Source organism: Parambassis ranga, chromosome 8 (genome assembly GCF_900634625.1).
Source record: "Parambassis ranga chromosome 8, fParRan2.1, whole genome shotgun sequence".
NCBI lineage: Eukaryota > Metazoa > Chordata > Actinopteri > Ambassidae > Parambassis > Parambassis ranga.
Window position 1 is genome coordinate 18,125,782 of NC_041029.1, and position 72,089 is coordinate 18,197,870.

The following is a 72,089-nucleotide window of genomic DNA, read 5'->3' on the forward strand; positions in this document are numbered from 1 at the left end:
CACATATAAAAAAGAGAATTAGTGGCAGTGCAGCACATTTCTTGATGCACTAACCTCTAAGGTGAGGCAGGAGCGGCTGGTGGCCTGGGTATGCTTCTTCTGTGTGTGCTAAAATGTTCCTGCCTTAGTTCATGCACATATAATTACTGTAACCATCTGCACTGGAATATAAATATTCCATTATATAAGTCCATTAGCATGTATGGCAGTTTCACCACATACAGCTTTCTGTTCATTAATATGAAAATGGCTTTCCATACGATGGGAAGTGGGATTCTAACGACTGATTTAAAAAGGTAATATGAGCTTAACAGGCGGATGCTAACTTCAGTCTGGCTTTAGACGTGATTCCTTTCATATGACATGATAACGCCCATTCATAGCCGGAACAAAGCTCGGCCAGCCAATAAAACATTAATATTAGCTAATACAAGATCAGTCTGCTCACAAAGAGAAGCGTTAAGAATACAAATCAAACAAATTACATTTGGATAAATTCGCTCGACCGTTTACAAACTGCAGGAAGTCTAAGGTTCGGCACCCATGGGCTCTGTGGGACCTCCTGCTGTCAGAGGTTCCACTGTGTGACGGGCTTTTATTCTACAGACACATGACAGGAGAAGTGGGGACATCGCTGTGCAGGCTCCATCAATAACCTGAAGCTAAGCTGAAAACAGGCTCCATGTTGACAATGCTAAGGAAATGTTTTATTTTTATTTTTTATAAATGGTGCTTTAACAGTAAACTTTGTCCCAAGTTGTTATCAGCTGCTCCAGAAACAAACTTTACAAAGTTTTTTTATTTAAGGCTAAATCTCTAGTAAATCCTCCTGATGGCATTCTGAGCGTCAGACTGACCAGGTTCAGTTTAGATGGTGCCACAGATTCAGCCATTTTTTAGGCACATTTTGTTCCAAATAAAATTCAAGAAATATTAAATCATTGCCAGGGTCACTAAAGCTGCTTTCACACCTGATTAAGAACCCACTAACATCTGGCTTTTGTCTGCGAAGTGAAGGGGTGCAGTCAGGGTTCCTGCAGCGCTGCCTTTGAGCTCAACAAATACAGAAACACACAAACACAGAACGACATATTTGTCTAATAAAACAGAACGTGTTTGACTCCAGTGTGTTTTCCTAATTAGACACCAGAGCTTCTAAATGATTGTGATCAGCTGCCGTTACGTAGCTCACTCCGATTATCTGTCGTTGTTGTTTAGAACCTACTACAAAACAAAGTTTGCTTTCAGTCTGACTGATTAACCCCCACAGAGAGAAGATCGGTTTATGATGCTTTAAAATAAAACAGAACAAAAAAAATGTGAGCGCTCAAAAGTAAACAGTGAAAAAATGCCCTGAAACTCGTTTAGATCTGAGAGAATTTCTGCTCAGCGCTGATCCAGAGGAGGCAATTTCAACTCGCTTCGGAACTGCTGAATGTTTTATAGCCAACACAATTTTCTGATCCATAGAAGTCCTAATGAGGAACAATTGAAATCAAGGCCTTCCACAGACAGACACACAATGAAGTGCTTATTTCTGCACAAAATGCCAGCAAGACACAGCGAGCCTGTCCTCCGCGTGTGATGTACAGATGCTGACAGTGTCTTTTTTTATTCTTCTGAATTCGACCCTAAAATCTAAACTGAAGATTCCTCCTCCAGATTTCTGATTTAAATGCAAATGTTGGTTTGTCAGTTTTTCATCAATGGCACATAAACAAAAGCAGCTAAAAAACAGCATACATTTTAAAGACAGCACTGTGACAGCTATCAGTTTTCAATTTAAAAAACGTGTGTTGGACCCTGCAAACTGGGCCATTTCTTCTCAGCTGTGAATTGCTTTTTGTTCATGTAAATGTTAGAGGTTAACCAGGCACTGCACTGAACATTTACAGGTGTGCCATGAGGTCTTTGACGTTCATTCTCAAGACAAAACACATCTGTCCTGCGAGGACGGTGAAAGACAGACGCTATGAGGAACATCTGTCCTCCACAGAGTGAGTGTCAGGGTGTCAGGGAGGCCGTGGCAGATTTGCCTTATAGAGGCATCATGAAGTAAAAGCTCCTGCGCTGCCTCTGGACACACGCTGCATGGTTTATTTTCTCAGAGCTCCAATATTCACTGCTAGTCAGGTAGCGTATAAATAATGTGGCTGTGATGTGAGGGATGGAGGTATTAGGTGGATGTGTGGGCTGCAGGGAGATAGAGAATGAAAGTATTAAATGCCAGATATCTGATTGGTCTTTTATTGCGCGATGGCTCAATCTTTTCATTTCTTTTTTGTTTAAATACAGCACAAAGCAGCCGTTGTCTTTGACAGGAAACTGGCTGCTGCATGTGTCATGTTGATATTTAACTCTTTATGGAAAAGGTTTCCCTTCCTACACAGTCTGTACCTCTCCCCACCTTTTCTATAAACAACACTGTAAATAACACCGTAATACCTGAGCATTACTAATGCAGACTAATCTTATAGAGTGAGGTTTAAAACAAATGCACAGAAGCATCTCCATCAATGTTCAGGGTGACTGCAGGAACTGTTTTTCAGTCATGAATGTTGGCCCTTCGCTGCAGATCTGACCTGGATGGAGCGGAGTGTAAACATAATGAGGACAGCCACGACGGTTCTTCTGCTCACTGAATATTCAGACTGATGGAATCTCAGCGGTAACATGGGAGCGAAAGGTGTGGATGTGCAATAAGTGTGAAAGGAAGCGACTGAGGATAACTGACTCATCGCTGAGTGTAGCGTGAGAGTCGGCACATTAACATCAAAGTGTGTGGTGTGCAGAGAGGTAAACCTTGGCACCTTTAGAGAGGGCTGCGTTTTGCTTTCTAAATAATACACACCTCTGGAGAGATCTGTTAAGACAGGAGAGCGAGAGCAACTTTGAAAATAAAGTTGGAAGTAATAATGAATTCTGAATGAACAGCGTACCTCTGAGAGTCAACACGATGCAGAGGCGGCAGCTCTGAAGGAGGATTCTGACTAAAGTCAGCAGCAGAATCAAGAAGGAAGCATGATTTCTGAGAGGATGATGCAAAACTTGCTAAAAACACTGTGGAGATAACTGCTGTTCTCGTGCATGTAAACACACACACACACACATATTTGTTGGCTATACAAAGACAATTGCTGCAGTGAGTGGAAAAGTAAACATTTACTAACTCCACGAGCTGTCCAAACCAGAGCGGCTGCATAAAACTGTTTTTCTTCCTTTTAGCGTCATCATGGAACACAGGCTTTCAGCTATGGGGCTTTTCTAGGCCAGGAAAGATTTGTGGGAATGAGTAGATGCTACAGCTGGAGCTTGTGTTTCTAAAATGTCACGTGGCCCCAGAGGACAAGATATTAGCTTAAGTGGTCGCCCAAGAGATCCAACCGCAAGAGAACAGAGTGCTTTAGAGGTCCAAATGTCAAGGTTGTAGGACCTGACAGCATCCGCTCTGAGCCTCTCTGAGCACATGGTTTAATGGATGTAGCAAAACAACCAGGTTCTGCATGCAGAATTAAGATTAATATGGTGAGAGAGAAAAACATGTGCACAAGGAACCACAGAAGAACAGAGTGCTTCAGCACGATCTAAATCAAATGGGTCAATTGTCAAATAACACACATATTGGTCCAGATTTTTGTTTGTGCTTATTTTTTTACATTTTGCTTTACTGTAACTCTGATGCGGTGTTGGTAGTTTTTTTTGTACCTCAAATTGATCATGCATCTGCTGATACTCTGGAAGGTTTGTATGTGTGAGTGAGAAGAAACAAAGGGCAGGTATCCGACATGTTTGCTAATGTGTGAATAGGAGATAATAGGATGTACATTATGTGCATGTGTGTGACTCTGGAGTGTCCCACACAGGTGTGTAGGTATAAAGCAGCAACTGAGGAACACACACTGATTGCAGCGTGGCTCAGGAGGATACTGAGAAAGAGACGGGCTTACAGTGTTCCCATTTAATGCCGATCTGACGAGGGGCTGAGTGTTTAAGCTCCCCTCTGGGTGCCATGTGTTAAGGTCAACATAGTCCCTTTTTACATGGGTTGTGCCTCTACTTCCTGCCTCAAGAGGCTGGAGAAGATACACAGGGAGGAACAACAAAGGACCTTTCTAAAATACACCAATTAGCAGAGGGCATAAAATAATTTGATTTCATTTTTAAGGAACATTTTAAAAAGGTGTACTCTGAGGCCACGTTCATCATGATGCACACATACTTGTATTTACCCCACTCCACCAGTATCTGCTCACACAGTGAGCCTCACTGCACAGTGCTTGCTTGTTTGACAGCACAGTGCGTGCCTGTTCTTTGCATTCTAATGACAGTAATACCTTGATAAAACTTTCGGGCGACTCAATTCAAAAGTCATAAAAACCTTTTTATTTTCTCCTCCATGAAGTCGGGCGGCTTCCCTTGTGAAGTGGTCACAGGGAATATGATTTATTTGTCACTGAGGTCAATGCTGACAGCGTTCCTTCATAAAAATAAGATTTACTGCTTTTTTCCCCACAGTAAATAATTAAAATATTGCATGAATGAATGGATCAGGAATATTACTTTTTAGTTCATAATATACAGGCATGTATAACCTATCCTGCCCCATATATCAGAATGATAATAATAATAATCTGTAGTTTGAACTGACTAAATTTAAAAAAGACAGAGAAAGTTCAAATTAGTTGGATATTAGTTGGAACATTATACTGGAGAAAAAAAGATATTTTATTAGCGTCATATAAAACCCCATGTAACCATAAAGCCTCTCATTATAACAACCTTTAAACATTTCAACCTTTGAAGTGAACTTTCAAAATCCCATCTGCTCCGTTATTTTAGGCGTAAAGGCAGCCACAACAGAGGCTGACTGTAAACTGCAATATGCTGCAGAACTTGCAAAGGATTGCACTATCCCACTTCAACTGCACTGGAGACTTTGAGCCGACGAGGTACTTGGAAGTTTCCCTGAGCTGGAAGAGAGAAAGGCAGAGACACAGCCGGAGTGGAAGTTCTGTGTAAGACCCCTGTGGCTCTCTGTCGTCCCTGAGAGGAGTCCGGCCCTTTGTGCCATTAGCTTCTATGGACAAAAGGACAGTAAACATTCAGGAAGACTAAAGAGCTTAACTCTTTCTGATACACACATAAACCCTGCTTTCTTTTTTCTTGCTGTTTGTTTTTTTTAATTAATCCTGAGTTTTAGTTAGTATTTATAGTCATTAATTGTCTGTCATACTTAGAGGAGATTACCAGTACTCAGCATGTGGGATGTTTGCCTCCAGCATCCGTTTGCCTGTTGCCTCAGTTTTACTGTATATAATAAATAAGTTATAACTGTAAAGGTCAGAATCAAGCAGGAAACATCTCCATCAGCAGGAGGGCAGGGATTACAAGGTGCCTGTCTTAAACCAAAATCCTGGTAGTTTATGAACCGGTCTCTGGAAACAACATTTTTTATGTGCATGGAAGTCTACCTTACTGTCATTAGCAAAGAAAGAAAATAGGGAGCATTGCACAAATGTTTGAGAAATGGACTTGCAGCAGTGCAGAGGTGCATCATACCAGGCAGGGTCAGCGGGTGGAGGCGTGTCTGCAGCGGCTGCTTCCCCCTTTTTATGCTATTTTATGTCATGAGTGTTTTCTGGGTATTGAAGTTTAGCTACCTTATAAGAATGAGGAAATATCAGACACTTTTCTGTTTAATGTTGCCCAATTAAACCTTTAAACATGTTTGCCTGATGAGCACTGGAATGATCCAGCGTCTTCTATACGGTAGAAGCAACCCAGTGATCTTTAACTACATACAAACACACCATTAATTCAACAAGATATCTAACACGATTCCACCAGTGCAGAGTAATTAAAAAAAAAGTTTCAGTGCAAACAGGAGCTTTGATCCCTTCAGGAAAGCATCAGAGTTTCTCTGGAGCAGAGGCCCCTGCCATGCACACACACCCCGCTGCCACATGTCCTCAGAGTGTCCTTGTAAACCCACCTGGTGCTTCCTGGTTAGAGCACATCCCGCCGCATTTACACATTCTTTCAGAATACAGTGAAGGTTCTGGAACATTCAGATAAGGATTCTAATTTTGCGAGCCAGTGCACTTTGTGTCGACCACTAATGGCTAATGGAGTAAATAATTATAAAGCTACCCTGCGATAAATCTGATTAGTTTCTCTCTCCCTCTCTCTCTACACTGAAGTAGAGGCAGTAAAGGGGCTGTTCTGCTATAATTATAGATGTGAGCTCCAGCTTAATGCTAATCCATACATTATTTTTGTAAATAAGTCAGACCTTTGTCAGAGCTCATACATGTTCGCAGTCTGAAGTGTACGGCTACGTGTCTAATATAAGAATGCACAGAAATTCTTCTTATTCTCCTAAATAACTCTGAATTAACACATAACACTCACTGAATCAGCCTTTATTTATGTAGCAGCTTACTACAACCAAATTTAAAAACAAAGTCACAATAAAACATTAAAAACCCAGTAAAACATATAAATTAGAAAACCTTTGGCCAGGTATCACAGAGCTATCCTATTAAACTTCCTGCCTGTGCACAGACTCCTTGCTGTCAGACTTCTGAGCACCTCATCAACTTGCCATCATCATTTACAGCCATATCAAACATTGATATTAATATTGAACTGCTTCTCAGAGGCACGGTGGCAGATGTGAGTCATCAGTGGCCAAGATGCCCGCAGTCAGGCCTGGATTGCTTTCCTTTCATCAGCAGGATGTTAAGAATCAGAACCCTGAGAGGTCTGAAAAGTGAGGACTAACAAAAAACAAGAGGGAAGCAGTGCAGTGTAATACGTTTAATCGAGCATGAAATGCTGCAAAATGTTCTCTATAGGTTTTACTATCCAGATTTGTTTGGCTGGATCTCAGAAAAAAACACACTGTATCGATTTGTCAGCAATAGATCACCAGTGTTTTTACAGTACTCGACATTATGCATATTTCACATACATAAACACACACACCCACATTATATATACACACAAGATATTCCAGAATAAAAGTCCCATTAGCTGTAAATAAATAAATAGCTGCTGTATCTCCCTCTCGCCTGTATCTTATTCAAGGCCCAGCTAGCAGGAGTAAACACACCACACTTACCAATCACTTCCTCATCAAAGTACAAAACTGCACAGATCGACTCTACTTACAGGAGTCAAGTGGAGTCTATATTTCAAAGGGAAAGTGTGCCGTAGCTGAGGCAATTACAAACAAGCTTTCTCCCCCTGAAGATCTGCCAACAGGTTACGCCAGCGTCAGCAGTTTTCTTCCAAGCTACTACTGAAGCAGCGCAGCGCTTTATAGTCTGGTTTACCTTATTATGGTAATGAGCAAAGTTTGTATACCTGCCGCGGAAGGGAGGAGCGGGAAGACACACTTTGCCAAGTACAGTATTTATCCTGTGTAATCAAGGAAGCATCACCTTAAAGGATCTGAGGCTTGTAGATGTAGGGGGAACAATGGAGTTGGTAGAAGAGCAGAAACTAACTTCACACTGCCCTCGAGCAGAGGAAAACAGCAAAACAGTGGGATGGAGTATTAACTCACTGTGGTGCATTATTTATCTCCTCAGCTCCTAACTGCTGCTACAGTATATACTGTATATGTGCAGGGAAAGAAGCAGCTACGGTGTGTCGGCTTTATCAGGGCTGTTTTTGTAAAGCTGTGAGAAGAGACCTTGGTATATGCTGTGATTGTTAATTCATATGACGGATGATGCGATGTGATTTTTGGGAAGGGTGTATATATATGTATATGTATATATATATATATTCAGTATCATAACATGGCTGCATGCAGTCATGCATGGACTCATGTCTGCTGTGTTTGTCTTTAAATAAGGAGCACTTTTATTCACATAATGAAACTGAAAGTGACAGTGGTGCTTGCAGTTGTCACACTCCAAAAGTGGTCATGCAAATTAGGAATAGTCTTGGGATTGCACAGCTCTTTTGTCAAATTTACATATTGTTCTTGACGACTTTTAAGCAGGATAGTATCAAGGACATGAAGCCCCACTGCAGGCAGGTGGAAGCTGATGCTCCTGACAGACTGACGGCTCACAGTCGCCCGTTTCTCGGTTCTCTGAGACAACTGGGCTGCTTGTGGTGTATAATGAGATGATTTATTATTTATTCGAGTTTATTATTTTTCTTTGAATATTCTAGCAGTACAAGATGACTGTGGTTTAAATCCAACCGGGTACTGAAAGTTTTGCTGGAGGTTGCTGTTTAAACTGATGAAATTAAATGTGAACCATATGAATAAAGAAGAAGCAGAAAGTTGTAGGAGATAGGCCTCCTAACTGAATCCATATTGGAGGCTTATTGGAAACATTGATCATTGTGAGGTACCCTAATTGCTGGGGATAATAAAGAATTGATTAAGGCAGTCAAGAGAGAAAACACATCAACTGTGTTGCAGCAGTTTGTGTGAATGTGCAGGACATGCATGAGGGAGACGAAGTGATTTCACTGCGCCTGGATTATCTGTGTATTATAACCAGTATGTGTGTGATCACACTGTGTTCAGCCACACAGAGAGTGAGTGTGAAGCCCGATAGGAAGACGATATGCTCTCACTGTCCTACATACATTTAAAGCAAGAGTTTACCCCAGATCAAATATTCATGTTTCCACTGCTTTAACCCACCTGGAGTGTCACGGTGTGAGCTGTTGCCTCTTTGGAACTAGAAGAGACCCTTCAGTAGAGATGAATAGCACTGCAGGCCACAGGAACTGTATGTAATGTCGTGTTGGAATGCTCCTTTAAACATCTCATTCTTCAGAGGAACTTCCTGTTTCTGCTTCGCTGGCTCTTGCAATGTCAACATCTTCCTCGTGCTACTCTCAATAATTGAACGGCCTCTTCTGAGCTGAATCATAACTCGAACACTGAACGCCCTGAAGAGTCCAGTTTGTGCAGACATCAGAGTGATGTTGTCGGACTTTCAGTCGGTCAGGTCATGGTTAGGACTCCCCTCCTTCATCCCCTCCTCTTTTTTGACCCAGTCTCCAAATGTCCCAATTTATGCAATATAAAAGAAAAACAAACTGCTCTCTGTTACTTTGAAACAGATATACATGAATTGCTGTATATGTACATAATTACATGAATGTATATGTGCTTGGATGCACTGGGTCTTCTCTTAGCTTTCTGGTAATTATTGCACATTAAGCTGCCCTCAGATAATGAAGCACTGTGTGCAGAGGTGATAAGGAGCTGCGTGCTTTTACACATGAAGAGTTCTTGTTTGTGACCAGACTGAGCAGATGACAGCACCCTGAGGTCCTCTCACAGAACAATTAGCAGCCCAAATGTACTGTACACCGTGGCCTGCGGAGGCTTTATGAATATTTCATAGCATGCAAAAGAAATACTGCATGTTTATAAAGCACCAAGGGTCAGTTTGGAGAAGAGAGCCCTTCATGTAGAAGTTTGTTTATTGGAGATGCAGAGGAAAAAAAAGGAAATGTGTAAATGAGAACACATGAATATACCATCACACATTTGGTCAATAATACATTTGCCAGATATGATGCATGTTTATGTTTATGCTAACAAAACATATGTCTTGTTTTTACCTGATGTTAAGTTTTATCTTAACTCGCAGTTTTGTTTTTAATCACTCAGCTGGATTGGGCATTGAAAACAGGCGAAGGGGTTTTAAGTAAAGATCATCTTAAAAACATATGGAGAGCATAAAAGCCAAAGTGAAAGCAAAACATTTATTCACATATTTCACGAGGCAGTGATTTCAAAAACACTTCTACAAACTGACACTCCCACGCTCGCCCGTACAAAATCCTCACACATACAGAACATGCTCGCACACATTCACACAGCGCTTCTGGCACCACATGACTCATTTCTTAACTTCTGCCCACTTCCAACCTCCTGCTCTGTGATTTTCTGGCCTGCGTCTCAGTGCATGTTCATGTGTGAAGCACTGGAATACAGTTCGCTCCGAGCACTTTTCACACAACCTCAGGGCCGTGTTTGTTTGACAGGAGCCTCCACGTCCCGCTCCCTCAGCCGCCTATTAACTTTAATTAATGTGCAACAGTTCTTTATGTACCAATCTGTCGCTGTGGTAATAGAAACAATACACTTCAATCAAGCTGTAGGGTCTGTTCACCATGTGCTGGGAGACACTTCATGCTGTCTGTCATTGCAGTTAAATGAGGTCAAAATACATCTTGTCTGCAAAAAAGGGCCTGATCAGCCTACCTGCAGGCGCTCCGGGCAGGTTCTGTCAAAAAATCACAGCTTAGTTTAAACTGTATTCAACCGGTCCTCACACAAAAAGCCACATTGGGTCAATAATACGCCCACCAGATGTGACTCATGGCTACAATTCTGCTAACAGATGATTGTGTTGCCCAAAGCCAAATGATGAGCATCAACAACAGACAGTCCAACAGAGAACCAGCTTAATAATGTCCGTGTTGACAACGATCTGGATCCCTACACGTTTCCTTCAGTGCACTAGAGATTAAGAACCATGAGGCAGAGGGTGGTGCCTTTAATAATGAAGTGCTAGAGGTGTTGCATTGTCCTTGCTGATTTGTTGCCCCGGGACTCCAAGATAAATGAATTTGTGATCATAAGAAACCTTCAACTCTCCATGCCACTCAGACTCTTAACATCATTCTCATGATTTACTGAGGACCTTCCTTACGAGGCATGTGAGGTTATAAACAATACAACTGTACTGTGCCCTCTTGAAAAACTCATTTTGATAAAGTAGCTTTACCTTGCTTTAGCCAGTTTTTTTTCCTCCTACATTACAGTCCAGGAGAATCTGATGATCCCACGTTCCGGCACAGCCTTCCTCACCAATCTAGACACAGTGGAGGGTTAGCAGAGGGAGAGGAAAATGATGAAAATATTTTCAGACGCAATGATGCAAGGCCACTGGAATTAGGGTGCTAATGTAGCGTTGCCCATAAGTGCGAAATGGCATGGAGGCAGCAGGCGCTGCTGGTGGTGTCACCATTAGGGATCATTTTCCACTCTTAATGGCACAGGCACCTTGTTTAATAAGCATGGATTACAGGTCATAAAGGGCAATGAAGCACGGACAGCCACACAGGCGGAGAGAGGATGAACGGAGGAGAGGAAGGGACGGCAGAAAGAGAACAGAGCTCAGGAGGACTTGAAGAAAGAAAGACACGAGAATAAAATAAAAACATCAATCTTTAGTGTATCCACGTATAATCTGCTGAACAATTGGTTGAGAAAAAGCATTTATCTTCACACAACTTAAATAAAACCTAGAAACCTACAGGGCTCACAGTCTGTCAGCCATGTTTTATAGGTGTAGCGGTTCACTCATTGCACAAAATACATGCTCTCCTCTTGAAGCAATACAAAGAAAATATGATTTAAACCCAGCAGCTCATTAGCAGAAACCACACCAGCAGTTTGTTTCCTCTCACTCTAACAACACCAGAGCCCATATGCTGCAGAAACAAAGAAACCAATATCTAAACAACAACAAGTGTGCGACTCATGAAAGTGGACCCCCCCCCCCCAGCTGTATCTGTGCATGGACACTGTGTATGAGCAGGTTCCTGCTTTATCTGAGTGCTTAAAGTTTCTCTAAAGTCTTTTGTTGATATATACATTATTATATAATGTCATTTCCACTGCTGCAGAGGCCAACGTGGCCTCAACCTGAACAAAGTATAGATCGGATCAGAACCGCCTGGGCTGTGTCCATGCATTTCTATCACCATTCTATAAATGAACCAAACTCAAACTCTTCCTGAACTCCACCCTTCCACACCTGACCACCTGTTTAACAGACAGTTTTAAAGTCTCCTGTTTACTGCTGGTCTGTGGTGCTTGTTATTCTCTGCATGTCGTTTTATTTAAGAAAAAAAATCTAAGTTGATATAACCCAGTATAAGCCTCTTGGTATTATCTTGGAAAATAAGCACAATGTGACTGTGCTATCTTTAAATTGCATGCCATGTCTGTTCTTAGGGAAAATAGACATTAGAGTGTAAATTACTTTGTGAAGTTTCTCACATTTCCCCACTGGCGGGGGATTATACTGTGTGGAGGAATTCAGAAAGGATCACTGATGTCGTGGATGGAAATCTGAGACACGCCTGCCCAGTAGTTTTCATATTTTCTCTCTCTCTGTGTGTGTGTCTCTCTGTGTGTGTGTGTGTGTCTGTGTGTGTGTGTGTGTGTCTCTGTGTGTGTGTGTTTTTTTCAATCAAGAAGGAAAATTGAAAGAAAAATGAAATGAAAGTTGCATGAGACAAATAATGCTTTGCTGCTTTTGGTGTATGTGCTGGCAAAAATATAAGAATACAATGCCCCCCCCCCCCCCCCCCCCCCCCCACACACACACACACACACACACCATACTCCTCATCTCATCGTTCAACCTTCAGGCTCAGAGCCAATTAGTTCACACCAGAGGATATTCATTTCATCCAAAGCCAGCAGGAACTCATAGACACAACTATTATTCATTTGTCATGCCTTAATTTTAACAACATGCTGGGATCATTAAGGATTCATCACGTTATTCAGGACATAAGCAGCCTCTTACCGACCTGTTGATGAGCCTGGATCCAATTACTTAGCCGTGGCACTGCGCTCGTCCTCCTGTGATGGATTTGTTGTAGGGGAGGGTTTCTGGCAAATGTAAAACATTAAGGTTATCTCAGGAGTCGGTTCAAGGTGGAACCTCATTTGGGCCACAGCATTATAAAAATGCCAAATAATCCATTTATAATCACACATCTGCCCATCTATCAGTCAAATGCAGACACATCTGCATGCACAGCTGCACTCCTTCTACTGCATCTCATCGGCTTTAGAGGATTATGAAAAACAAAATGTACAACTCATCATCAGACCAAAAGATAAATAGATATAAAGTCCAGAACAGTATCAGGAAAACAACCCTCACCAGCTGATTTACTGATTAAATGGTGCCACCCAGCATCCACAGATGAATGCATTATATTGTACTGTGCAGCAGCAGCGTCTGCCCATCGGAGGTTGTTTATGAATTCTGCTGCAGTTTGAAGAAATTGGAAGCATATACTTCAACACCCTCAGGGTGATTTACACTTAATGTTTTTCCCTAAATCTTTGTACAAATGAGGACAAGATGAGGAAAGATTGAAAACTCAACGAGAGCTGTGCAACAAAAAAAGAGGTGCAGAATGTGAGCTCCTGATATCTAGAAGAATCCTGCTGTTTGTTCATCTTGGTTTATGACTCCACTTTAAAAATGATATTTCTCTAAGCCAGTAGGTGTTCACACCTCTCTGTTTCCTCCATATGAAAACTCCATGGCAACCCACTCTCCTGGGAAAATTAGAATAATGTGCTTGATATAATAACGTTTGTTTTCTTTCTGTTATTCTTAAGCTTCACAAGCTATAGGCTCTCGTTCAATGCTTTTCAATTACATAAATGAAAACCATTTTGTGGAGGTTTCAGCTGAGCAGCAACAACTGTGGCTGAAGATAGACTCTGCAGTTCCTCAAGTGGCCACTGGAATAAGCTAGAAATAAGGCAAATGCAGGCATGAAGCTACAACACTAAACTTCAAAACTCTTCAGGCACTCCAGGCTCTGGACATTAGCTTGTGTAGAGACATTACTGTCAAATCTGATGGCACCGCAGGAACAAACAAACAAAAGGTTCCGTCTTTAGGATACTTTCTCTGCAAAGATAATGGATGTCTGCGTCAATATAAGAAGATGCAGCGCACTAACAAGCACTTTGAATGACACACACACGCTGCAGTGTATTGAAGAGGGCAGCTTACAAAGTTTGTTTAGAATTTAAGTTCCTTGGAGTAGTGTGTGTGTGTGTGTGTGTGTGTGTGTGTGTGTGTGTGTGTGTGTGTGTGTGTGTGTGTGTGTGTGTGTGTGTGTGTGTGTGTGTGTGTGTGTCATCACATTATGCCGATGCCTTCAAAAAGAAAACAACAAACCCACTGCCTGGACCCCTGCAGTGCCACATGTATTTGTGATGGATAAATGAAGACCTGCACAATCTGTTCTCACACCTCTCTACACACCATGTACACACCCTTCCAGCTTATTCAGCACCAAGTGCTGATCAATGCTGGTATACAGCCCGTCTTATTCTGTAAGCCCCGACACCACTTCACATCAGATGAAAGCGTCAGTGATTTGCAGTGAATCAGCATTTAGCCGCCCACACAGTGCTGGGACAGCGGTGGACCTGCAACCTTTCTCTCTTTCCATCCAGCCGCCTGTAAGAGCCGCAACAAACTTCCAAGCAGCAATTAAACATGTTTCTTATGTTTTGAATCAGAAATGATGTAGCAACATCACTTATTCTCATTCTTATTTGTCCTCAGGGTCAAAATTCCTTTATTTATCCCTGAGGGGAAATTCTGTTGATGAGTTCCAAAAAGAATAAAAATGACTACCCAAGGTCAATAACATATTTTTAAACACCCTGGATGACTTTAGCATTATCTTACATTATCATAGAATCATAGAATGTCTTTAAGAAATCCCTTAAGGCAGTGTAGTCCCTTTTTAAAGAATCTAAGTGTATTCTGAATATTTAACTGTAACTAAACTTAGACAAAGCATCAGATGAAGATATTCCTCATGTAACTGTCTGGTTTGCTCCAGCTCTGCTAAGAATTAAAGAGAAAGAGAGAAATAAATTTCAAATTGAATTCAAGAAATGAGTGTTATAGGACACGTATAGGCTCTATCTGTGTGTGTGTGTGATATGTATCAAGTTTCTGCTCTCAAGCAGGGCATATTATAATGAGCTCGGAGCCTGGGGATTCAGGGACCAAACAACATGCAGAAGCAGAGCTAGGGAATCTGTCTATCAGACAATGATGGGAGGGGGAGAAATGGTAGTTTCTGTTGGATATATAGAACAATACATGAGCTCCAAACCTGCATCACCAGTGTTATCATCCTACCTCCTATCTCATGAAACTTCCCTTAGAGACCTCTGGATGTGTAGTAATGGCAGTGCGCCTCTGACACTGACACTGTGTCTGTTTGTGAGAGGGAAAGAAGCAGAGGCAGGATGTAATGACTGAGGGAGGAAGGCTAGTTAAATGCCTTGGCCTTGGGAGGAAGCCTGTAGGGCTGTCAACCTGCCAGGACCCCACAGGGACCAGCTGCTGCCCGGGGGACTTCACCCATGAGCTGCAGGCAAAAAGGCTTTGATGCTACACCTCTATTAGCAGCAACAGCATATAGACATGGGGCAGCAGGGAGAGGGTGTATGGCTGGTGGCTTATCAATGTAACACAAATGTATGCTTTAATAATAAACTGGTTTAATTTGTAGAATGTAACTTTCCATGTGTGATGGACACTCCTCCCAGATGGGTTTGTGGCGCAGCCTCCGTAGAATTTCAAATGATTTGGACTTGTGTGAGAGCGTCTCTGTGTGTACACACCTGTCATTTTGTGGTGAGAGGGTGAATAAATGAAATGATGCATGTGGCATTATATAACGTGCAGCTGAGGTTGGCCTCACCTGTCACTATACAACCGCCGACTTCATTCTTATTTTTGTCACCTCTGTTCTAACTGCTGGTCCGATGCTAATGCATTTAATTATCTGAACAGCTCATTCCATGACATTCATTCAGTTCTTAAGCATTTCTCTTTCAGGAGAGGAGTGTGTGTGTGTGAGTGTGTGTGTGTGTGTGTGTGTGTGTGTGTGTGTGAGTGTGTGTGTGTGAGTGTAAGTGTGTGGAAGAGAATGAACTGATGAATAAACTTCCTTCCTTCTGTTTATCTGTATTTTTTCTCATTACCATTTCACATCATGCAAACTGTGATCACACATGACTGTCAGGAGCAAATTCAGCATATGCTGAGACTCTGCTATTAAAATGCATCAGCCTGATGCTCAGAGGAAGCCAGACATTAGGCTGACACTCATCAAAACCAATCTGTGAAACGGAGCATCAGATTCCACCCTCCAACATCCATTTCTACCGACACACACACACACACATCTGCTGCATTATATATATATATATATATATATATATATATAAACCTCAGATAACAGAATACTTGAGGGCCTCACAATGCCAATAACAACTCCACTCTCCTCCTGTATCCAATTATAAATAATGTGGCATCTTTACAAGAAGATAAAGAATCAGATTATGGTGTGATAAGAATCTATCAGAGACCATTTTAAATAACCACCCCATTTTTGTCTGTTTCCTTCCAGCTGCGGCCATCGCTGTGGTAGCTCCGAGGTGGAGAATGAGAGAGGTGGAGGATAAGAATGACAGGAAGCATGCAAAGATAACTGCTCTGACCTTGGAGAGGTAATCCTGTAGATACAGGCGGTGGTGGTGCTGCTTCCAGGCACTCCTGCCTGCATTCATATCTGCATCCTCCTGCGCAAATCCAGTCAAAGGAAGCATATTAAGGTAATCGCATTTATCTTTTATAATGTTTAAAAACTACGTTTTATTATTTGTATTAATATAACATAAATCAATTATCCAATGGACATTTTCAGTAAACCTGTTTAAACCAAGCAGTGTAACAGTAAATAAACATTCAGCCCAGGATGCAACCAGCAAAATGTATTATCTTGAACACACATCAACAACATGGTGGGATGTGGGCTGTGCTTTATTTCATATGACTCATCGCAGTTGTGGCATTTTAGATGTGTTTTATGTTTTAGAAGCCAAATCTGTTTCTGTGAACCATAAATATGATGGATTTACCATAGACTGAGACTTTTAGGGGACAAATGTGGAGTATAGGACCAGTCATGGAGGAGTATTATATATATATATATCATACAGATCTACTTATTGTTAGCAGCCATCTGTCCACACGAGGATCATGGTGCCTACTGATGTCCAGAAATTCATTACTTGACACTAATACCATTGTTTCCTTTGTACACTGAGTCTTCCAGGCTTGCATTGACCTGCTGGCTTGTTGAAGGACTGTTCCTCTGTAGCCTCTGCATTGCTTGACTTTCCATAATCCGTCCGTCTGCTGCACATAGAGCTATGCAAACATGAATTGGCCTTTAGGATTTTGCTGCGTCTCGTCATAAGAATGGTCTAAAGTTTCCTGTTCGACCCTGCTCTTTTCAGTTCTCTCTCTCTTTTTAGAAACATCAGCCTGTCAGCCCAGCAGTTCGTCATTTTCAGTTTAAAAGCAACAGTGTGGCAGACATACCGTATGGTTTTAGATATTGTCAATTGTGTGTGTATGAGAGAGAAAGAGAGGGGAATGCCCAGCAGCACTTAGCGATGCTATCAAGTTCACTGTAAGGTGTAATAAAATATAGCATGCAGACGGCCTTATCAAGGCGTCATGGTAATTAGACAAATACAGTAGCACAGCATGGAGGCTGTGGAGTGAGTGAGGAAAACACAGAGGGGAGGGAGCCGGCACATAGTGTAGTATTAAATGAAAATCCTTTCCCAGAAATCCATCTGGCAAAGGCTCCTTAACTGAAACCTCATCCAGCGTGACTTGAATAGGTCGTCTCTGTTGAGCTAAGTACCACTGCTGGCACTTTTAGGGAACTATTTACTAATTAGTAGAAATATAAAATGAAGTCTGAACAGACGAGGGGATATTGTGTGCTGGATGTTTTCATTAATTGTTACCAAAAGTAAAAAAAACACACAATTGAGTAGGTTGTGCTGTTGCTGTGAGAGCATCAGCTCACGATGTGCCAAGATTTTCTTTTAAGTTGATGAAAGAACACTGTGGCTGGAAGACATCAAGACACACAATAAAGAAATATTCTCTGTAATCCATGCTGAAATCCTATTAGCTCAAGCCATATTGGTTCTCACTAAACCACAAAAGAAATGCAAAAAAAAAAAGTTCGAGAATCTGTGAAAATTTATCTTCGAACTTTTCCATGTTTGACAAACACTCGATCCTTTAAGAACAATTGATCCACTACAAAATGTCTGGTGAGTCATACTGTTTGCCTTCGTCATATTACACCCTACCGACATTCTGGCTCTGAACAGAGAGGCGAGCGCCGCAATTCCCAGCTCATATTTTTCAAGCAAAGCAATCAATAGATTCATATGAGCATGTGTGTACGTTGCTCCGTAATATGACACATAGAAGCCACGTGCCGCCGCGCAGGGATTTCTCTCCAGAAGTTTGAAATTGAAAAGAAAGACCAGAGAATTTATCTCACTTTACCAGGTCATTTCCCCTAACATTCACCTTGGACACGGAGCCGCTGACCACAGCTTTGAAATTATGTCGTCAAATCCCGAGGGGCAGAACACAACCTTCCCAAGGTCACATTTCAAAGTGTAAATTCTCTGTTTTTGCAAAGATGAAAAACCTCTGGAGAGCAGTTAATCCAAGACCCGAGTGATATCCCCCTGACCTTGACTGCCACAAAGCACCCATGAGACCAGCATTGTTAGCATGCATCACAAAGGCTCTCTGTGGTCACGGCCTGCACCAGACCTGACAAGACGTGCAAAGTAAACAGCATTTCTACCTGACCTAATGAGCCGTGACAAGCCATTGATCTGAGCGGAATATTAGTATTACCTCATAAAGTGGATGGACCACCGGTGACACAGGTTTTGATTTTTAAGCCAATCAGAGTGGGAAATGTGTCATTTTGACCTTTTGTATCAGGAGGTTGCTCTCACATCATTTTGTAACAATGAGCTCTCATGACAGATTCGATTCTCCAGCCATGCAGATAGAAGGGGCTCATCAGGAGGCTGGAAGTCTTCAAATAGAACAAGAAAAAAGAAGAAATAACAAGGTGTCCAGATCAGGTTAGATGCAACACCAACATGCTAAGTAGCTAGCAAAAATTAGAGATAGATAGATAGATTAGAAGGAGATAAAGAGGAAGAAGATGCAAACATGGCAGTGGCCATGGCAGTAGTAACTACTGATAATGCCATTGGTTGACAATACACCTGCAGATGCGACACACGGTTAGGTTTCTGCTAACAGAATGTATGCACACATGCCAACACATGTCACTATGTTCCATTTACATTAATGGTCCATATGATCGAAGTCATCTGAACATGGCGCCGATAAAGCCGCCAGCATCTGAGTAAGGAGGTGGTGGTGGGGGGGGGGGGGGGGGGGGGGGGGGGGGGGGGTTAGGGGGTTATGGTTAGGCAGTAAATATTGGTTAAGGCCAAAGAAATATGCAAGGAAATCTTGCCCGTATCTTATGTTTTCCTAGTGAGGATGAGCTCGATAATGGGCTGATCATTTGAGTGCAGCCTCTACAGTTTTATGTCCATGCTTAATTTACAGTGTGTGATCAGAACTAAGGGTCAGGATGAGTTGTGGATGCTTGGTCGTGTACAGGTCTGTTGTTATAAGTATATTACTGTGCAGTAAATTTGACTTCTATAACCTCTCCAGGACTTTTCCAAAATGCTAATATGTCTGTCAGCAGCCCCGCTAACATACTGCTGCTGCTCTGCTGTGGCTCCATTCAAATGTACACACACCTCTGCACACACAGTGAACGTTAATGTTAGCTGGGAAAGGAATATTAAATGGTTAACTTGCTGCGAGCATACCATAAAGTGCTAATCCCCAGAGGTTACTTTTTATCTCACACTTCTTCCTCTATGCGCTTCCCTTAATCTCCACTCCTCCCTATCTTTCTATTACCTAAATGAAGTGGAGAGACGACTGGATTTCTTATACAACCCTTTGCTGGTGAATAGACTTTGACTTTGAATACAAATGCTACTGTTCATGCTACTGTTCACAAATGCCTCTGCCAGGGATTATAATAAGGCATTTTTCACATTCCACCTGCTAAAGGTCTTAAAAATTCATCGAGCAGAATAGGATAGCAGATTATAGGAGACGAGAGGAATACATTTGTGTTTCCTTATACAAAACTCGACAGCTCTGACTGTATTTTCTCCCACTTATTCCTGGCTTAACATGGGAAATACGTCTCACCTTTCTCCAGAAATCAACATCAGATCGAGGATTCTTTTGTGCACGTGTGTCCACACACTCCTCGGCCACAAAGTGGGGACACCGCTCCCTCAATGAAGAATGGTTTAACGTTCTCCTGCAGCCCTGACATGGATTACACATCTCAAACATGCTCCATTGTGACCCATACTTGACAGTCCCAGAGAGCAGGCATCCTGTCCGTCAGATACTGATCCTGGCTCAGAACTCAAGGCAGGTGGACATTGGGAGTGGATGTGTCCCATTAATAGTGAGCTTGCACTATATTGCATAAGGCTGTGGATTCTGTTAGGTACGTAGTTTGAGTGTTTCCCCACATTACGGCTGCAGGTTGGAGCAGGCTTGATAATAAAATCTCTGAAATTTGTCCGCGCTCATACAGAATGAGGCCTTTAAACACACTGATTATTAAAGTCATTATTGAGGAAATTTCTTGGGGTGATGCGGACATATCCATCCAATCTACAAGAATGAGACATACTGTGAGGTCATTGGGAACCGGTCCTGTGACCGACAAGTTTTATTCTGTTCATTCAATGAATCCAGGTTTGAGTCAAATTCCATCAATGTAGTCATTTTTATGTGGAGTGTCTGGCTGTGAATCAGTGTATATACCGACATCATTTAGTTTGATTATTCGATCCGTGCTCTACTTTTATCCTGCAAAATATAAATTGTGAATGAAGTACAAAAATCTGTAAATAACAAAAACACCAAAAGTGAGCCATAAGTGCAGACAAGGGTTCACCAGGTGAGGCAGAGAGGTACTCAGTGGAACACTTGTTGAAGTGTTAATAAATTATATGGATCTTTTATTAACTACCCTACATTTAGTTCTGCTTGTATCATTCCATGTTTTTTTTACGTACGCTGGTGTCTTCAGGGTCCCGTCATGATGTTTCCAGACAATTTATTCAGCGACAGCCCTGTCAATTAATCAAATCAGAACCAAGGCCTGATCTTGAACATGCTCTATTATCTTGATAATTAATCTGTTGTCTTTCAGCACCCAGCCCTAATGGCCTGCCTGCTGAAAATTTACGCCTTTAATTAAAAGCTATTCATTGCTCAAGAAACCACCCATGACCTTCAAATCACTACCACAGTTAAAGGGAGCTATTACCGCGGTCTGATTCGCATGGGGGGGGGGGGGGGGGGGGGGGGGGGGGGGCTTCATCTAGATTATCCTAAAATACTTTGTGAAGTGATGGATGGGGACAGAGAGGAAGAGCAGCAACTGGTGACTGAGACCGAGACGCTGAGAGATGAAAGGTGGACTGCAGCCTCATCTGTGTCTTTTGGAATGTTTGGTGATGAAGTGAAACACATGTGCCCTTATGTCAGGCTGCTGATACTGGACGAGCTTATTTCTGGTTTTGCTGACAGATATGATGGAAATAATGACACGTGTGTGTCACACTGTTTCCTCCAATGACTCTGCCTACAGTCATGTCATTTAAATACAGTTTTAAAATGTGTTTTTCTTCTTAGACTTGGTGTACCGGCCGTGTCATGCAAAGTGTGATCCTTGGCATGTTTATTGGCTGTCTCCACAGGCAACCACTCAAGAGTGAAAAACAACAAACGCACTATTATACTTTTTTCATTTTTTGCACAGATTAAGCACTGAGCCTATAACCTGTAAATTAACCAGCTTCACACATGCTGCTACATTTTGTTAGCTTTAGCTCCCTGTTTCCAAATAAAATACAAATTATAAAAAAATACATATTATAATATTTGTATGTTGTAAATGTGCTTTACTAAGTGTCACACCTTTTTTTTAACACTTTTTGTTAAGTGCAGAAACGTGTGTAGACCATCAGTGCACACACGCACTCACAGATTAATGACTCAGCAGTTCCAGTAGATGATAATCCCAACATTCCTGTGAGAAAATGCCGACTTGGCACACACCACAGTTTGTTGATAACATCTCTTCAAATTTACTATGTGGTTACACCAAAACACTGTGAATGTGTTTTTGCTGTGTGTGGGAAATAGTGCACGAGGACTGTGGAAACTTAGATGAAGGGAAACAGAAAACTTCATCCTGTGCTCTAATTCTAATTATCATGACACAACTTCACTTCAGTCTGTGTTAGTTAGCTGTGTGTTCAGCCTGTTAGCAGGGGAGTTCACTTTTTACAGCTAGAAGACAGCTGGCTAGAAGTCCTACCCAGGGGTACTGACTACTCATTGAAGCATTAAACACCCAAAGTCTTACCACTTGATTCAGGGATTGAAAGAAAATAAAAGAAGCCTGTGCTGGTTTTCCTTTTTGGCTGAGTTGTGGATGTGCAGAGCAGATAATGGAATGAGCTGCCATTAGCAGCTGAGAGAAGTTATTGTACCACTTTAATGAGGGAGAAAAGATGAGTAAGAGTGCTCTCGCATTTCAATTATCACCTCTGGATGCGTGCTGAAATATCACCTGGATAGATGTTTAAAAAAAAAGTGAAAAAAGAAAAAAAAACATTGTTTGATTCTCAAGATGTTTCTTGTAACCACAGCTGAACCTTCACAAAGGAATAAAGAAAGAAAAGCAAAGGGTGAAAGAGGAGCATATACATCACATATCACATATTTTAGAGCCCTTTATTATCAACAGGACACAAAAGATCCTTCTGGGTTCTGATACTCTTAACATTGATGATGATAAAATAAAATGATCATCCTGACGCACCTGTCCGTCTGTACTAAACCTTGCAGTGGGAAGATGTTCAGGGAAGATGTCCAGGGTGGGTGTTTGCTCTATAGTACAATAGTCTTTCCTGCATTATTTAAACATCTTTTTGTGGGTTTTTTAATTTATTGGACACCCAGCAGCAGCTAGTTATTAACATTTTAATGCATTCATAAACTCAAACCTTTTCATATTTAATATGAGGCTTATGTGTGGTTTCCAGTTATAGCAGTTCTGTGTGTTTACATTCAACCATTTCACTGAGTGCAGAGTTCACTCTAAACCTGTAGAATTTACAGAAAACAATGCTTCATTTAATTCAGTGAAACTTATTCCAGTGATAAAAGCCAGTTTATCTCAATGTTTACACTGTCCTCAGGTCTACAGCTAGTTTAAGAGGAGGATTATGACAAATTAAGTAAAACGTGAAGGCTGCCCTCCACCGTGCAGTAACAGTAACAGTAGAAAGGACCTGATGCTTTTAGCTGGTGTGTATGTGATACAGCTTATTGATTGAAACTGGAGACTGGCCTGGATGCTTCTGTCATTGAAACCCCGGTGGGATTACAAAAATTAGGAGGTTGGCAAACATTTTATGTAAGTAAGTCAGCAGACACGCGTTATAATGGCTGTTCTGACTGTAGTGATGGAAACTGGCTCACATTCACCTGGACAGAAAGGTCTGTGAGGATAAGAGTGTTAATGTTTTTTTTTCCTTTAGTCATCCACAGCTATTGCAAAAGGGTTCTTACACAACAAAGGACAATCCAGTGATGAGTTTAAATGCACGTCTGTAATGTAAAATGGTCTCCAGCAGAGGTAATCAGCCTGGACACAAGGTGCCCGCTGACATTTTGCTAAGTGTTGTTAAGTAAGAATAATTTAAAGGGGTTAGTCTTTTTCCTCTGGAACCCATTAGTAGGAGTGAAAGTCTTATCTAAAGTAGTACAAAACTGATGAATAATACTGTCAGTGACGTTTTAACATCAGCTCTTAGTATTTCATCCATACATTAAAGCCTGAAGATGTAGTTTGGATACTTGTACTCATATTACTCTTTCTAATATAATGCTCTTGTCACAGATTAAGACGATACACATCAGCAGCGCCGTGGCTCAGCTGTGTCAGCGTCTGAATATGCTATGTAAACATCAATAAAAGCAGTAGCCACACAGACAGGAGGCGTAGCTATCTGACGTGCAGCTCCTGATGACTGATACATTTAAACTGCTGAGGCTTCGGCTGTCTGAAGCGCCTGCATCAGTGTCTGTCAGCGTGCTGCAGCATGAGGGCAAAACATCATGAAGTGGTGGGTGGGAGCTGCGATACAAGGAGGATGGTGAAGGAGTCATAACAAAGCAACTAGCTGCTTGTGTTTTGATGACTGATCTGGGACAAACAGCACGCATATGCAGGCATAACATAACAACACATACTTGGAAGCACTTGTAAATTTATCCGAGTGCAAACAATGACACTCCTCTGCTTTGTAAAAACACTTCCACCTCAGAGCAGAATAGTAATAAAAACACACACACAAAGTAAATATGGGCCCACACCTCTCAGTGTGCCATGCAGACACTCCGGGGCTGGCGCAGGGTAGATGGTGTGACTTGCAGGCAGCGCTGCCGAGCAGTGTCACATCGTCCCCAGTGGAGAACCATTAGCCAGTAACTAAACCCACTCCTGAGGTGCTGGATGGTAGACAGAGCAGACCGAGCCTCTACAGCGTAATGAGACACCCCGAAGTGACACACAGAGAATCAGGCAGAAACACATCTCCCGCACTGCAGCACACACACACACACACACACACACTGAGGCGTAAACACCAAGAAATGACATTATAGAATTTCAGCTAACCATCAACATACACAAGCGCACAATCATCCTCAAACATTACCACACAAATACACACAGAGATCTTATTTCACCTCCTCCATCATTTTAATTTCATGCAATATGAAGAATCCATCAAATCTCCAGGGTTGTAATTCAGATGCAGCTTCTCTCACCAGAAACACTGTAAGGTTCTCTTCAGAGTGAGGGGGTGAAGCTAGCAGCCATACATTACCTTAATAAACATATTTACAGCCTGCTCGTCCCTGAGGAGAACTTCCCCTGTTCATGACAACCGAATGGGAGTTTTTATAAAATCATTATTTTCCAAACGTCATGGCAACCGATCCAATATGTGTAAAGACATTTAACTCTGAAGCCTCATAATAGTCACCCTGAACACAGGAGTCATTGGTATTCATCCTACTCCTCCTTTAAAACTCAACTCTGCTCGACCATACTAATGCATCCTTTACACTGATGCCCCAAACCCCAGTCCCTGTTAAATGTATGATGATGTATGTTTTATCATCCAGGAACCAATTGTGAAACTAAATGTACAAAATGCATAATTGCTGAGGGACAGATTGAGATTCACTTACATGCTATGATTATCAGATGTGTACGTTTCAAATATAGATTCATTGTGAATGTGATTTCCTGTCAAAAACCTTCTTCCATCAAACACCCAGCTCTTTTCTGTATTGTTGTGTGACACTTGTCAACTTGCCACACGGCCTGAGTGAAGGGCTATATTAAGAAAACCAACGCGGTGATCCATTAGCTGCACAGGCACAGCAGGGGTCCTCTGCACGCCACAGTGCTGTGGTGGACCGTTCATCGAAGGCCGCGCAGAAGGGGGAGATAAAAGTGGAGCTCACGTTCCCTGACATTCTCAGGGCTGGAGCTGGTCTAAGTGACCAGACCTGTCACAACCTGTGATGGAGATGACAATGGGACCACAAAGGGCAGAAAATGGAAACAGACTCTCATGGAGAAGAGAAGCTGTACGGCCGATAGTCCCCATTAAAACATTTCCCATGATCCTTATACACACATACATGTGAGATAAGTAGCATCCGGCTAGCTGTTCTGTGGGAGCTTTGAGGACTCTGCGGTCAGCCCTTTCAGCCACTAAGCTTCTGGGGCAATGTTTCCATACCATTTGTGTTTCCGTAAGCTTGAGTGGCTCTCCGCTTCCTCAAACTGTTTGAGTGTGTTGGCAGGAAGTGTGTGTCAAAATGTGTTGAAGCTGAGAAATGAGACTGTCACACAACCCTGGTGCTAAGCTGGCAGGTTAAGTGGTGTCGTCGCAGTCTGTGCATGAGTAAGAGGAATAACAGATGTACTGTATGTGAAAGACAGATGAGAACATGAATACATGTTCATGAATTATGTGTCCATCCAAAAAAACATTTCATCGGTGGTAATATTTCTGCTGTTTCTTGACCCCAACCAGCAAATGTGTGCAGACATTAGGCTAACATATAAGGCATGCTTGGAATGCTTATATAGTAGCTCAGAATATAGTGAGCATATAGGATATGGTCCTGCAGTATCATAAAACAGTTCAAATTGTGTCACCTTGTGTATATTTACAGCTTATTTTGTCACACAGCCAGTCTGGAGAGGACATAGCTGATGTTTTATTGGTTGCAATGTGCGATGCTGTGTGTACTGCTGCTTCATGACTTCACAGTAAGGTGTAGGTGGTGGTTTATTATTACAATTTAATTTATACAGTTTTCCAGCCTGTATAGTGCCATTTTGTTCTACCTTTCAAGCATGAAAGTGGGCAATCTTTTCTTAGTTGTTGACTCTAAACAACTCTTCATTACATACAGTGGCAACACAAACGTGACGTCTCTTATACTGCTTTTGGCTTAGTAGTCATTGTACTGTCACTGCTGGTTAGTTACTGCTAGCTACTGTCAGACCTCTACATCAACCACCCTAGTGACATACGATACGATACGATACGATACGATACGATACGATACGATACGATACGATACGATACGATACGATACGATACGATACGATAAAAGATAAAATAAGATAATCCTTTATTAGTCTCCCACAGGGGAAATTCACAGTGTTACAGCAGGTACGTTAGAAGCACACCTAATAAGAAAAAAAAGTAGCAAAAGTACAAAAAATATAAACAATTGAAATATGACATCATGTTTCCTCTTTAAGACTGAGACACATTATGTTCTGCTTGTACATAAAAAGAGTGCATGAACCAGTTGCTTTGTGGTTTTGATGCAGATGCAGCTCTTGATCTCCCTGTCATCATCTCCCTCTGCTCTGTTTAGCCTCCACAGGACTCTCTGATTGAAGGCATTCGAAATGGACTAAATTGAGTGTGTGTGTGAGGCGGCCCCGACACTGGACACTGTCTGCACACAATGCTGTCCATAGCCCATTTCACATGCAGCCTGAATCACAGCGAGACGTGCGGATTGGTACAGTTCAGGCTGCACGCAGGCTGGCTCATGCTCCAGATGATTGTTTAGTGTCAAGAGAGATTTGGTTGGCAGACCCCACCACCACTAAAACCAGGAGCTGTTTTGTTTTCAATCAATATTATATTTAATTTTCACTCATGGGTGGGGTTAAGCATTAAAACTAATGGTTCTGGTTAGAGTTAGGGGTTAGGTAAAGAGCATGGTTTGTGCTTAAACACACACATTAAATTAAATTCATCTACCAATGCATGTCCTCTCCTAAATAAATAGAGATGTGATTGGAGAACAACGGAAAGACTGAAATATCAGCCTCATATTATGTTTTCCTGTTGAGGATGGGCTGCATTCATCTCTTGTTGCTGTTGCTGTAACAGTCATATCAAATATACAGACACACCTAAGCTTGAGTTTCAAAGACCAACAAATAATGTTTGCAAATTTGGACTTGATATGAAATTGCAAAAAGTGTGAGTACAGGCTTCAAAAAGGGAATCTATTCATATAATTCCCAACTAGTCACATAGATCCTTAGTCAAGTGTTCTTTTCATTGTACAACACCCAACGAGTCCTCAAAAAGATATACAAAGAACACATACAAAGATGATACATGTTCATGCAGGAACACATGGCACATTACCCGCCATCATCCAAGTATGGGACCGATACAACCGCAAAACACATGGTAGGATTCCAAGGCTCAAGTCCCCCTGACACCGCGGGCCGTTTTGTTTTCACTCACAAACATGGTAAGGGGTTAACTTCAAGATAATCTAAAAGCACTGTTTTCGAAACCTTTCAGTTGCTGTCTGGTTAGAATTAGGCGACGCTTTCTTCGGCCAATATACGTTTTATTTTTGTTTTTGGTTGCTATGGTAACATATCCTGCCTCTAAACTAAAATTAAAATCCTTAAGAAGCAACAGTTGCTGTACTGCAGCACAGTTTAGCTACAAGTTCCTGGTGACTTCTAGTCTCAATGATGATGATTAGACAACAATATATGTAGAAGAGAATCCGAAAACCCACATGCATCGGAACTAGCTTTATTTTCATCCGCCTCCTGGGTAACTGTTAAAACGCATTGTTTTAGGGTGAAACAATCATCATTTGTCATCCCAAACTCCAGCGCAACAAACCAAAATGACATCCCTTCAAGTGGATCCCTAATGAAGACAAAAGCCCTGTTTGAAACAGCCGTCCTGTCTGAGCGGAGTTACGCCCATGTGTTAGTGAGTGTGTGAAAGAAGCAGGGAGGTGACACAGGGATGATCCAAAGCTCAAAGCAAAGGAGCAGAGAGTGGTAGTGAGGAGAATGAATAGTGACTGGTGCTCAGCCCAGTGGCAGCTTAATGACTTGCGGTCAGTTGACTCTGTCTCAATTAATCAGACTGCTCTTTCCCTCTCGCCTCCTTCCCCCCTCGTCTCCCCTTGGCTCTAATTTCTCCCTTTGTCTCCATCCCCTGAGCAGACAGAGGGAGAGCTTTGTTCCCACTTTCAGTCTATCTCTTTTGTTTTCTGGTCCTCTGTCTATCTCTACAGTATCTCCCTCTTTTTTCTTTCACATGCTCCGTGACAGCTCCCCTGACTGGACAGTTTTCATTTCTTCTTCAAGTCTCCATTAGCAAGAGACTGAAAGAATGAGGCCATTTTACTATCACCCTGTATCGTGTCTAAGAGTGGGGAGAAACAAAGTCTTTTTAGTCCTGGAGAATTTGGGTTTGAAGAAAATGTGTGCCTACATTTGGCTGCAGCGGAGTCAGAAAGCAGTCTGTGACCCATGTAGATGAGTGAACAAATTCAGGCACAAACCCAGACATGTTTGCTCCTGGAACGCAGAGTGCAAGAGGATGCAAGTACTGTGCTTCTGTGTGTGGCAGCCCGGCTCTCCGATGTCAGTTGTTATCTGCTTTCCTGGAGGTCCCAGGGGGGTCTTGCTGGCTTCCCAGGGTGGTCCTGACTGGGCTGACATTTGGCGGACTGGTCTGTGATGGCCTGTAGGGCTGTTCTGTGCAGCAGCAGCAGTCAGTGCTACTGTCCGTCTTTCCTTTGCTGCTCTCTGACTCTTTTTTCGGTTCTTTGTCTCTCTAGATTTAGTCTCCAGTTGTCACACCTTTCTGTCTGTGTCACTTTTCTTTATGTTTTTGCTTCCTGTGCTCTGCACTCATCTTGTTCCATCTCTGTCTCATTTTCACTTCTCGTCCCTCATGCCCAGCTTTCTCTCTCCGTCCTTCTTTTTTCCCCCCACACACAGAAGCACTCTGCCTCCTTCTTCTTTTATGTCTCCCTCTGTGTCCCTCTGTTACTGTGCTGGACAGATCGCCTTAAGGAGCCAGCCTGCCACATCTTTTATGTGGTGATAGGGAATGCACAGGACCTCTGCACTGACCCTGCCTCAAGCTGCACTGTGCAGTCGGGAGGACAGAGGGAGCAACAAGGGGTCAAACTCTCCAGGACTTAGAATGTAGCCATGTAAGGGTAGCAGGATGACATCATAGTGCATTGATTGATTGATTTATTGTTATCTTTAATGCATTTGTGCTTATTGAAATTCACTAATGAACCAACTTTGCCGGCCATGAAGTCAGCTGCATGTGTAGAGAGACGAGGAATTGAGCTTGAAAACTGTCCGTATGTGTTTTGCTGATTCCCAGTGGAACCAAACATAATACATTGGCTAAGAAATTGAAGGTGTTTATTTTCTTTTGATTACTGAGTGTTTCCCAGTATTCCCTATAGCATTCTGCCTCGCCTTGTGCATGTCTAACACATAGTTAACACTTGTTCTCACAAACAAAGGTAATTTCTACATGTACAAAGCAGCTGTCGAGCTCACTCAGTCTACAGAGTCAGTGTGATGCTGAGGAGCTGCCGGTTGTGATTCGGTTACATGCAGCAGACTTGCAGAAGTATGAGGCTGTGCAGCAATGCAGAGGACAGGTGTATGGAAAGAGCGTGGAGCACAGCAGGAGAAGAAGCTGTTTGTAGTAAATACAATTCATATTAATGAACACAATTAGAATTTAAATATGCATTTGTTTTGATTCTGTATTTATTCTGCAACCTTAAAGGTAGGAGGTTTCCTTCTGATGCACTTTGTGTTAAATTAGTGTAACTTCTATTTACAATCCGATAGCAACCGATTAGTTCGGCAGTTTCTCATTAAAACGAAGAATATGAATCATCTGAAGCTATAAAACATAAAAACATCATCAGTCCTCCGGGTGGACCCTGTAGGAGTATTGGCTGGTTGTCACTCTCTTCCTGCTCTGTGCACCAGAGAGGTACGTGCATGATGGCCGAAGTCACAGACCGCAGCTCGTCTTCAGGTGATGCGTCCATGTCTCCCTACCTTTAAATGTAGATAAGCATTATACGTTTTTTATTTGTGACTATATTGTTATAAAGTTCAGTGATTCTTTGACATATGAAATATCTATAGCTGAACAATCTACACACAACCACTGACTGAAAAACACCACCTAAGAAACCTTAACGTTTAAGGATCTTATCAAGCACCTAAAAAAAGACATCTCACTTCTCATGGCCTCAGTGCTGGGATTGAGTTAGAAACAAATCACAGAGCACAGGGAGCCAACAAAACACCTTTACTATCAAGCTCCAACATGTGCACCTTAACAAGCAAAGTGGAGAAAGTAACAAATAACTCCTCACCCGGTTTCTTTTTTGGGTCTTTAGCCCTCCCAGCGGTGCTCCAATCTGTAATTACTGACTCTATTTGATTCTAATCACCAGTCTGAAAAGACAGATACCACATCCCTTTCTAAACCCTCCCACAAAGACCTAGGAAGGTGCAAAGCTATATTTCTCCCAATTATCTAGTCAGGATCGACTGGCTGGGTGCTGAAGTTCTCAGAGTGTGTTTGCCAATTTGCTGTGTCAATTAGATTTTCTCCTAGGTAAGTAATCAGACTCTGAAAGGGGGTGAGAGAGAAAAAGATGAAGGGAGAAGTAATTACAGCTTTTTGGGAGGTTTACAGCTGCTCCACAGTGCCTCTGTACCACCTCTGTCTTTTTTAATCACTTTTATTGGAGTTTACGGGAAAGCCTCGCCTTTGTGCTCCTCAGAAGGAAACAGATTAGGCGCTAACGCTGATACACACCTGGAAAACACACACTCGACGCACATGCATGTGCAAAAAAACTGATGACGATCCAGTTTCTTTCTATTCATCTCTGCAGCAAACTAACCGACCAACAATTTAGAAAAGTTCAAAACGTGATGATCACTTTTAACTAGAGTGAAAATGTGACACGCAGCAGCTGAAGCTCTGTTATGAAAAATGATTTTAATGCTTGGCTAGAATTTTCCAGCTCAGAACAAAACACCCTTTCCTCTCATTGTGAGCCTGGATGGGTGACGGATCGCTCTTTGTGTGCTTGTTTGATAATAAATTGCAGAGAATGCGGGGACAGAAGGAGAATTAGGCAGCGATAGGCTCACTCTCTGACACTTGGCTGTCCTGTCTGCCCTTGTCAAAGCCTGACACCTCCCTAATCCCCACTCCAGGCTGCCCCCCCACCCCCTATCTCAGCTGGCCAAGGTTGGCTCACAGACAAGCCTGTCACCCAGTCAGAGATCTAGGACCTATCCAAGCCTGGTCCAGATGTAGGCATCAGAATTCTAACAGACTCCTTCAGTCCCGCGGGTATACTCTCCCACCTCCTTCAAACACAAATCCTCGGAAAACAACCTTGGCTCTCATGCTTGATGCGTCTCAAAGTGCTTCTTTGAAATCAAATAAAACAAAAACTTGAATAATTTGAAGTGTAACAGCTACATTTGCCCTCCTGTGGTGAATAATACATGGCTTATAGTGAAATACTTTAACAAGCTGAACGCCCAAATAAACCTCACATGACGTAACTTTGTTGGGAGAAAAAAAAACTTCTAATCTCTCATAATCTCAATTAGAAACTTGAGAAGGTGACTAATGATGTGGTTAATTAGAAAGCTAAAAACAAGCATGAAAAAAGTCGAAGATGATGAGGGAGTAAATGCTGTGAATATCTTTGGGAGACATGTTTCCACCATCCTCAAGCTTAGGGTTGTACATACTGTAAATACACTACATAATATCATATGTATCATGGGTAAGCTGCTCCTCGATGGGACTGAAAGGCTTGAAATAGAGTGATAAGTAAAAAATACACAGCTATACAACTGTGCTATTAAATGTGCCAAAATATGAGGTGCAGAAAAATGTAATCATTGTTTTTCATGCAAACCTGTAAGTGATGTTTATTCATTATAACCCACAGTATGTTTCCTACTGACAGTGCTGTGAACACACGGAGCTCATCTGCTTTGAGAATATATTTTTATGCCTCGTGTTTATCTGACTTCACATTTCAGATGTAGAAAGTTCTGTAATGAACTTCTTCCACAGCCATATGGACAGATGGAAGTGGGCGGTGCGCCCTTTGAATTTCATTTATTCTACACATCGAGATATTGTCATAAAATCAATACACCACTGTTTTATTTTTCAGATAGATGCACCACTTAATATGAGCATGCCAACAAACACAGATGCAGAGAGAAAGGAGGTGTTCATATGTTTCTATATGAAGTACACACGTCCTAAATTTTATGTCCGCTGCAGTGAAACTGTAAGAACCTTTATTGCCAGATCTGCACCTGCTGGGAGCCGCAGGTACTTCTGAAGCTGTAAGCACTGTGATGCTGAGCAGCTCCTTTCCACAGTCATTCAGTTCATTTAACAGTGCTACTCATTAACAGTAACCAGAGGAGGCAGCAGGGTCCACACGCCTACAGCTGTTCGGAAGTTTCAAAGTCAAACCCACAGAAGCCCATTAGGAAGTTTTTGACCATATCTAGAGATATACTGTATGTATAGATATTGGTTATGCAAAATAAGCCCTATAGATGGATGACATGGTTCTGCCTCTGCCCCCTGACCAAAAGTCAGGCAGTAAGTCTAGTGCTTTAGAAACATCCATGTTGGAAAGTGACGCCATCTTGGACCCAGAGTCTGCAGAGAAGTAGAGGAGCAGTAAAGCCCAACAACAGCCCACTTCCACAGCAACCCACTCCTTCAGCTTCACGGGCTGCTTCATTGTGATGTTACCTCAGCCTTTATTTAGCCAACAATGGCTAATTAAATATGCACCAACACTGGAACACAGATCGGCTTGATAAGGAGTTATTTGAGGAGTACTGTTTGTTTTCATGTGGGTCTGTGGCCAATCCGCTAACATGGCGGAGGCAGTGTTTACAACCTGTACTGCAGCCAGTCACTAGGGAGAAATCAAAACTGTTTTGGCCTCACTTTTGGGGGGGGGGGGGGGGGGGGGGGGGGGGGGGCGCTGCACATCTTTGGGTGGGAACACATCGACCTGTGTGAGAGGCGACTCCACTAAGCAACACGGGGGGTTTTATTTAGCCCTGACTGGTACTAACAGCCCAAAAGGTATTAAAGTTTGTATAATATGAAGCTACCCAGATGGTGTAGGAAGGAGCAGGCCTATTCATAAGAACACTTGGCAAGTCACTGGATGAATCATCTGTCACTCTTTATTTGTTTGCTTTGAAACTTTGAAGGCTGAAATATTATGACTGCTCATCCAAACTACTTCTGTACTTTCAGTTGTGAAGTCGATCGGATGAACGCCTGTCACCGTGTTGTGTGGTGTTTTTGTTTTATTGTTTGCTAGTGCTGTCTGCATTTAATATTTACTTGATACCTTTTGATCCAAAATTCAATTTACTGTAATCATATCACAGAACACAGACACCTTATTACAAACAACAACAAAGCCCATAATCCTGTTTTAAAATGAGAAGAGAAAAAGAAAATAACATGCAAACAGTGTGTGCTGCCAGGAAATATAGTTGGTATAAAAGAAGTTGGGCTTCACTAATCTTTTGTTTTTGTTATTAAAGGAATGAGAATCAGTGATTTTATTTGTATATGTTGCAGTATTTGGGTAAATTTCTGCATACAAGTGCATAACAAATATAGATCTATCCTCTTCAGCAGGATTGTTTTAAAAAATCTAAACACATACACTCCTAAAGTCTATTATTATTATTACTTGAGAAATATATGCACACTCACACAGATGCACACAGAGGGGAGTACGTGACTCACTGTGTTCATGAGCCAGGAAGAGAAAACGCATCATCGCTGCTGGGGAAGAGTCCATGTGTAGCGTCAGATCCATGTTTACTGAATGATTACATTTGTTGCATCGCACCTCTCATTGGATGTTGAATATGACGCGTAATCACACACATTAAGGCACGATCATTTCACAGAGATCACTCATGTCCTGTGATAGGAGACTAATGTTTAGCTAGCTGATATAAAGGACAGCTACACACAGTGTATTGATTTTCCAACCTGTGAGGCAGAATGTATCCTAAGCCAGCATTCATTGGACAGAATATAAAAATGACACTTTTGTACATTTCACCAAACATTTTTTTTAATATGGATGAAAGACTCACTGTATTTCTCAGCATCAGTTTGTGGCCTTACAAGTCTTTTCTGATGATTCTTTATACATTCACCTGTTCTGGGCGGCGTTAAACTCTTCAACACATTCACAGAAATTCATGATTTGCTAGTGAGTCCAAAAAATTACACATGGCACATTTTATGAGGCAAACATCTCCTGTCTGCAATAAGCTTCTCTGCCATTTTCTTAGTTACCATGGTGACAGGTCCAAGCCCCAACTAGTAGACTTAATATGCAGCATATGTTCAACAGAAGATGTTGCAGTTTTTGGTGCATGAAGAACTGATACACCAACAATACATATCAGAACAAACTCGACTTTTGTTTCATATTTTACAGATCACACCGTGTTTATGATTCTGTTTGCTTGTACAGAGGGCTTTGTCTATTTATTTATGGTCCCACCAAGGTTTGGGTTTTTAATCCAGCTAAGACTTGTAATTGAAAAGACGAATGCGCTGTATTACTTCCTAGAACACACTCAGACAGTCCAGACGCCATAAAGAGGACAAAGCTGTGAGACAAAGAGTATGAGATCTGCCCGTGAAGGTTAGGCCAATATATCAGCACACACTGGGGGTCTGACGTGTCTCCGAGCATTTTCCTTCAGTTTATTTTCCCTCATCTTTCATCATCTTACGCTGCACCTCTGCTTGCTGACATCTGACCCGGCCTGCAGGAGTCTGGGAGTGACAGACTACGAGCTTGTCCTGTGTCAGGGTTCACAGTGATGAGGGGAAAACAATGGCCCCGCAGACACACAAAACCCACACACAGAGGCTGAGAGCTGCACTCTTGATCAAACATATATCTGCCTGCAGCTTATTCCGCTCCTCTCTTTTCAATTAGATCCAAGTGTCTCGTACTTCTTTGCCAAAAGCAATATTATTTAAAAACTGTCTAATATCTGCAGCGTGTTGTGTACATTCAGAACCGTAGGAAGAATTCAAAAATAACTAAAATGAGGAAATCTAGACACACTTGGTAATATATGGTCCTAATTGTGTTCATAAGAAATTAAGAAATTGGATACATAAGATACTGGAGGAGCATTTTACAGGCAGCACCCGTATCCTAGCAACCGCTGAAAATAAAAGTGTGGTTTTATAATAATGCTAAACAAGAAAAATGATGAAAAATACTTTGATTTAAAAACAATTTATAAATTATTACAAAGGACTAAAACAGTTGGATGAATATGTAATAAATGTTTTTCTGACACTCTTTCATGTGATAATAACTTCACTGTTTAAACGGTTAAATCTCAAAATAGTTTTATACGAATGTTTTTTGTTTGTTTCTGTTTAGAGTTTAGAATAACATCAAAAGCCAAACTTTCAGCTGAAAGAAGAACTGAAAGCAAATAAATAAAATGAATTGGCAATGTATGAATTAAACTTAGTGTGACCTAATTATGTCAGGGTCTTAATAAAAAAATACACATCTAGCATCCTGTCATAGTAACTGTCACAGCGTTGTTTGATTGACGTGTTTTCAATTTTAGTTGCAAATAAAGAAGAACCTTAAATAGTATTTTCAGCTATGTAAATGATGCCAATGTCTATGAATACATTTCAGGAAGATGCTACCAATGCAGGGTTAACTTTGGCAGCAATTCTAGATTTAGTTTTTATTTTAGTCTTGTGACTAAAATGTCATTTAATTTTAGTCACATTCTAGTTTTAGTCGACTAAATATCAAAGAATTTTAGTCGACTAAATCCACGGCAGATTTAGTCGACTAAAATTCTATGATATATATTTGTCATGAAATAATTGTGCAATAATAACAGGCAGCTTTAGCTTTTGTTATTTGAAACAAACATCTCCTTATTTATTTACCGTGACCTTTCCACAAGAGAACAAACGCAGCAGTGAACAGTGAGCTGCTCTCCCTGAATGTTCAGACACGGTTCAGTCATGACCTTCTTCATGAATACTCCATAACTACAAAATACTTCAGTGACAACTTAGAAAAAGTGCACATGCTGTGAAACCATCAGCAGCCGTGTCTTAATGTATAGATTTTGTCATGTTTATCTTTGAACGGATGTTGCGATGACTCGTCTGCACACGTCGCTTCAGGTTTGTTTTTAGCGCTGATTCAGCACGGTTTGAACCGTCTTGTTTGTTGACATCAAACGTGTCCATGTGTCTGTTCTTCTCCCGTTTCTGTTACCATTCATGACTACGCCTTCTTCCAGCATCGCAGGGTTACATCAAATGTGTAACGTCCTTATGGCTGAGATTAGAGATTACAGAGAGATCACTTCTGATTGGCTGTCTGCCGCCGCTTTCCGATCCGTCCCTCCCTTCCACAAACAAAATTTCCTCTGATTGGATCTCGTCTCTATCAATAATTTCGTCACATTTTTATTTATTGACGAAAACGTCAATACATTTCATCTTCATTTCAGTTTATATTTAGTTATCTAGTCTCATTTTTATCAGCGTCATCATTAACGATGACGAAAATGATTCGTCAACAAAATGAACACTGTGCCAATGCACGCGATGCATTCTTCATGCTGGAACAAACTTAACAAAGCTTGATGAATCAGATTTTGATCTCTCGTACACACATGCCTCACACTCTAAAGTAAGAAAGTACAAACCGCTGCATATGCCTCAGTGTTTTAGAACCAGCAGAGCTCTGTAAAATGATTCCTACGCTTAGGATTGACATTTTAAAGCATATGGCACCTTTTTAAGTCGGCAGTGATGAACAGCCGGTGGAAGACTTCCCTCCCTCGACCCCATCAGGAAGAAAAGAAAGCTTGTGTTGAATATTCATGACCGTATTCATGACGGCATAAGGTATCTGCTGGGATGTTGGGGGGGGGGGCAGGTCACGGCTTTGAAGGTACTTACCTCACTGAGGATCCGTTTGGACGGCCGCACACAGGAGAGTTTGGTAGGGGAGCTCCAACTCACTGAGCCTCCATGTTATGCCAGAAGTCAATGATCCATTGACCTCGGCAGGTAGGAAGGTGCTGGGAGGCAAAGGCCAATCAAATCAATTCCACCTGGCTAACTCTGGGGTCAAAGGTTCTGTTTGTGTGTGTGTGCATGGGTCAATGTCGATATCCAGTCCCATAAATGGAGGGCAGTGATTCATTATACATCACTCACAAATGTCCCAGTAGCTGTTTTGTATTTTGTCCTCGTTAGCTTTCAGTCCAGTCGTTTGTTCTCTCAGTAGAAGGTTGTAAAGAATTTGTTTTGTCCCTCATAATCTACATTCCCCCTCTGCTCTTTTCACTTTGTGTGAGTCAAGACAACAGACTAATTGGTGCATTAAAACAGCCTGAAGCCTGAAATGAAGCGAGGCGGGGAGCAGAGTCTCAGAGGTACGCAGGGATTAGAAGAGGGGAAAAAGAGTTGGAGAGAGAAAGAAAGACGGAAGCAGAGATAATGGAGAGAGACAAAAAAAGGACAGAAGAATAAAAACAAACAAAACATGGAAACTACGCAGAATGAAAGACACTTCAAGCTTGTACAGACGTTTGTAAGTGTGTGTGGTTCATTTCTCTAACATGCTGGAGACAGAGTGAGCGTCTGAGCTGGGATCACACGCCCAGAGAGATGATCAGGGAGGCCGGAGCAGCAGTGGCACCAGACCTGGCAGGAAGCCGGTGTTTTTCAAATAGCACACTCTCACATTGAGCTTGTTTGTTTTTCTAGCTTTCTATTTTAGCCCTGGTTCTTCATCACAGTTTCTCCAGCTACAGTTTTCTCCTGTGTTGCTTTGAGTTGTGCAGAAAACACAAGGACACACTGCTGTTGTCCTTAACCTACCGTGCTCAGCTTCATACTGTAGGACACACATTATTAATATTGTATGTTAGTGCAAAGCTTGACCCTGTTACATCACTCACCCTCATGCCTTTTGAATGTGTCTGTCAGTGAAGCCACGTTAGATCAAAAAAAGCAAAGGCCCCTCGCTCTGTTCTGTCAGAGGAGCAGCTCACTTTCCTTTTAGTGGATTTCCTCCCAGTTTAGTGTGCAATCAGCTTATTTCCCCTCAAATTAGCCCCCCTGTGCGCCCTGATTCAATTCATGTTCAAAATGTTTTTCTCTTCTCTGTTTCGTTACAGTCTTCTTCCTTATTTGATGTAACAGCATTGAAACGCAGCTTATAGTCACATTACAAATTTAAATTTAAGAATATATTCTTTGCGCCCTTTCACTAGTGGATAGCATTGACACTAATAGCATGTTAGCTTGCGGTGTATTCCCTGCTCTAACTGTATTTATAGTGATGGTGTGAAGTCGCCTATGTGTTGCACATTTTGGACGATCATCTAGGTCATAGTACATCTATGCACCTGTCACATATACACTTCATTTCATTAGTAACTAATCGTTTTTTATAGTGGGACAACTTACATGTTAAGCTAGCAACACCCGCATTTGGTCAATAATACATCCACCAGATATGACACATGGTGTGTTTATACTAACAGATCATATGATTGTATTGCTTGACATTATTTGATGATGGGATCAATACAGCAGCAAAAGTCTGAATAACCAGGTAGATTGGGAATGCAGTGTGGGAGAATTTGACTCAGGAGTCTGAGGTTAGACTCCCCCTGACACTGCGAGCTGTTTTGTTTTTACCTGCTGTTAGATTTGGTTTTGCCCGTTGCCTAAAACATTAAAAACAGGGTAAAGAGTGAGGTAAAGATCATCTTAAAACATGTCAATTCATAACAAAATCACTCCTGTTGCACGGGACTTAGTATCAGCAGATTCTCAAAATCAAGTGACTCGGACTCATGGGCAAAAAAAACCTGATCGGGACATCCATACTTCATAGGATTAAACGCATTTCACAAAAACAGTCGCTGCTGTTGCACGGTTGTTGTTTTCAGCTGCTGTCGCGAGTCTCTGTCCAAATAAAATGTAGAGATGTAGCCGAGGAACTGACATGTTTCATTTTCAAAGAAGCTCATGTTACTTTTTCTTGTTGCAGTATGTTAAGAATGGAGCTTTTGGTGGTAAACCATGTCAAACAGCGTCTTTAAAGAAAACTACAATCTTAACAAGCAGCCACATAAATAGCACGACAAGTAAACAAAACCTAACTCTTAAAAATAACGGACCCACATGCTAATTAAACTGAAGTCCCCTGGGTGAGAGTCCTTTGTGTGCCTGGCTCCTCCTCTGAATGCATGCGTTACTTAGAAATGAATCAGAGTAAACAGAACACAGGCATCTCACAGGTATTGTGGATCTATTAAAACACACCTATTGTACTTTTTAATGTTCGACACCTTAACCTCAGCCTCTTCTGAGATCCGAGTCTGAGGACACATTGGCAGCTGGCATCTCTGCAGCTGTCTCACATCCTCTGGCATCCACCCTGCCTGCAACAGCTGGGGGTGGGATGCTGGTGTCGGAGGTGTGTGTGTGTGTGTGTGTGTGTGTGTGTGGAGGGGGTCAGAATGACAGTCACCGACAGCAAAGATCAAAGAGAAGTAAAGATGGAGGGACAGAGCCCGTCTGTCAACCTAAGCAGTCACATCCTGCTCAGCGCTGTACAGCAGCAGCTGGCCGGAGCCTTCTGCTGCAGCTTGGCGTACAACCAACACAATCTTTTCATGCTAATTATTAGCAATCACCCATGCCAGGTATAACAGTGGCTTAACTAGAAGACACCAAAAAAATTAATTTAGCTATCCAGTAGAAATCTGGGATAAACCCCAACACTTCAACAGGCTGGAACACTTTAATGGGGCAGCAGACTCATATATTATGAGCTTTGGGCTCCTGGTGTAAAAAAAAAAAAAAATCTGAGATCCAGAGTGGCTCCAGCTGTAGAGTGGTTAGTATACAGCTAGCAATGAGTCTGGTCTGTGTCTGGATATATGGTATTAGCGCCATAAAAAGAAAAAATCCATTAGCAGCGGTCTGCTCTGACCTTTAGCTCATCCTTTTCCTGTGTTTTGGAGCTGTCTTAATTACATTCACTGGATGTTTTCTGCGTGCTTGGTGTGTGTTGCAGCTTTGCCTTAATGTGCATTCATGCCTGAAAATTACCTTGCCATCATTTTCACTTTTCATACTCAATTTCCTTTGATGTCAAGACATTAATTTCAGATGGCTGTGCAGAAAGCAATTTGCATGAGTGATCTGTCCTGTTGTGTGTGTGTGTGTGTGTGTGTGGGCGGACCCGGCATGGTCTTGCCCATGATCTCTCTGTGTCGTTCTGTGTTTGTGGGTGAGCAGAACAGCGGTTCTTTGGTGATCAGTGACTCTGCACATGACACAGTGGATGCACAGTCATGTGCAATGAGGTGAGCTCAGATGAAGAAGAAAAATAACAACACATTCCTCAGTTCTACATATTTTTTATAGCCGTCATTTGACAACTTCATTATGCAATTATAGCAACGTAAACCCGAAGAAATTGTTGTAGCAAAGTTCTAGATATAGTGCATAAACTACTGTGAAGCATGTGTCAGCCTCTAAGTCCGATTTGTAATTTATGTGTGAAAGACATCCTGCCTTTGTGATCCCTCACACATTGATGTAGTGGCCGTTCCCCGTGCCTGCTGAGATACTGCAGCCCTGCCGTGCTGTCTAATAGCCGCCTACCTGGCCTGTTCGTTGTATCTGTGCCGCCTGGATGTATGACAGCCCTGAAGCAGTGCGCTGCCACCATCATGGAACACCTGACATCTTCATGTATTTATGACTCTATTAAAAACCTGCACAAGGACACGGAGGTGGTGTGCGATGGCGTTTCAGCCATTTATTTCACACTCCTTCCACTGTTCACCACCTCTTTTAGTCATTAGCTCGGATTTATGTAACCCGAGGATGAGAAGTAGATAAATGTCTGGTTAATGTAAAGATTATTTGAAAAATTTGCAGACAACATAGAAAATTCTGTGTTTTGTCATTTTTGGGTGACTAAATCTATGTCAGTCATATTCTCCGGCCCGTCCTCGCCAGGAAAACGTAACATGAGGTCAATACCTCAGTCCTTGAAAACGCAATCTGTGTGTGTATTTCTCTGGCTGCATCACTACACATTTCTTTGGTGAAGACTTGACGTGACGCTAGCCTAAACCTGCACAACTGGTTTTCTGCTTGTGAAAAGTGTCTAATGTTGTGAATTTGTGTGTTGTACGATTATCTTTACCTAACCCCTTACCCTGTTTTTACTATCTCACCTTAACATGTAGCTTTTTTATTATCAAAGCCACAATTAAAAACCAAAACCCAACCTAAGATGCAGAAATGAAACTTAATTCTGGGTGAAAACAAAACAGCTCGGGGTGTCAAGGGGCCTCAAACCTCAGACTCCTGAGTGAAAATCAGCCATGTTAGCATAAACCACCATCCCACCCCTGACCTTCTTCCTTCCTCGGGCTTTTGTAATACAATCATATGTTCCGATAAAGTATGCAACGTAATGTTGTATGTCGGCCAAACACCTGTATGTTCCATTATGTAACCACGTGTTGTATCTGGTGTATGTCTGATCAAATATAAAGGAACGTGTCAATGTTCTCCCAAATTTCAATCTGACTTTCAAAAAAACCATTTTCTCTTCCACCATGAGTATAAATGCCACCTGAGCAAACCTTTCATGTAGCGTTTAAGGTTTATACATAAACTTTGGTTGTTTCAACCACCTTTAACTGTGGTGAAGCCCGTTTCCTGATAGGAATGTATAATAGGGACTGCTGCCCTCAGTGTGACTAAAGTCAGAAGCTAATTAATGAAAAGTCTTGCTGAAGGTGGTGACCTCTTTGCACTCGTGCCAGTGTGAGTGGATAAAATAATCTTTGAGGACAAGTTGAGAACCTATTCTCATGCACTATACATTGAAAGTGAATCTTCTGTGTGCAATCAGAGTTCAGCTGTCACCTTCAATCACCCTCCCCGTTCAGGAGGACAGTCCATCTGTGGACCCTCTTCAAGCCAGTCAGTCAGCCAATCACATACATCGAATCAGAAAGGTCAGAGGAATCAGAGGAAAAATATCTGTTTTTTTACCATCTGCTAAAAAATAGATTATTCATATTATAGCCCATATAATGCATCCATATCTATTTTAACATTTTCTGGCTTTAACCTATAACCTGGCTTTATGTAAACCTGACCTACAGAGAGCTGCAGGAAACGTACGCTGTGGGGACAAAACTTTAACAAAAAACTATGGATAAACATTCAAACTCAGTAATAACTATACAGAGCAGACATTTATACATAGATATTAATACGGTTTCACCAAACTTCTCAAGACCCTGCTGAACACCTCAGCGAGTGCGAGCATTATGAAAGCAACTGTCAGGAAAATCCATGGAGGTTACAGCAGCCGATCCACCAGCGTGCTCATTATGTTTGTCTAAACATACCGTGGAGCCGCATCTTCCAGCAAATTAGTGCCTGAGTTGATGCAACTTTGTAGTTATGTAAGAAACCTCCTAATCTAAAGATTTCAAATCCGAGCTGTCATAAAGCAGCAAAACACGCTGCAAACAAAAAGCAATTATTGTTTTTATAAAAGGAGCACTGTGGCTGCTGTAACTGTTAGGAAACAGGCGTGCTGCCATTGTTTCAGTGGCTGTTGTTGTTTCTGGAAAAAAAGAAGTATGGAGGAATTTTTCCGATATTAAAAGATTAAATAATTGTCACTATAAAGGCTTCTTTTCCAAGATTCAAACTTTTTTTGTAACAATTGTAATTAATCAGGATTAAACATTTTATAATTTCAATTTTCAGATTTTTTTAGAATAAAATAGATAAAATAGAATAGATGCTTTTTTTTATCCCAAGCTGGGAAATTTCGGTATTACAGCAGCGATATACAGGCACTAAGCGCACTAAAAACAGTAGAAATTGTCAGGGTTTGTGTAAGGAGAGCGGACACAGATGCAGGATGCAGAGCAGTTCTAAGTTCCAAAAACAGTCCTTTATTTAAAGGCCAGGAGGGCAAAACAATACAAAACTAAAAATCACACTTGTCGTGGTCAAAAGGTAAAGTACAAAATAACTAACTGAAAATCACACTACACGTGGCAAAACCAGAAAAGCAAAACTAGGCAAAACTAGGAAACTTAGCGAGGGTTCAAGGCAGGGTTCAAAAACATAACATAAACAAAGAAACTACCTGGAGCGAAGCATGGCATGGCATGGCAAGGACGAGACATGGAGTGACACAAAGCCCACACAGACGAGACGAACTAGCAAGGACAAAGGGGAAGACACAGACTATATACAAGGGGACCAGGGAAGACAACGAGGCACAGGTGACACACATGAGGGCAGGGCTGGTAATCAACCAGGAGGGAAAACACAGGAAGCAAAACTCAAAGACAATACACAGGGAGGACAGGACTACCAAAGTAAAACAGGAAACACAAAACAAGACTAGACAACTGGAAACACAAAACAAGACTAGACAACTAGAAACACAAAACAAGACTAGACAACTAGAAACACAAAACAAGACTAGACAACTAGACAACTAGAACACAAAACAAGACTAGGCAACTAGAAACACAAAACACAAACCCAAGGAAACAAAACACCAGAACTACAGGAGAAATAACTATAACTAAACACAGATTAAACTAAAAACCCAAAACAAGTAATCAAAACCATAAACAAACACCAGATCGTGACAGAACCCCCCCTTCAAGGAACGGCTCCCAGACGTTCCTAAAAACACAAAACAAGGGTTCAAACTAAAATACAGGGAGCTAGAGTTCAAGGTCTCAGAAATGAATCAAAAACTCAAAGTCCCAGAGTTCATGAAGGCCCCGGCCATGGGCCAACAGGGGCAACGGAGACAAAGGTCCCGTAAAACGAGAGTCTGGGGTGCTTGGGGGGCAGAGTCAGAAATGGAGGGGACAGGGACCCTCCAGGGTCCGGGCGAAAGCCCAGCATGGACAGGGGTGAGGACCCTCCGGGGTCCGGGCGGAAGCACAGCATGGACATGGCTGAGGACCCTCCGGGGTCCGGGCGGAAGCACAGCATGGACATGGCTGAGGGCCCTCCGGGGTCCGGGCGGAAGACCACCAGCGATGGAGACGCGGACCCTCCGGGGTCCGGGCGGAAGACCACCAGCGATGACGAGGCTGCGGACCCTCCAGGGTCCGGGCAGAACACCAGCGAGGACGAGGCAGCGGACCCTCCAGGGTCCGGGCAGAACACCAGCGAGGACGAGGCCGCGGACCCTCCAGGGTCCGGGCAGAACACCAGCGAAGACGAGGCCGCGGACCCTCCAGGGTCCGGGCAGAACACCAGCGAAGACGAGGCAGCGGACCCTCCAGGGTCCGGCAGAACACCAGCGAGGACGAGGCCGCGGACCCTCCAGGGTCCGGGCAGAACACCAGCGAAGACGAGGCCGCGGACCCTCCAGGGTCCGGGCAGAACACCAGCGAAGACGAGGCAGCGGACCCTCCAGAGTCCGGGCAGAACACCAGTGCCGAAGACGACGCAGAAGACCCTCCAGGGTCCAGACAGGAAGCCAGAGCCGAGGACGAAACAGAAGACCCTCCAGGGTCCAGACAGGAAGCCAGAGCCGAAGACGAAGCAGAAGACCCTCCAGGGTCCAGACAGGAAGCCAGAGACGAAACCAGAGCGGGGGACCCTCCAGGGTTCCGACAGGAAGCCAGAGACGAAACCAGAGCGGGGGACCCTCCAGGGTCCCGACAGGAAGCCAGAGACGAAACCAGAGCGGGGGACCCTCCAGGGTCCCGACAGGAAACCAGAGACGAGGACGAAGCAGGGGACCCTTCAGGGTCCCGACAGGAAACCAGAGCAGGGGACCCTCCAGGGTCCCGACAGGAAACCAGAGCAGGGGACCCTCCAGGGTCCCGACAGGAAACCAGAGCAGGGGGCCCTCCAGGGTCCCGACAGGAAACCAGAGCAGGGGGCCCTCCAGGGTCCCGACAGGAAACCAGAGTTGGGGGTTTCCCAGTGACTGGACCAGTCGCTGGGGCTGAGAGTCCTTCTGGGTCAGGGCGTGGACCCAGATCTGATGACCCTCCAGGGTCAAGGCTGGAAGCCAGAGTTGGGGGTTCCCCAGTGACTGGACCAGTCGCTGGGGCTGAGAGTCCTTCTGGGTCAGGGCGTGGACCCAGATCTGATGACCCTCCAGGGTCAAGGCTGGATGTACCCCCAGCATCCACACAGGTGACCTCCAGCGTCTCTGCCACCCCTGTCTTGGCAGGAAGTCCTCTGCGGGGGGCACTGGAGGTCTCTGGGGTAGGTGGCATCGTCTGGAGCCCGCCCTCTGGCCGAGGCGGGGGGAGCGACGTCGTCTGGAGCCCGCCCTCTGGCCGAGGCGGGGGGAGCGATGACGTCGTCTGGAGCCCGCCCTCTGGCCGAGGCGGGGGGAGCGACGCCATCTGGAGCCCGCCCTCTGGCCGAGACGGGAAGAGCGACGCCGTCTGGAGCCCGCCCTCTGGCCGAGACGGGAGAAGCGACGCCGTCTGGAGCCCGCCCTCTGGCCGAGACGGGAGAAGCGACGCCGTCTGGAGCCCGCCCTCTGGCCGAGACGGGAAGAGCGACGCCGTCTGGAGCCCGCCCTCTGGCCGAGACGGGAGGAGCGACGCCGTCTGGAGCCCGCCCTCTGGCCGAGACGGGAGGAGCGACGCCGTCTGGAGCCCGCCCTCTGGCCGAGGCGGGGGGAGCGATGGCGTCGTCTGGAGCCCGCCCCTGGGCGGCCCCGGAAGGGATGGCGTCATCTGGAGCCCGCCCCTTGGCGGCCCCGGAAGGGATGGCGTCATCTGGAGCCCGCCCTCTGGCGGCCCCGGAAGGGATGGCGTCATCTGGAGCCCGCCCTCTGGCGGCCCCGGAAGGGATGGCGTCATCTGGAGCCCGCCCTCTGGCGGCCCCGGAAGGGATGCCGTCATCTGGAGCCCGCCCTCTGGCGGCCCCGGAAGGGATGGCGTCATCTGGAGCCCGCCCCTGGGCGGCCCCGGAAGGGATGACGACATCTGGAGCCCGCCCTCTGGCGGCACCGGAAGGGATGACGACATCTGGAGCCCGCCCTCTGGCAGCACCGGAAGGGATGACGACATCTGGAGCCCGCCCTCTGGCGGCACCGGAAGGGATGACGACATCTGGAGCCCGCCCCTGGGCGGCACCGAAAGCGATGACGACATCTGGAGCCCGCCCCTGGGCGGCACCGGAAGGGATGGCGTCATCTGGAGCCCGCCCTCTGGCGGCACCGGAAGGGATGACGTCATCTGGAGCCCGCCCCTTGGCGGCCCCGGAAGGGATGGCGTCATCTGGAGCCCGCCCCTTGGCGGCCCCGGAAGGGATGGCGTCATCTGGAGCCCACCCCTTGGCGGCCCCGGAAGGGATGGCGTCATCTGGAGCCCGCCCCTTGGCGGCCCCGGAAGGGATGGCGTCATCTGGAGCCCGCCCCTTGGCGGCCCCGGAAGGGATGGCGTCATCTGGAGCCCGCCCCTGGGCGGCCCCGGAAGGGATGGCGTCATCTGGAGCCCGCCCTCTGGCGGCACCGGAAGGGATGACGTCATCTGGAGCCCGCCCTCAGGAGTTGGGGCTGGGTCGAGGACTGGGCAGGGAAACCAGGGGGGCAGCATGGGGGCCACAGGCGCCGGGAACTCCTCCATGTCCGTGAACGCCCTGGCATAATGGAGGTGGAGCCAAGGGTTAGCGCTCAAAGCTAAGTCCATCTGGGCTCTGAGTTGCTCCTTTAGGTTCCACAACGCCCCCAGCTGCTGGAGAAGCAAAATCCTGCGGTCCACCAACCGCCTCACCTCCCTCCTGTCCGCGGGAGGTGAAGGCAGGAGATCCACCAGGTCGAGCTCAGCCTGAAGCTTCCTCCTCAGCTGGTTGGCCTGGCTCCAGAGTATCACCAGCTCGTACGGGGCGAACTCTGGGCCGCGGCTAAAGGCAGCCGATTTAACTGCTTCTGTGCCTGCTGTGTCCATAGTGGCTAGTTCGTACTGTCAGGGTTTGTGTAAGGAGAGCGGACACAGATGCAGGATGCAGAGCAGTTCTAAGTTCCAAAAACAGTCCTTTATTTAAAGGCCAGGAGGGCAAAACAATACAAAATTAAAAATCACACTTGTCGTGGTCAAAAGGTAAAGTACAAAATAACTAACTGAAAATCACACTACACGTGGCAAAACCAGAAAAGCAAAACTAGGCAAAACTAGGAAACTTAGCGAGGGTTCAAGGCAGGGTTCAAAAACATAACATAAACAAAGAAACTACCTGGAGCGAAGCATGGCATGGCATGGCAAGGACGAGACATGGAGTGACACAAAGCCCACACAGACGAGACGAACTAGCAAGGACAAAGGGGAAGACACAGACTATATACAAGGGGACCAGGGAAGACAACGAGGCACAGGTGACACACATGAGGGCAGGGCTGGTAATCAACCAGGAGGGAAAACACAGGAAGCAAAACTCAAAGACAATACACAGGGAGGACAGGACTACCAAAGTAAAACAGGAAACACAAAACAAGACTAGACAACTGGAAACACAAAACAAGACTAGACAACTAGAAACACAAAACAAGACTAGACAACTAGAAACACAAAACAAGACTAGACAACTAGACAACTAGAACACAAAACAAGACTAGGCAACTAGAAACACAAAACACAAACCCAAGGAAACAAAACACCAGAACTACAGGAGAAATAACTATAACTAAACACAGATTAAACTAAAAACCCAAAACAAGTAATCAAAACCATAAACAAACACCAGATCGTGACAGAAATAAACATTATTTACAGCAAAATAAAAAATAAACATAGGTACAAAGGCAAAAGTGTGCATTTGGAATGCAGGTATACATATAAGTATAAACAAGATGTGTAATTTGGTATGAAGCTATAAGTACAAGAACAACAGTTAAGTTAAGACCTAACCTCAACATCTGAATAATGTCAACGTTTCACATATTTAAAAATTGAATTAGGAAATTAGTCTCTAGTTGCATCAGGCAACACAAGTCCTTTGAGCAATTGGATAAACATGAGCATTTCTTTAGTAACTTACAGCATATTATAAAAAATATTGATGTTGCTCTAAGGAACTACAGAGGAAGGAATGGCTCCAATCAGAGTATGTAGCACTGAGTGGATTCTTACACATTTATATAAACTGTATTGAAAACAAAGTGACCTGAACATGTTTATGGAACCATCCAGATAGAGGTGAGCGAGGTGAGACAGCTCCTCTGTAGGCGGCAACCACTATACACATCAAAGTCATCAAACAAACCAAACCCCCAGATGAGCACGCACTCACACATAAAGTAAGGCAGACTCACAAGACACACAAAGACATTATCCTCTGTAGACCGCATAGTCAGAAGCCATTAAAAAGCAGTGATGATGACAATATTATCCGTGGCTGCTGTGGGAAAAGGGTGTGAGGGGCCCACGGGACCCACTGGAATACTTCTTCAAAGCCCCGCCAAAATAAGACGCTGGGAATCATGAATGAGATGTTACAGCAATGAATAAAATATTACACTAAATATAACAGCAAATGAATGCAGTGTGTGTGTGTGTGTGTGTGTGTGTGTGTGTGTGATCATGTGGTCATGGATGCCTATATGTATATATGTATAAGGGAAACGCTGCATTTAGTCCACATGCTTTGATTATCCCAGGGCCACAGAGGAACACAGGCCACACGGCCAATCAATCAACGGAACAGCCTTTGGCAATGATATGTGTTCTGCACACAGACACACACACAGACACACGCTATACACACACTCTATTTACAGACAAATTAAGACATTGATTTCCCCCCTTGTACTTAAACTTGTATTGATTTGGCTCAGCTGTCTGAAATTACCTCTTACCTACATACCTTATGGACACATGTTGACTGTTGACATGTTGACACATGCGCACACATTCATATTTCTGACCAATAATACAAATGGAACCCACAGAGTGGTTTTTAGGCTACACTCTGGCAAAACAGATGTTCCAGATTAAACCTGCACACACATACGCATGCAGAGCTTGATCACAAGCACCATCCAAAACAACACTGTCTGTTGATTCATGGCAGCACATCAATCTACTGTGCCTCACAAAATAACTGAGGATACACTGTCAGGCAGACACACACACACACTCAGAGCGCCCCAGTGTAATTGGCTGGCTCTGCTGGGACACAGCCTTGGGTGGGGCTCAGGTGATGGGAAAATAGGTTGATGAGTCTAAACCACCTGAAGAAATTACCTCTTCTCTCTGGTTTATATTCCTTTTCTGTCACGTTTTTTTCCCCTGTACAGCTCCAGATGTGATAAATGAGTCACTTCGACAGTGTGCGCTGCACTCTTAAATCATATGCACGCCTTTTTTTCTACACAGCATCTAAACAACCTTCCTCTTCGATGGGGAGAGAATGTGGCCTCCAAGGACAGATAGAAACTCCTTTCTCTTCATGTCAAATATGGTGTGTGGTTGAACTTGACTTCTTCACATTAACTAGCAATTTCCCCAGGCTGTAGACACAGTGTCCTTGTAGAAGTGTGGCTTGGACCCTAGGATGGGAAAATGAAAAGTGGGGACTGTGGTGTGAAGTGATTAGGTCTTTGTCAAAAAGCCTCTGGCTGCACGGCAACTGACGTCTGCCAATGAGGAGGAGGAGGAGGGGAGGAGAGGAGGAGGAGGAGAGGAGGAGGAGGGGGAGGAGGAGGAGGAGGAGGAGGAGGAGGAGGAGGAGGAGGAGGAGGGGAGGAGGAGGAGGAGGAGGAGGAGGAGGAGGAGGGGAGGAGGAGGAGGAGGAGGAGGAGGAGGAAGTGGGGCGAAGCAGGTAGTTAAAGCACCATTAATCAATATCACTGACATTAACCTCAAATTTAGGGAGACTCTGGTTCGCTGTGAAAATCAACAGCAGTTTCTATGGCAACACTAAATACACAGATGCAGATGTGAAAGAAATGAATTTTCTCTGTGCAGGACTTAATAGATTACTTCAGTGCATGAATAAGAATCTGTTGGATGTATGTTTTTACACATAAGAAGTTTGCCCTCTGCATTTAACACATTACTGAAAGGGCCCACACACACACACACACACACACACACACACACACACACACACACAGGGAACAGTAGGCAGCTGTGTGCAGCATACAGGAAGCCATCGGGGGTTAAGTGCTTTGCCTAAGGGCACGTCAGCTGTAGATGCTGAGTGGGGGGGGGGACACATTCTTCCCAGCAGGTCCAGGGTTTCAAACCAGTGACCTCTCCATCCAAAGCCAGCTGCTCTAACCTCTGGCTCCTGGCTGTCAAACTCACCATTAAGAACATAAATATAAAGAAGTATGAGTGTGTTTATACATGAATGAATGTGCTGGAAAGGACTGGGATCATTAAAGGGAGAGCTAACCAGAGGGAGCTGAAAGATACAACAGGGATGCTATTTGTTTTTTTTAGGAAGTTACAAACCCTTGATGTTTCATGTTCATCTTCACAAAGAACATAAAAGTAAAGATTTAAATAAAACACATTTTTTATCATGCTATTAATGATAAAATACATGGAAATCATCTGTCTGTTGTTGAAACACTGCTTCATTGTTTGCTGCTGCTTGTGCTACAGTGAAAGCATGGTGCTCAGTAACAACCATCATCGAACACCGAACCTACGACAGGTCAGATCTGTGCTATGTTAAACTGTCGAGGAACACGTTCAGTGTAAGAAGTATAAAACTGAAACATACGTTCTACCTCAGAGGAACATGATGATGTTGTGAGGAGTTTTTCCGTCTTGGGGCTGAAGGGAAGCAGAAAGGACTGGATGTTTTGGGTAAAGTTTGGCAGTCTCTGTTCTCACTGAGAAAACCATCAGAGAGAGGAAAAGAGACGAACGGCGCCATGTCAGCGGCTCTGCCTCACTCTCAGGGCTGTGCCATTGATTTCTCTGCAAGCACAGAATCTAGCAGTTTTGGACGAGAGCAGGAGCACAGCCTGAGCACAGCCTGAGCACAGCCTGAGCACAGCCTGAGCACAGACTGAGCACAGCCTGAGCACAGAGCCAAATGAAAATTGAGAGGTCATTTAGGGAGCCAATAGGATTCTTCGGAGTGTCTGCTTGTATGTGTTAGTCTGTGATAGAGCAGTGTGTCAGTTTGACATGTTTGAGTCTTAGTGGCTTCTTTCCTACAGTTTTTTATACAGGCATACCACGCTCTGTGTTTTATGGATGTGGAGGCTAAGCTGGGGTCAGGCTGGCACGGTGTGATGTACATTTTGGTTTTATAAGAGGTTCCTCTCATTCATGTAACCAAACCAAAACAAATGCAGAATCTGAAAAGACTGAGGGCAGGTAGTAATGTAGTGGTGTCTGCAGGTGTCCACACCTCCATCACTGGCCTTCCCTTTGTCCTACACGTCCACTGTTCTTCTCCATTTTCTTAGTTCATTGTTTGTGTTGCTCTGCTGTCTATTTAGTGGTGTGACCTGCACCTGCAGTGGGCTGCTTGAGGACAGGGTGGATGAGGCCTGCTGTGATTTCAGGATGGCGCTGCCAGCCTTCACCGTGGTGTAATGGTCTCCCGTCACTCGCAGAGGCAGGCTGGCTCTTTATATGGCTTGTTCCAGCTGTCCCTAGCTCTGGTATGCATGTACTTTGCTGCATTTCTCAGTCCTCGCCTCTCACACAGCTATTGTAGGCTTTACAACAGTTTGGTGTCCTCGCTTTATATCACAGTGCACAATGGCCAATGAAAACCCTTCTCTCATGTAACCACAGTGCATTTCTTTGTAGCTGTAAGTATAAGAGAGCCCTAAAAAGCCTGCATTTCTGAGCGTGCTGCTCTGTCATTTTCTCTGCCCCCTTCACTGAGCGGTGATCAAAAAGAGGACTATCCCATGGGTATGATATGTCCCTTTATCATTAGTGTGTGCAGTGGAGCTTCCCCGAGGATGCCCTGGGTGGAACTGTTCTCCACAACAAAAGAAAAAGTTGCTCTCCTCAGCCATGCATCCCCGCCTGCTACCAATTACAGCTCTATTGGCTGAATCATTAAAGTAATTTACTTACAAAGTGCTCTGTACTCTGCTTTGAAGAGTCAAACTGCCCAGCATCTCCCTGCAGCATCGCACCAGCACGCTCACTTCCACCCAGTCGATAGAAATGGTGGTCTTCTTACAGCGCCGAGCTTTGAAGTTGTCTGCACTCAGGTGTGCTGTTTGTAATACTCACAGGACTTGTATTGTTTCTAGCAGACTTGAATCACTTTGTATCAATATATCAACAGGGGCACAGAGGTCCCATATTCACAGGACACACGAAGACAGTGTTTGGTCTTCAGTGTGGCAGTGACTTTATTATATTTTTATTTTAGCTTGTTGTCATTTGATTCAGCAGCTACGATACATGCATGCAATCAACAGTGTAAATATGTTAAAAACAGCTAGATATTATCAGAAATAAAACCCAGAACAAGGCAACAAACTAAAGAAAACAATAAAACCGAACATTAAGACTGAAGTTAATAATGCATACCATCAAAACCTAAAAGCTACAAAGTGATCAAAGCACTTCCAGGCATGTGTAGGACCAGAGCGGCAGGGATCACATGATGCGTCACTGTGGGTTTTGATTCTTGTTCTGGGAATAGTTAAAAAAAGGATATAAATAAAAGAACCTGAGCAGCCATGTTTTTTTACTGCTGAGTGTATGTGTGGTCAACCATGCTCTAATAATAGGAGTCAGACTGGAAAGGCTTTCACACAAACCCTACAGCTTATTAGCTGCATAAACAATGACAAAATAAGACATTTCATTTGCAAACTTGCATCATGATGAAGGTCCAGCAGCCGGCTGCTGCACAGCGGACACACTGGGTGTCAACACAAATACCAACCTACTGCATTTCATTTACACAGCTATATGACATTTTCCAGTTAATCATTTTGTCAATTAATCAAATGTCAGCCTGGGAATAGTGAATGGCAGGTGCTGGCTGATAACAGTGATATGGGGAAGGGGGAAATTATGGATACTGTGTGAGCCCAGGAGGAGAGGAGCAGCGCTGCAGCAGCTCCACAGAGCATCGGGAGACTTGTAGAGTTTCTAATGTAGTTCAGGGTGTGTACTGCAGGTCATTTTACAGTTGTAGCTTCACAGCATTCTATTTGGACTCTGCTCTTCTCTCTGGACCACAGTGGCGGTTCTGGTGGTGCGGGGTCTCCATCCATATTCAGTAAAGCTCTTCTCTCTGGTGGGAGCAGAATGCCAGGAGAGAGGAGTGAGCAATGCCATGCCACAGGACACAGCTGTGTGTGCGTGTGAGTGAGGCTCAGTGTGTGTGTGTGAGGCTCAGTGTGTGTGTGTGTGTGTGTGTGTGTGTGTGTGTGTGTGTGTGTGTGCGTGTGAGTGAGGCTCAGTGTGTGTGTGTGAGGCTCAGTGTGTGTGTGTGTGTGTGTGTGTGTGTGTGTGTGTGTGTGTGAGGCTCTGTTTCTCTTTAGTTTCATTAGAACCCTGTTGTTTTCAGATAGAGCCTCATAGATGCTGAGCTATGACTATACGAGTGCATTAATGTGTGTGTGTACACATGGCTGTGAAAAATACTTAATTCTGAAGTTTCAGAAGCAGCAAGAGAAATCTGAGGAGAGCTGTGAGCTCCCTCTAGTGTTCACAATGCACTTTCTTCTCTGTTATTGAAAAAAGATGAATGGCAGCTGGATCACAGATGTCACCCCCAGCATCACTGTTTACATCAGTGAAATTACTTTTACTAACAGACAAATGTTTGTTTTATACATGTGTGCATTGTAATGTTACAAAACACCTCAGGCAAGAGACGAATTCACGTCAGTCAAGACGCATCAACTGTGACAAAAGGGAATGAAAATAATTCATAACGTGCTTCTTAGCGGCCCCACACAAGTTCACCCCCCCCCCCCACAGAAATATACAATTATAGAAATTAAAAATGGGGTAAATGTAAAGCTGCTCTTTGCGTCTGCATTTTTAATGGAACACTGCAGGAAGCTGCTGATAATGATGAGCAATTAAAACCATTAAAACTAATGCAGTGTTTTTGATGAGTAAATGATCCGTGCAGAGCAAAATTATGGCGTGACACAATCCCAGGGTGACTCAGTGCCATGCTGACACATGTTGTGTGGGTGTCACTCAGGACAGTTTGAAAACCGTTGTTACTGCTGTCATACAGTAAATATCTGTTGTGTTCTCTTCTGTTTCTTTACACCTGTGCGTTAGCAAACATGCTCACTCAGTGCTATAATTAGCTTGCACACACACCCCCCCCCCTCTTGATTCTGCTTTGATGGACTCACCTTGACAGACCCATTAGCAGAAAACCCTGACTCTGAATAGTGAAGAGAAATGATGACCTCCAGCTATAATACAGCCGGCCTCTTTCTCACACCTTCCTTCAATAATGACACATTCTGACCATGTCAACCATATTTTCCAGTATTCTCACTTTTCTGTTTCCAATTTATTTTGCCCTGTCATGCAGGTGAGGGGAGGGGGAGGAGGAGGAGGAGAAAGCCTCCATAAAAGAAAACCTCTAAAATAAGCCAGAGTAGCATGACACCATTACAGTTTATTACAGAGCATGCAAAAGCATACAATCACAAATGAGGACAGCAGCGGCTCATACAAGGTGAGGTTCTAATAATTCGGTTATAGAAAAACATCAAACAGAGCAATTCTGCTCCCCAGGCTGCTTTGTTCTTATTTTTGGTTTGTATGTGGGCTTCCATTGATGAAAAACCTGCCCAGCGCTCCATGATTGTTAATGGTGTCGAAGCAAAGCCTCAAGGGAAATGTCACGCACAAAACAGAAAAGTGTATGTAGTGTTACCACATGCATACTTCTTTGCATCTCTTTCTAATCAAATTCAACAGAGATACTTCTGGAACTGAAGTATTTTTGACTGATGGCAATATTCTTCAAAGTTCTGCTTCTGTGTCTGCACAGTCCTACAGCAGCTTGTATGCAGGTGGCAGCAGGCAAACAACAGCAGATATTGATTTTTGAGGTGAAACAAACAGTGTCGGGGTCGTTCTGCACACGTCTGTGAATACAGTGTATGTCCGTCTGTCCATCCATCCCTCCACCCCTGCACCCATCCATCCCTCTGTCCATCCATCCATCCATCCCTCTGTCCATCCATCCATCCCTCTGTCCATCCATCCATCCATCCCTCTGTCCATCCATCCATCCATCCCTCTGTCCATCCATCCATCCATCCCTCTGTCCATCCATCCATCCATCCATCCCTCTGTCCATCCATCCATCCATCCATCTCTCTGTCCATCCATCCATCCATCCCTCCCTCCCTCCACCCATCCATCCATCCCTCCCTCCACCCATCCATCCATCCCTCTGTCCATCCATCCATCCATCTATCCCTCCCTCCCTCCACCCATCCATCCATCCCTCCCTCCACCCATCCATCCATCCCTCCCTCCACCCATCCATCCATCCCTCTGTCCATCCATCCATCCATCTATCCCTCCCTCCCTCCACCCATCCATCCCTCCCTCCCTCCACCCATCCATCCATCCCTCTGTCCATCCATCCATCCTTCCCTCCCTCCACCCATCCATCCATCCCTCTGTCCATCCATCCATCCATCCATCCATCCTTCCCTCCCTCCACCCATCCATCCATCCCTCTGTCCATCCATCCATCCCTCCATCCATCCATCCCTCTGTCCATCCATCCATCCGTCCCTCCCTCCCTCCACCCATCCATCCATCCCTCTGTCCATCCATCCATCCCTCCATCCATCCATCCCTCTGTCCATCCATCCATCCATCCATCCATCCATCCCTCCATCCATCCATCCATCCATCCATCCCTCCACCCATCCATCCATCCCTCCATCCATCCCTCTGTCCATCCATCCCTCCATCCATCCCTCCACCCATCCATCCATCCCTCCATCCATCCCTCTGTCCATCCATCCCTCCATCCCTCTGTCCATCCCTCCCTCCGTCCCTCCCTCCCTACCTCCACCCACCCATCCATCCATCCATCCCTCCCTCCCTCCCTCCCTACCTCCACCCACCCATCCATCCATCCATCCATCCATCCATCCATCCCTCCCCCTCCCTCCCTCCCTCCCTCCCTCCCTACCTCCACCCACCCATCCATCCATCCATCCCTCCCTCCCTCCCTCCCTACCTCCCTCCCTCCCTCCCTACCTCCCTCCCTCCCTCCACCCACCCATCCATCCATCCATCCCTCTGTCCATCCATCCATCCAACCATCCCTCTGTCCATCCATCCATCCATTTATCCATCCATCCATCCCTCCCTTCCTCCCTCCACCCACCCATCCATCCATTCATCCCTCACATAACCTGCTTGACCTTGACGGGTTGCCAGTCCATTGCAGGGCCAACATGTAGAAACAAACCAAACCAATTTAAAGTTTCCAATTAACCTAACAAGCATGTCCTTGGCACATAAGAGGAAGCTGAAATAAGAAAGGCCCTCAGCCAGATTTGGTGACAGAGGTGACAGAGGTGACAGTGCTAACTAGTGCTAACTAGTGCTAACCACCTCTGACTTGTAATTTTTAACCAAAACTATAGTTTCATTGAAGAAAGTGCAATTCTAAGTAGCAAACCAGTCAGAGTCTCCATTGCCAAGTCATGCAATTACAGTGCTGGTCCCCCATTTACACCATGTATACCTGTGACCTGTGTCTCAACACATTGTCTGGATAAAAAGCTACACTTCACTAGCACTCATGCCTGGTGTTAGACTTGAAGGTACTTCTTGTAGCTTTGCTGAGTGTATTCTAACAAAAAAAGGCAGATTCAGGTGGCCAATAGACTTGCAGGGAATGTCTTAAGAACATGTCTCTCTGTACAGTTTGCTATTGCAACACTGACAGACTCCCTGACTGTGAGGAGCAGCCAGTGTTTGTGTGAGTGTCTGCATCACTAGGAGCAGAGATGACTGAGATGTTAGAATTATTGCTTATCTGTGGGGAGTGTTTGTGACAGAGTGCTGAGACAGAGAGAATGAGCTGTCAGCGCCGCTGCTTTAATCACTATCTTAAGACTTCTTTCTCACTTAGAGAGTAGACAGGTGTTTACCCGATCAACATGAGATTTTAAATGGAGATTCTTCTGTCCTGACATGCTGTAAATATGGACTTGTACTGTACTTATCCAAAGCTCCATACATACTGTAACACTGCACACATTTCTTCTGGAATCAGAACTGGCTTGTTTTCAGATTAGATGCAGAGCACACACACACACACACACACACACACACACACACACACACACCCTACCTGTTGATGGAATATGTATGTGGCTCATGAAATACGATATTGTGTTGTGTCTCTTGCTGCCTGGCTGAATACAATCACATCCCACATTACTAGTAATAGAAAATTATGCAGATTGGCTGACCTTTTTTCTGCAGTCCTCTGCTTTGCTAGCTTCTGCTACGACCTGTGAACACACCAATGAGCAAATAAATGAGCAATATAGTGGGGAGAAAATGAGACGTGCCATCTGACGCTATTATGTGACTTAACATTTAGCATCTGTTTGGGCACAGTAAACCGTATCTGACTGACACTGTGGTGTGAGCCGCTACACTTTATATAGTGCAGCATTAGAAATTCTTCATACTGGTGCATGCAACATGCAGAGCTTCCACCCAGGTTCTGCTGCTTCTCCTCCAGCTAGCCTAAGTAATATAAAGTGATCTGTTGGGCTTGATCCAATTATAGAATGGCATATAGCAGCAAGAAGAAGAAGAAGGAGGAAGAGGAAGCACACAGCTAGAAAGTTTCACACGTAGCTGCAGCTTTCACACTTTTCCTGTTGGGTGCATCCTTGTAGATGCAAATCTTTGCTTTCTGTGCAGCTGTGTAGTCTGTGCCCATTCCACTATACTCCAGCACCAACTTAAGCCTTCCACTTGTGCAGTGCTCGAAGGTCTATGGCCTCTGCATTCACAGCCTATTAGCACAGACAGGCCCCATCACCCAGCTCACCCAAGCATGAGATGGACCCTCTGTAATACAAATTGTCTGCACCACTTACAGCACCTCCACCAGAGAGCAAACATGACAGCCATTAATTGGCACGGCTCTCAGCATGGGACAGGATTCAAGAGAGGAAGAGAGAGGTCCCGCGGCTCAGCCAGGGGAGGAAGAGCGGGATTATAGGGGGGATGTGGGAGCATGAGAACAGAAGAGTTAAAAAGGGGTGGTGAGATGAGAGGGGAAGGAGTGAAGTAATTGAGAAGATAGGATGAAGGGGTGAGCAGTGGAAAAGACACTATGAAGTGAAAAACAGATGACTGAGATTTGGGAACACGGTGCGAAAACAAATGCATCAGGTTGCTGTTTCTAGACAAGCAGCCTTGTTTACACAAGCTCAAAAAGCTCAAGCAGCAATAGATAAAAACCTGGAGCTAAACAGGCTTATAAGAAAAACACAGACCTGCAATATCTAGAAGACGACAGCAGGGGTCACTGCAAGCCTGTTTTTATCTCTTGTTCTGAAGCAAGTTTGTAGAAGAGATCAGTCTCACAGATGATACAAAGAGCTTCGAGGAGAGTTTTGTCATGCATGTCCTTGAGCTTTTGTCATAGAGTCTCTTGAAACTGAAGTTACATCTGACACGTCCTTCTGCTCTAACGTCATCATCTGTTTCCAGACGCCAACGTCTATCCATCCGTGAGCAGACAGATTTAGAGACAAGTTCAGTTTTTATAAGCACAGAGCACTCGGTGTAGCCGTGGCCTTTGACGCTGTTCTACATCTACCTTTCTCCTGAGATATCAGACTCTAGATGTTGTGATGGGGGGACAGACAGACAGACAGATGACGGACAATGCAGCGCCGCAGGTCACATCTGTCGTCAGCACAGAGGCACAAACATGGCCTTGGGCTGAACAGACCAGAGATAGCCTCCACTAGTTATAAACACATCTATGTGTGGATGTACAGGGATGTACTGAAAACTGAAGTGAAAGATCCTGCTAACAGACAGATCTGCCACGTGTTGCCCCGCCCACTCACAGACACACACAGGCAGTACAGGAGAGTTCAGTTAATCTCTTAATCTCTCCAGTGAGAAACAGGGCGGTTGTGTCGTGCAGATGAGAACACAGAGCTGTTTGAGCCCAGGTGTGTGTGTGTGTGTGTGTGTGTGTGTGTGTGTGTGTGTGTGTGTGTGTTAGAACAGCTTGGAAAAAAGTGTAATTGTGTGTGAATGTGTCGTGAGCTTTGCTAAAAGGTCTTTTGGGGTCAAAGGCTTTCAGACAAATTTCAACAAAGTGAAGTAAAATAAAAAGTACAATATATATTTATTCAGCTTAAAGGGGCAAAAATATAAAAACATCTGATGTAACATGTGTACCCTAATAACACTTTGTCCCCAAGATGGGCTAGTCAGTTAATATACCACATAACATTCATAAACACGTGTGCATGACCAGCAGAACTGTAGCCTGGTGCGCTAACTTTCCACATGATATAAATTGCTCATAGTGAACCTGTTAGTCAGTGGATATACAACTGTGTACATCTCAGGGCGGCCCCATTCTAAAGAATGAGATTATAACTTAATCACAAACTGAATTTAAATCCCAGTGGAACAAGAATGCTGCCAGAATCTTGTAGTGACTGCGGTTTATTCTGGAGTTAATTCAGTGCTTGCTGGCCTTCCTCACTGCTGTTATACTGCCCCCTCCAGGGTGAAGCTGCAACACAAAGACTTCAGCTGAATAAGGACAGATAAAGTCACATGGGAGCATCTTAACTAGAGGTGAACAGCACCTCTAGTTTTCACAAATCCAGCACTGTAGCTACAAAACGATGCTGTAAATTTCTTTTTTTTGTTTATTACTCTGTGATTGTTTCGACCAGTTTAACGAAGATAAATAACACCTGCTCGCCAGCTTTCTGTCTCACAGCACCCTCGCGTGGGAAGAGAAAGTGGCGAGTGTCCATTTCGGAGTTCACTTATTTCCATCTGGACACCCCACTCCTGAATAATGTAGAGCGTCTTATTACTTCATTAAGTATTTTATTGCCGAGTCTCACAGGGACATAGACATATTTAGTGTTTTATTATTCAGGATGCACACTCTTGTAAGCAGATTTGCCCCGAGTGCGCTCCCCCTTGTCTGTCTGTGTGACTGAGTGTTCGGCACAGATGTGGAGAGACCTCACCCAAATCTTAGCTGGAGGTGATGAGATGCTGCTATAATCATTTCCTCTTCTTTGTCTGGCTTGTGCACGAAATGGTTTCACTTAAGAGGATGCTTTATTTTTGGTAGCAATAGGCAATTTAAGGAAAGATGAATAGAACTTGCTCCTTAGCTTAAAAGTCAATGGCCCAGCCACAGCTTCCATTTTAAGACATTTCCCCACATAATGGAGGAAAATGTCTTTTTTTATGAGAGGATGTTTTTGTGGATTTTAAAAAATCAATTTACCCATGTTCGCCTAAATGTTGCATATCACAGTAATTACATCTAATCAGTTGTGTAACGCAATATAAATGTGTTTAAACTCATTGGCTGAATTTAAATGAGCCAAACGATGTTTGTGTTGTGAGATGAAACTGATTGTTGGGGGGGCATGACGAGACGTTATTATTACGTGTGTTTTGGTGTGCATGCAATACGCTGTGTACACAGAAATCAAAGGGTCTTTGAGGCAGTGGAACTGCGTCTGCATTGAGGCCTTTGGTTCTCTTAGCCAGAGAGACTGTTGTGTTGCCATGGAAACGCCTGTTGAACGAAGGTTCTATGAATCTTTCAGCAACCCCCTTTTTCTTCCAACCACTTGGGATCTTTTTCATAACCCACACAACATACAAAACTTTGCACAGCGGGGGGGCGTCCAGTCACTAGAAAATTGGTCGGTGTCTTATAACATGTTTGCAGTGAAGTAAAGCTTGGTATCGTTTTGTTTGACTCGATCAGATTAAAGAAATGTTCTACATGTAGGACAAAGATATATCAACAATTCATGTAGACATTTACACAAATGCAAAGAGGCCAAGTTAGAAAGATGTTTGTTCACGGCGGGGGAGGCGGCACAGCGACGACCTCCTCTTCCTTTCCCCTCTGTCTTCCAGCAGATCACGGTGCTGATGAGAATGTCAACAATTGTCCTTTCCTTTATCTTGTGTCCTTGTAGTGAAAAAAAATCCTTTCTCTGTATTTACAAAGCTTATTATGTGCGTACAATAACAGTAGCCTGTGGAAAGAATTAAAATATCCCCATACAGACAATAACTTAGAGTACCTGGAAAAACATTTTGTAAGATCTCTGAGAAGCAGCTCAGTGCTTAGCGGTGAGTGTGATGGGAATGCAGACAGGAAGGCTGATCAATATTTCAGCTCAGCAGTGTAAAGACAGGGGACAGTGATGGGAGACTTTCAAACAAACACTACAGGTCCCAAGGATTCCGTGCATGCACCGAAGACGCCGCCGCCGCCGCTGCCTGGTGGTTCAGGCTGTCGCACCTTTAACATCAATGATTCATCTGTTTCTGCTTTTATGTGTCCTGAAGGGAAAACAAAGTGTCCCTGCTAATCATGACAGCAGAGCATGCTTTAGTAATGACGGCAACGCACCGTTAGGTTTAAAGACAGGCCGGCTTCCTCTCTCCTTCCACATTGACATTCAAGCTACAGACGTTATAAGCTAGTTTGTAATGATACTGTAGAGAATTGCATTTTCTGTTCTCTACAGTAACAGCTGTATGTGACTGCACTGATTTAGCCATAATGAGACATTTCTTATGCTGACAATGGTGCTAGTCGCACAGTGTTTGGTAGTTTTCCAGCAATTAACGCTGAACAGAGTCAGATCACAGAGAATTATCAGTGAGCGGAATCTGAGTTTGAGTTGAGCTTGGATGTGAGTGAGGACTGGAAAAGAAAATTTCTGGGTGAGGAGATTATCGTTTTAATATCCGAAGGGGGGGGGGGGGTGAACGTGACCGAGATTTAGTACATGATGAGCTGCTGGTTAAAGATTACTGTCATTTAGAGAAGTGATTTATTTGCTCCACATGATGTTGTTTAAGCATCTCCTCAACCAAGTAATCAGCAACAAGCTTATCAATTACACCTGAAAATCCAACATAATAACACTTCCACAGCTTAAAGATTCCTCTGTCTGCCACCTCCTCCCAAACAGACACTGACAGCCATGAGGTTGGATGCCTTCCACTAGTACTCAGCTACAGTGCGTGCTGCCAGGGAGTGGAAGGGAGACATATGGTAAAACTGAAACTAACCCGGATAGCTTGTTTGACTCTGTGCAGCTATGAAGAAAATAAGGTGATATTTGTTTGTAGATTCACAAACACCTGTGGTAATGACAGTGTTTCACCTTCCTCGGAAGAGTCTTCAGGAAAACAGCAGGGTTTACCATCTTAGAATTACTCCTCCTAACCTGGCAGTCAGAGCGTATTCACAGACACGCTTTAACCGCATTTTCAGAGGTCTTCATGATGCAAACTGAAATGTTTACCAAAGCCTCGGCCCTGCCGGTTCCCCCCGCCCGCATGGCCCACCAGGCACAACATTATGGGAAATTCAATTTCCCTTTCATCAAAAAAAGCAGGATTTAATTTTGTAGGACTACACTCAGCAGAGGAGACACTTGAAGATCAAACTCCGCTGAGCAGAGACACACTGTTGGTAAATGTTTTTCATCTTCACTTGTGTGGCTTTTCATATGACATCGCCTCAAGTGTTGTGACATTTCAAAGCGCCTGACATCCATGTCAGTCTTTGGTTTTAACCCCATACCGCTTTTCTTTTGTTGTCATTTTTGCTGGACGAAATTCATATTTTTAAAGCGACAAATAAACAAACAACTTTATGCTAAATCAGAACATACCTGAGATGCCGCTGTACAGCAGCAGCCTTGCTGAAGGAGTGCTCTACAACAACACTAGAGATTTACTGACGAGTATGGCCTGATGCCAAACATTCTCTGTGTCTGTCACACATAATCCACATTCTTGACATCGTGGCTTCTTTCTGGTAAACAATAAAACAGCAGAAGCAGAAAACAAGACAAACCTCTCCCAATATTGAACCTGTTCTGTTTCATAGGAGCTGTCCCTGCATAATAATTGGCTGCAGTATATTAGTGAAGGAAAGTCAAAGATACTGTGTTTGCTGGTTTGTTTCCATGTTTCAAAGAGTTCTATAACCCCTTAGCTCCAGACAGAGCATGTCTGAAGAACTGGGGTGTCAGCTGAGTCAGAGGTCACATTGTAGGTGCTGTAGACACCAGGAATCACAATGTGTGGAATGAAAAGAAAAGCGACTTTATAGGGCATAAGAAATGATCCTGACTGAGGTCGGATGTAAAACGCTCATGTACTGATGAGAGATCAAAGCTATCTGTATATTTACTGGGTTATTTTATCAGTCTAAAAAAGCATCATCAAAGGTTAGCTCAGGAGATTTCATGTTACTAACGTCAAGTAGTCCAAGTAGTACATAGGGTTCAATTTGAACCAAGTCCATACTTCAGAGAGCACAGGCTGCTACGTGTAAATGCAGACAGCCAAATGTAGGGCATTGGGCTGCCTGCATTGTCTATAAATAATAACCAATTTAGCAAATAGCAATGTGGTGAATAACATTCACTTTTCTCTGCTGTCAGTAGTTCTTCACCAGAAGAGGCGTAAGCTTCAGGTCGTTGTCATGTTGGAAGCGTAAATGACGATCACGGCCTTGTTCTGGTGCTGACTGCTTCAGGTCAGGATTTTAGATAATCTTCTTCTTATTCATGATTCCTTCCACCCTGACAAGATTTCCAGTTCCAGACGCACTGGAGCATCCCCTCAGTTTATTATACCGCCACCACTTTGACTGTGTGGAACCGTGCTCTTTGGGTTTCTTTCCGGTCTTTCTCCAGATGACATGTTTGGAGTTTGTGTACTCTTCCTCTGGGTTGTCCCTAGCATACTTCAGTCTGGCATGAGAGTTTGACTCTCTTTGAACTTCTTGATGACACCTTCCTCACAGGTTCTTGAAACTTGGAAGTACTTTAACAAACTTGTATCTCCTCCTGTTTTATATGCACTAACAGTCCTTTTTCTCAAGAGTAAACGACTTCCCTTCACTTTTCCCATGATGCTTTGTGTTGAAACCAAATCTTACTTGCACTGTTGCTGCCAGATACCAATCCTCACTTTCAAATGAGACACAGACTGCAGAGTATCATTGCATGACATTTCATAACGAGGCTAATAATTGTCTCTCTAACTGTATATATATATATATATATACGGTATATATATATATATATATGTATATATAGATATATACATATATATATATAGATATATGTATATATATCTATATATATATAGATATATGTATGTACAGGTTATATGAACATGTTTTGACATGTTTTCAGTACAACATTTGTGCAAAAATCATGTCAGTGTATCGTTTGAATAAGACCATTGCTTATTGCAGCACTACAAGGCCTGACACCAGCTTGATCAGTTTGGGAATGTGTCTGTAAGAGAGAGTCTTGAATTTAAAATTTTGATTCCAGAGCATCAAGAGGTGCTTTGTTCCACAACATCTGGCAACATCTGGCACTGTCTTTTGTGCGTTAAAAACATGTTTTTAGGATTTTTTTTACAGCTAATATTGAAATCTCTCATTTTTAGGTCACAATAGAAGAAGGACAGCGAAAACTCCACTTTGACCTAAACTCAGGTAGCTGGCTGATTTGTCAAGCAGACAATGAGAAAAAAGTAGAGAGAAGAATACAGGCCCGCTCATCATATAAGTCATTATGATGAGCTTTAGTTTTCTTTCTAGGGATGGTGGAACTAACCTCCAATCAGTTAGGTTATATATATAATAAGATCAGTTTATGCACACTTAACAGATAATCATTGTTTCTCAGAGTTGAATTGTCACATCGGCGCACCACAGAACGTCAGATTCCTTCCTGACAGACATGTTAACAGGACGGTGCTTCCACAGGACATGAATCTATCCTACAGGGGGGAGGAAGACATCTTCTTAATTATTATGCTATCGTCATGGCACTGCTACTTGGCTCTTTCAATACTAGGAAATGTATTACTGAGAAGTGCATTACAATGTGCACCTTATCTCTTACATCGTCTTACAACAGATAGAAGAGGCAGATGAGAGGAATTAAGAGACTAGGAGAATCCCCAAGGAGACTCCAGTGTGAGCAGAGCGCAGAGAACACAGCGGAAGATGAATGCATTTTCTCTAATTAAAGCGAGCGATGGCTTATTCTTGATCACTATAAGCTATCATTCACAGACTGTAGGCTTAATGAGCTATTATCCCCGCACGTGCCCAACATCAAGCGACAGCAGCAACTATATTTGTTTGTTCATCGCCCCACGTTGTGCTCTCCAATGGTGAAACAGCCATTTTTCAGTTCCCACCCCCAGGAGTAAAAGTTGCCTGGAGCTGAACAGCAACATGTAAACCTCACTAAAAAATTGCTAGAGAAATGAGAGGATATATAAAGTAATTAAGCTCTGTCAGCTACTTTGATTGGCTTCAAATGCAGAAAAGGAATGGCTAATCAGTGCGTTGAGTAGCCATGAAAAGGCGAGCTCTCCAGGCATTGCTAACTTGTGTTCATTAGTAACATCCTGGCATAGGCCTTCACATGAAAACACTGTAAAGCCTTGAAGACAGATTTAAGTACATTTTTTTCCATGGTGCTGGCCTGGTAAGTATATCGCAGAGGGACTGGGTGTTCAATGATGGAATGTAGACTCACTATAGGGAAACTATATTGCAGCTTTAATGGCATTCAAATTCTGACCTTTATGCCAAAGCCTTGGCAAATACACCCAGACGACCTAAAAGCTGTGAAGCTATTACAACTGGTCCTGTAGTAACAAGTAGTAAAACAGAAGGTGTGTGTCAGCTGTTGTAACGAGTGATGAAGAGGTTAAGGTGTGATTAATATATATACATGTTTCATTTGTTGAAAAGGAGGAAGTATGTTGCATAATAAAATGTAGATTTCATTCATTCATTCAGCAGCTAGTTCAAAAGGCAAGTGTGTGGGTGTGAGGAAGAACCATGCAGCTTCGAACCATGACCTCTACTGACTCGAAGATGGAATCTTTGTACAGTGGGCAGACGCAGAGGCACGTCGTCCATCTTTATATACAGTCTGTTAAATACAGCAAAGATCAGGGGTCTCAAGCTCAACTTACCTGGGGGGCCGCTGGGGGTAGAGTCTGGGTGAGGCTGGGTGAGGCTGGGCCGCATCAAGTAAAAAAAAGGGGTTTCAAATGTTCCAAAAAAAGTACAACTGGTCCAATCTTCTCAATCTTTATTAATAACAGGTCAGAACATGAACAGTTCTTCAGAACATAGAACCTCAGAACCTCTTAGTTAATCACGTTCCAGCCACGTGACCAAGGTGCCTAACTTGTCAACAAACACCACCAGAAGCTGTCACGTGCCTGAGCTAAGGTCATCAGCAAATAAGTGTGCGTGAGAACAATGTGCGGGCCGCACTAACACTAAACTGTGTCAATAATAATGATACATGGAACTTATATAGCGCTTTTCTAGGACACCAAAAGACGCTTTACAGATGCATTATTCTTTCACACAGTGGTAAACTACAGATGTAGCCACAGCTCCCCAGACTGACAGACACGTGGCTGCCAAGGTGCGCCTACGGCCTCTCCGACCACCGCCGATTCATTCATACACATGAATGAAGTGAGTGCACTGGAGGCAATGTGGGTAAAGTGTCTTGCCCAAGGACACACAACAATGACAGAGAGCTGGGCTCGAACCGCCGTCCTTCCAATTATTGGACAACCCTGCTCTACCACTGAGCCACTGCTGGGGGGGGGGGCACAAAGTATCGGGCTGCAAGTTTGAGACCCGAGAACACGCTGATGGAGCTTTAATAAGCACCGTAACAAACAAACCTGTCGTCATGAAATCACAAAAGAAATGTGATGATTTTATTGTAGTGTAAATTTATTGACGTCTTTGCTGTTTCACTTCACAAACTGAGTATTCATGAACTCACAACCCGCCAGTTTACTGCTCACATACACACTCACACTAATACACCCACTGACACACACAAGTGCTTATAACACACTCCATGATGCAGTCACAGCAGGGGGGCTCTAATATTGATAACACCACTCAGTGGTTTACTTTGCATGTGAAGGTCTTCCCTCCCTGTGTGGGGACAGATAAGCCGTCTATCTACCTGCAGTAACCTGTATCCTCTCCTCCTTCCAGCCGCCCTGTGAATGTTTTTAAACATCTGCCTCCATCCACACACCTGCAGAGAAGTTTCATCACCTTCTGTAGCTGCGGCGGCACATTAACATGCCGCACCACTGCGAGCAGCCTTCAATCTGGTTATGTTTTATCAAACTGTTAAGCAGTGCTGATTATGCACTTAGTAATTTCCTTCACTCCTTGTAACAGCCCTCCACAGACGTCTCCCACACACATTCTTGCTCCTGCTAACCCGACACTCATGCTGAATTCACAAAATACATCTTTATTACTGAAACTGACTTCCATTACAGAGCGCAAAGCAAAACAACACACAGACGCACGGACGGATTGACAGATCATCGCTTTGCTTGCTGCAGTTCACACAAACAGCCACTATTTATTCATAAAATAGGTCATACTCTACTGAATCTAGGCTGAAATTAGAGCTTATTAATATTGCTGCATAATGTAATTTTACCCAAGTCAACACAGCATTGGTTTTCTCTCCTCATGGTGGGTGAACTTACAGGATCAACAAGAAACATAGCAGCCCTCAAAATATAACAGCTGACTTTCATGTTTTATTTTTCTGTGCAACTAACAGCAGATGTACTTTTTTTATAATATATTCACATAGATTAACCCCGTCCCCTCTGACGTTTCCCCCCTTGTGTAATAATTTTCATGTTGACTTCTCTCATTGTGTTTCTTCACATTATGATGTCACCTGCCATTGATCCTAACTGTAGGTACGGTTTAAACAGTGTTCAGCATGTGTGGGAGACAGCATATGGTTTGTGCATATACACTGTTAGTTCATCTGGGCACAGGCGGGCTGTGTTCCAGAACATAATGAGCGACATGCTCGTCCAGTCTTCATTTATTTAACTGTTAAGTTGGCCTGTAACTGTTTTTGGTGGTATTCTGAGGACTAATGATGTTTACCCCATCACATTTGATTTGCCTTTTAGAACCCTGACAGAGAGTTCTTGGTGAGGCAGCCTTAGTCACTAAAACTCAGTGCCATAAATAAAACATAAGGAGCGCCAGAACTTCACCCTTTGAGGTTTGGAGTGGCCTCCTCTGTGACTCCTCTGGAACCAGCTGTCTTTGTTCTACAAAGAAGAAGCTGTTTTGGTGCCTTTAGACGATGGGTTGATAGCCTCCCCTAGAGCACAATACTAAAAACACATTCATTTTTTATGGTTTTTGCCAAAGCTAACTTTGGGGGTTTCTAGCACTGCTGCAAGCTCTAGACAGCATTTGAATCTCAAGAACACAGACAGAGAGTGGGGGTGAGAAGGTCGGATGGCGGGGGAGGGGATGTGATGTGAAGAGTGGGGTGAATGCATTTCCCCCTGAACCCCCTCAGACAGCTGGAGCTCCATGTCCGCCTGCAGCGCTGCGGTGAGGTGGAGATGAAACTCCAACTCTATCCTGATAAAAATCATGTCACAGAACTTTTCTCTTGTTTTTAAAAAGGGAAAAATGAAGCTCTAACTTATGACTCACACAGTGTGAAGCTATCCGTGGAGTAAAAAATAAAACTCTGCTGCTGCTGTAGTTGTATCTGAGCCACTTTGAGTGACAGGTGACTGGTCTCTCACTGTCTGCTCACTCAGACTTCTTTCTTTGGCCGCCTTTCTTTTTTGAAGTTCGGGGGGAATCAGTCAATGGGTGACGTCACTTAGAGGTCTTCCATCTTCATTTACAGCTCATGCTGCTGACAGGAAGTCAGTGTTATGTGACAAACACCCAGACATCCACAGTAAAAACCCTTTGACGTGCACAGAAGTGCAAAGACCCGATCATTACCGCTTGCAGCACTTTGAGTTTTGAAAGACACCCACACGAGATCCAGTGACTGATACTTTGTGATATACAGCAGCAATAACACCTATATCCACTGCAGACCAACTGTGAGCGATCACACCGACAATATGAGGAGGTGTAAGAGCGAATGAACATGGCTTAAAGGCTGAAGACATCACTTTTTTGATTGAGGGAACTCAATCTTTTTTATTGAATATCGAGCTCAATACTGCACTCGAGGGAAATAAAGAGGAATTAGCTTCAAGAGTTATAGTTCGCACCCTGTGTGGATAAAGGATTACGGGCCGGAGGGATGGCGCCCCTGAGTTCGGTCTGGAGGTGCGACGCTGAGCGGAGAGGCAGAAGCAAACTGGGTCAGAGAACACAGGAAGGAGGTGTTGGAGTGTTATGAAAGTTGCACGTGAAGCTTTTTAAGGTTTTGATCTGGCAGTGGCTGCTTTTTTTATATATATAAAAAAATCTGTTTAGGCCATAATCGCTGGCTTGTGAGGTTTGGGAGGTATTTCACACAGAGAGCATCTCCATCACATCTCATTTTCCCACTCAGTGTTCACTGTAAGAGATCAATAGCACTTGCACTGTCTATGCCCTATTTTTCACTCCGGTGCCTCCAGCCTGATATTCTACAGCTTTCAGAGCAGGTAGGGACGACTCTCTTCTCTTCAATCCAGACTGCACATGGAGAACAGAGCGTCAAGGAGACACAAACATGCAACCAGATATAGAAAGTTCAGGTAGAATCAGTTTTAGAGTTTGTACAGCACACTGCTCAGGCTCCTGAATAATTTACTGGGTGCTTAAATAGCTCCTTGCTCCAGGTACTGCTGGTTTGGGTGGCACAAACTGCAGGGCTTGCTGATTGGGCACAGACACACACACAGAGGGAGCTGGGAGTCGATTTAATTGGTTGAATGAACTCAAATGAGATTAATCTGCTTTTTTCCACCATTTAAGCAGCTTTTCGACTATAATTTCTTATCTGAATATGACTGGAACTTCTTATTGTTTCTATTTGCTTTATGTTCTGTTTCTTTTCTTGAACCTTCCTTTCTGAATGAACCTGCTTTGTCTTGTCTTTTGACTGTTTTTGTCTTCCTGTCTTTCTCACTCTGCACCTTTCTTCCTGCACGCTGCCCCTATCTGGTCTCTGTATGACCATTAATAATGCAACAAAGCCTGAGTTCTGTGGTGCTCATTTTTGTGTGTGTTTGTTTTTTTTTGCATAGACATTGATAATATTCAACTGCAAAGACAACTTGCTTTGAAGCTTCTTGTTCTAACGCTACGTCTAACAGTGAAATTTAAAGGACTTTGTTTTGCTTAATGGTGAACACATGTGGACAGAGAGCCTTGGGGTCTGCAATAGAACAGCTGCAGGCTTTTACTGAACAGCCACTGTTTACACAGAGGTGTGTGCAGTCGGACGTCTGATCGCACTGTATGGTTTCATTGAAGGCCTAGTTATTCAGCCTGATAACCACTCAACATTTCCCCATTGTAGAGTGATCATAGTCTGCCAACATCGACATAGTTTAATTTGGTTATTTTGCTGACATGAACACTAATAAAAGCAAAGATGGAGCACTTAAGGCCATTTCTCAGGTCTGAATAGTAGAATCAATGATGGCTGAGCAGGATCCTGGCTCGCAGCCACACTGGGACACACTCACTGAGACACTTTAATAAAACAGAGCCATTAATCTCGTTAGTAACGCGTCCTTATGGCCGTCAAAATGTTGAGTTAGGGAAAGGCTTAAAGGCATGGAATTAGTTTCTCTATTCTCTGTAATGGAGACAACAATGATTTATTAATTAAACACACGCACACAAAGGGAGTGTCAGTCACTGTCTTATCCACTCCTCACTGTGAACTGTCAGTCTCTTGTCAGCTCCTTTTAGCAACCAAATCCTCAGGTCATTTTGATCTTCTTACCATCACAATGCATTTCTTTCCACTTCTTTCTTTCCTTTCTATAACTCACTGAGCTCCTTTTCCTTCGAGAAGTCGCTCTGCTGCATATTCACAAAAATCTAAAAATACATTTCGACTGCTTCTCGCAGATTTCTCAGAAAAAGAAACAACTTAGCAGAAAAAGGTTAAAGTACTCAGCTCTTTCTACTTCAGGTCCCTTCCAGTGGTATTTTTTGTTTGTCCACCTCTTTCACACACCTGTTCATTCTGAGCTGCTGAATGTTTATGAGTAGGAGGAAATGACTAAAATTCATCTGTACAGGGTCCTTTCTCCTGTTTCTCTCTCAGGTTGTGGGAACAGTTGGGTAGTGTCACCTCCTCTCTCCCTTAGATCGTGCAGTGTGATTAAATATAAGAAATAAGAGCTTCCTGCATTTTAAGGGACGTTTTCAGAAACAATAGCAGCCGTGACACAGATCCCTGTTTGTAGAAAATCTGCTGCTTTCAAACTCACTTGTTATTTCTTACTCGCATGCACACAGTGTTTGTGTGAGAGAGAGAGAGACCAGATAC